The sequence below is a fragment of the Dermacentor variabilis genome, chromosome 6, assembly GCF_050947875.1.
Source record: "Dermacentor variabilis isolate Ectoservices chromosome 6, ASM5094787v1, whole genome shotgun sequence".
NCBI lineage: Eukaryota > Metazoa > Arthropoda > Arachnida > Ixodida > Ixodidae > Dermacentor > Dermacentor variabilis.
In genome coordinates, this window is record NC_134573.1 from 45,172,513 (window position 1) to 45,244,601 (window position 72,089).

At 47.1% G+C, this 72,089-nt stretch overlaps 1 protein-coding gene across 1 annotated transcript; it reads right to left on the reverse strand.

Moving 5' to 3' along the window:
* Window positions 1-16,550: 16,550 nt before the first annotated feature.
* On the reverse strand, window positions 16,551-43,559 carry LOC142584143 (thiol S-methyltransferase TMT1A-like). Its single transcript, XM_075694315.1, has 3 exons — window positions 43,172-43,559; window positions 25,337-25,486; window positions 16,551-17,141 (listed from the first exon to the last, which is right to left on the reverse strand). The coding sequence occupies exons 1-3, from the start codon at window positions 43,541-43,543 to the stop codon at window positions 16,908-16,910; spliced, it is 756 nt and encodes a 251-aa protein (XP_075550430.1). The 5' UTR covers window positions 43,544-43,559; the 3' UTR covers window positions 16,551-16,907.
* Between the last annotated feature and the right edge of the window lie 28,530 nt (window positions 43,560-72,089).

A 72,089-nucleotide genomic window follows, 5' to 3' on the forward strand; every position in this document is an offset into this window, starting at 1 on the left:
CAGTGCATCCCATTACACACAATCCTTCCTCAAGTTCAAAGAACGTGCAGAGCGACAGCCCCTTGATCGGAAATGTGGTCATTATGAAGATTACAACCGCCCGTTTAGTCTAGCTGAGCTCAAAAATTCTCTTGCTTGTTGTAACAGCTCAGCACCAGGTGGTGACCGTATCATATATGAAATGGTCAAGTATTTGCACCCTGAAACACAGAAAGCACTTCTCTCACTTTTTAATGTCATGTGGGCCGCTGGATATATTCCATCTTCTTGGAAAGAAGCTATAATAATACCCATACTCAAACAAGGAAAAGACCCGTCCCTACCTTGTAGTTACAGACCTATCGCTTTGACAAGCTGTCTCTGCAAGCTCTTTGAAAAGATGATAAACCGGCGCCTAATCTATATCCTTGAGAGCAATGGACTACTAGATCCTCACCAGTGTGGTTTCAGAGAAGGTAGATCGACCGTAGATCACCTTGTCCGCATTGAGGCAAATATAAGGGATGCCTTCATACATAAACAGTTTTTTCTCTCCGTATTTCTTGATTTGGAGAAAGCATACGACACCACATGGCGCTTCGGCATTATTCGGGACCTTTCCGCTATGGGTATCCGCGGGAGTATGCTAAGTATCATTGAAAGTTACCTTTCTAACCGCACATTTCGTGTTAGGGTGGGCCATGCCTTGTCAAGGTCTTTCACCCAGGAAACTGGGGTTCCACAAGGTGGTGTGCTAGGCTGCACACTCTTTATTGTGAAAATAAATTCTTTGGGCATGGCTATCCCACGAACAATGTCATACTCTGTGTATGTAGATGATGTGCAGCTTGGTTTTAAATCGTGCAACTTAACTATCTGCGAACGACATGTCCAGCATGCCCCAAATAAAGTGGCAAAATGGGCTGAAGAAAACGGTTTTAGGTTGAGCCCACAGAAAAGTACATGCGTTCTCTTCACGAATAAGAGAGGAATAGTATCATGTCCTGCTATTGAGCTGTCTGGTAGCAGATTACTGGTACGCGCCGAGCAAAAGTTTCTCGGCATTATATTGGACTCTAAACTGACATTCATCCCGCATATTAAATACTTGAAGGCTATGTGCCTCAAGACAATGAACTTATTGAAACTTCTATCAAGTACAACATAGGGCAGTGACAGGAAATGTCTCTTGAACTTGTATAGGTGTCTTGTTGGCTCACGTCTTGACTACGGCGCTATAGTATATCAGTCCGCTACACCAAGTGCTTTAAAGATGCTGGATCCTGTCCATCATTTAGGAATCCGCCTCGCGACCGGAACCTTCAGGACAAGCCCCGTACAAAGCCTTTATGCAGAAGCAAATGTATGGTCACTCCATCTTTAGAGATCATATAGCAGTTTTACATATTTCCTCAAAGTAATTTCAAACCCTGAACACCCCTCTTATTTATGCGTAAACGATATGACCGATGCCATGCTCTTCAATAACCGACCTGCAGCGAGAAGACCGTTCTCTTTGCGTGCAAGGAACCTTAGTGAGGAAATGGGTGTTCCGGTGCTTGAATATTGTCTTATGTCTCCAGCGAAACTGTTGCCACCATGGCAGTGGCAGCTGATAGAGTGTGACACATCCTTTGTAGAGATCACTAAACATGCGCCAGAGACACATATTAAAATGCATTTCTTAGAACTACAGTACAAGTACTCGTGCACAGAGTTTTACACTGACGCCTCTAAGTCGCATGCCGGGGTGTCCTATGCAGCCATTGGTCCATCTTTCTCTGAATCCGGTGTACTGCACCCTGAAACAAGTATATTTACGGCTGAGGCCCACGCACTATTGTCGGCTGTGAAACATATAAGAAAATCAAATCTTCAAAAAACAATTATATTCACAGACTCCTTAAGCGTCGTAAAAGCATTGAAGTCACTCTGTAAACACAAAAACCCTGTACTTACTGAGCTATATTCCATTCTCTGTAGAGCGTATATCTCTGGCCAGCATGTCCTCATATGCTGGGTACCTGGCCATAGAGGCATCGAGGGGAATGTACTAGCTGACGAAATGGCTACATCACTCACCTCACATGCAATTATTCCTACGGCTGCGGTCCCTGTTACAGATCTGAAGCCTCTCTTACGGAAGAATCTGCGAAGCCACTGGCAACGCTTATGGGACATGGAAACTAAGAATAAGCTTCACTTGATTAACCCAAAGTTAGGTTTCTGGCCCCCGAAAACGAAAACACGACGTACTGATGTCCTATTCTGTCGACTCAGGATAGGACACACCTATGGCACCCACAATTTTTTACTGACAGGAAATGAGCCTCCAACGTGTGGTAGATGTGGTGAGAGGCTGACCGTTCTTCACGTACTCCTGGAGTGTTGGGAATGCGAAGCTGAGAGAAAGAGACATTTTCCTCTTGTATATCGCCACCACACCCCTCTCCATCCAGCAATGTTTCTTGGTGAAGAAGCGTTCGTTGACACCACAGCCGTCATAGCTTTCTTGAACGATGTAGACTTGCAAGTTTTTAGCCCCATAAATTCATAGCACATCCTCTTCTTAGAGGATGCCGCTGTGATGGTTGTCTTGCAAAGCACGCGCCTCCAGGCCCTCGCATCCCAAGGGCTCTGTTAAGGCAGCAGTGCTTATTGCAAAAAAATATATCTATGAGATATGTCACTATGTGATAATTATCTTACAATGCGGATTTCGTGTTCATTGTACAGCCCATAATTCATTGGCATAATTTTATCTTCGATAGGTTTTTATGCACACTAGAGCAACTGTTTTTAGGCTCCTATACAGCCACCGTATCATCTGCATTCGTCAATCATAGCTCCATTGCGAACACATTAGCACCGGCCTGGCGCTCTTTGGCCACACTTGGCCCTTGCGCCAAAAAACACCACACATCATCATCATCCGATGCCCCGCTCTCGGGAATGGAGGCGGCGGCCACATAATCGGCGGCGGCTCGGCGTGTGAGACCTCGAGCCGTGGCGTGGGCCACCTCGTCCCGCGAGCGGTACGTTGGTGTGTGCCGGGGTCCAGACGAGGAAGACCGTAGGAATTTCGGGGTTGCGAGAGCAACGTCGAGTCACAGTCGTCAAAAATATTAAGTATGAGGACCACTTCCTGTGGAACGCAGCTGCGCTCAGAGCGGTGGATTGCCGCCAGCAATTCGCTGATCGCGATCGCAGCGTTCGGCCCAGCAGGGAGTGCTAGGGCTATCGAGGGTTCTACGGCCGCCTCCCAATGTCCCCTGGTCACGGTGGCGCTCGCGAGGCACCTATCCGGGCGCTCGGAAACCGCGATCGCATGTGCGCTTCTCACTTTCCCATACCACGCGGCCCTCGTCGCTGTTGCCAAGGTTATTTGGAAGGTCGTTTGCTTGTTTGTTGCATCTGCCGACGTGGTGCGTCGCATGCATGTTCATCATGGAAAGTGGCGGGATGATCAGGCAGTCATGACCGACGCCGGAACTGCCGTCCTTCCTCCATGTTGAGTGTGGTACATAATTCCGAACAACTCGAGGATGCATCGACCAGTTTTCGACTTCGATAATCCTTTGTGTTGCGGAATGTCGTGCGCCTCGACTAACTCGTTAATACAGTTGTGAAGTGCGTGCTTTAGAAACTTGTCGGTGCTCGCGTAGAGTGGATCGCCGATCGCCCTCTTGAATGCATTTCGTATCATGCACTCGACCTTGTTTTTTACCGACCCTACCCACTTCAGGTTGGGGGCGACATACGCTATGCGGCTTATCGCGCACGTCTGCACGAGGCGGATGGCGCAGTGTTCGCGCATACCATTGCGTCTATTCATGACGCGACGCAAGAGTCGCATCGTGTCATCTACCCAACGACGAAGTCTTCGCACCGTCTCTACGTTATGGCCATTTACCTGCAGGTGCAACCCTAGGATTCTTATTTTGTTTACGCGCGGTATGGCAGTACCATTTGCGAATATAATGCGCATTTTTGAGTATTCCCATTCCTCGTCACGCAGAGTATTACGACCTCTGCTGGTGGCTTTGTAGATTAAGAGTTCGGTCTTGGTAGCTGAGCCCTGGAGGTCCATTCCTCGCCAGTAAACCTGGATCGCATCTACTGCTGCTTGCATCGTTCGCTCGACGTGACCGTCACATCTTCCCCGGCAACCCAGAGGGTCATGTCATCCGCGTAGATACAGTGAAGCATTCCTTTTACTACTGTTAATTTCTGGGGTGGACGGAGTAGAACTAAATTAAAAAGTAAAGGTAATATTACGGAGCCTTGCGGCGTTCCTGACGGACCCATCACAAATTACGGCGACTCCTCGTCGCCGACGACGACGCGTGCACGCCTGGCAGCAAGCAAATATCCAAATTAATTGTACGTGCTTTGGCCTAGTCCTAATGTTTTTACTGTTTTGAAAAGTGTTTAACGTTGTCACAGGCCTTTTAATATCTACGCAGAGAATTGTCATAGTGGAGCTGGTAGTGTCGTCTACGATATGGTGTTTAAGCTCAAGCAATACGTTCTGTGCGGAGAGATTTCGGCGGAATACTAGTATGGTTTGCGGGAACGCGTCGCGGTGTTTAAGAAAGTCGGTCACGCGGGTGAGAACTACGTGTTCCGTAATCTTGACGACGCAAAACGTGAGCGTGCTCTATGTAGATGCAGACAACAATGAGGATATGTGTGTTAACAGAGTCCGGGTAGTGCGACGGGGAGAATTCAGAGATAAAGACGTCTTTCTTCTGGTGCTTTTAGAAAGGCTGTTCCAGCGTCTTGCTCAACCTGTTGCTGTCTCTTGTTCGCCTTTAAACACGATACTAGTCGAGGTGCTGGGTAGACAACCCTGCTTGATGCTCCGGACTCCTCCCGGAAGCCGTTCATTGAGCCTGTCTCCAATTACAACTCCTGTGCATCGCTTCAGTCGGCGGTTGCTAGGCTTTGCTCCAGAGTTACACACCCTAAAAGAACGTTCGTCCGCACAGTGCCTACCTCTGCCAATGGCGACCAATCCGTCCCAGGTAGCCCGCCTTCAGGCACTGGTACCCGATCGCTTTCATGGTGGTACACACGAAGACGTTGAAGACTGGCTTTTCCAGTACGAAGGTATTGCTAACGTCAGTGGGTGGACTGTACAAGAAAAGCTCTCCCACGTGTACTTAGCCCTTGACCTCGCACGTGGCTTGTAAAAGCGTGACACCAGCATTGCTACATGGAAATATTTCCAACACCAGCTCACTGAAATATTGGCGAATGTCGATCGACGGGACCGTGCACAGCAACTAATGCAGTTGTGTATTCAGACACCAAACAAAACCGTAGCAATGTTCGCCGAGGACATTAACCGCCTGTGTCTTAGAGCTGACCCTCGCATGCCCAAGGAAAAGAAATTGGGATACCTTATGCGTGGCGTCAAAGAAGAACTATTTGCAGGGCTTGGGCGCAATGCACCGAGTACCATGGCTGATTATGTAAAGGAAGCCACTGGTTGTGAACGTGCACTCCATCTTAGATGATCGGAGCGCCCACCAGCACTCCGATCAAGACCACCCCAACGACCGTTAGCATTCAACACTACCTCCCTGACCCAATTGGAGAGATTCTTCTCGAAGAACTTCAGAAGCTCTGGACACCGGCAGTGTGCACATTCGTGGCATCAGTCGCTCAAGTAGTCTGTGATGAAATTAAGCAAGTGTTCTCGGCAGGCGATCCTAGTTGCAAGCAGCGTCCCATAAGTTACGCCGACGCTGTTTGACGTCTACTCGCTGTTACGCCCATGTGCTCGTACCACCAGCCGCCGATAGCCTCACCTTGGTTATCACCACCAGAGGAAACATTGAGATATCCGAACGTTGTGCCGATCCCGCCCTACCGACAACCGTTGCCGGCTGCATTCTGGTCACCGCCACAAGACGAGGCTTCGAGGCATCCACAAATTGGAAAAACAGACGTATGGCGCATTGTCGATACGCGTCCCCTCTGTTATAACTGTGGAAGCATCGGTCATATTGTCCGCTTTTGCTGGTCCCACGACGCCGCATTCCGACCACGTCAATTCTGGTTTGACGGTCGACGCACTTCTGGCGACTACATGCTACGCCGCGACGACGCTGCTTTCCAAGGTCCTCCGGTAACGCGCACTCTGAACCATGACTCTCTGTCTAACCACCAAACAGAGCGGCCGACGGTCACGCTGTGTGTCCTCTGCTCATTAATCTTCGCCGAATGGAAGTCGTTTTGCTGACCTCCGGGGAAGCTCACGCAGCCCACACCGGGGAAACTTATGGCGGTGACCACTGGGGGTAAAGTAACGGGCCGACAACAAGATGAGGAAAAACCGCCATAACCCCGCTGCTTTACGCCTGAAGCCGACAGGCCCTGATACTGACGAAATTGTCAGCGCAAATCTTTTTGCTTCTGTTGACGGACAGCAAGTGACAGCACCAGTCGACACTGGTGCCGATCATTCCATATTGAGTCAATGTGTAGCCGTTCGCTTTTACAAAGTAAGAACGCCCTGGACGGCACGCCATATCAGGACTGCAGGCGCCCAACTGCTTATGCCTGCTGAAAGCTGTCAGGCGAGAATGACCAGTGGAGATTCCAACGTCCTTCCAACATGTTGTAAAGATTTAATCATAGCCATCGGTATTCCACGGGAATATGGCGCCATAATCATCACGCTAGGTTACGTTTTATAAGAGTGCGGGTTCAATTCCCAACATGCCACCGTAATGGAACTCCTGGTGTCTCATCTAAAACGACGTGGTCGTCCCACCTCGGCCATGTATCCTCTTCGGTGGCATGCGACGTGCCGTCTGATTGTGAATGAGTTGCAGACCATGTAACCCAGTTATTTACTCACGGCGTCTTCTTTGCACGAGGCATCGTAACTGTCACTGATAGGCGCACGTACCTATTGTTAACCAATTTTAGCACATACCGATAGCACCTACCAAGGGTCATGGCTGTAGCATATTTTGAAGACGTCTCCGATGTTAGTGGATGCTTTTCAGTAGTCTAGGAAGCGTCTGCACAAGACCCAGCACCAGTGCTTGAGGTAAACACTACTTTACCGCAACACGAGTCAGCACGGCTTCTTGCGTTTCTGGAATAGTTCCACTACTGCTTTGCGTCGTCGTCAAGGGTCGGTCCGACGGCCCTGACAAAGGATCGCCTAATCACATAGGCCGCAACGAGACCGATTCAACAACGCACTTATCGTGTGGTCCTAAAACAACGCGAGGCGATACAACTGCAGGTAAACCGAATGCTTGAAGAGGATGTGATCCAGCCTTCCAACAGCCGCTGGGCATCACGTGTAGTTTTGGTCAAGAAGGACGACAGCCTATGTTTCTGTGTGGATTATCGAAAGATAAATCAGGTGATAAAGAAGGCATGTCTCCGCGACGAAACGCTCGGGATTTTCCTTCCATGGACTTAGAAAGCGGGTATTGGCAAATTGAGGCAGACCCGAGAGACCGTGAGAACACCACTTTTGTCACGCCAAATGAACTATAGGAAACTAAGGTCTGCACCTGCTACTTTCTAACGACCTATGAATATCCTGCTTTCGGGGCTGAAGTGGAAAACCTGCTTAGTTTATGTCGACGATGTCATAATGGGTTACGCAACTTTTGACGAGCACCTTGACCGGCTTAAAGCGGTTCTCCAGTCGCTGGCCTCGCCCTAAACCGGAGAAATGTTATTTTTACTTTGAGCAGCTGGAGTTCCTTGACCATGTCGTCAGTCACGCGGGTGTCCACCCTGATTCCAACAAAACTGCCACTGTCGTGGAGTCCCCTGTACCTTTAGATAAAAAGGCTGTCTGGCGCTTCCTGGGCCTCTGCCCATATTATCGCTGCTTTATTGCAGACTGGTGGCATTGCACGCCCTTAACTCGCCTCACAAGGGATGACGTTGCTTTTCTTTATTGGGCGATGAACCACCGTTTAAAAACGCCCCCTGTGCTTGCCCACTTTGACGAGACGGCTTCTACAATGCTTCACACTGATGCCAGCAGTGTTGGTCCTGGAGCCGTGCTTTTGCAGTGCCGGGAGGACACAGAAAGAGCGATCGCTTATGTAAGCAAAGCCCTCTCAAGCATTGAAGCTAAGTACTCTACCACTGAGAAGGAGTTCCTCGCCGTCGTAGCGGCGGTTACACAATCTCGCCCATATTTGTAGTCACCCCTTCAAAGTTATTAGTGACCATCATTCACTCTGCTGGCTCACAAATCTTAAGGATCCTTCTGGGTGATTAGCAGGTTGGAGGGTTAGACGGTAAGACTTTGAAATGACAGTCATCTACAGCTCGTGGAAGCGTCATACCTACGCTGATTGCCAGCCTCGGAACGATGGAGTCGGCTCCTGCGTCCAATGAAAAGTTGACCGGTTTGGCCTACTCGAGACCTCTACTATTCAATGCGCAACAGCAAAATGACGGCCCTGAGGTGCTTGGCTTCATTAATTCCTTGCTCGGGCGAGCTCAGCCCGCACCTAAGGATTTCGCAAGAGGATTGTCATCGTTTTCTTAACGAACAAAGTTCTATACAAAATGAACTTCTCTTCGAGCGGATCGAGTTATTTGTTCGTCGTTCCTACTCCTCTTCGTTGTGACGTACTAGAAGCATGGCACAACGAGATCACTTCTGGGCATGTAGGATGCAAGCGAAGGCTGAACAGAGTGCGACAAAGACACTATCGGCCAGGACTGCCCGTTGCTAGGATACAGAGCGGGCCCGGCAGCAAGCTAGCGATGGCCCGTGCCAACGTTCCACGCTTCTGCCTGGTGCAGTTCCTCCGACTTTGGAGCTTGCAGCTTCTGGAGCCGTCTAGCTTTCGCGCCACGAGGCCAGAATCTGTCGCCAGGTTAAGTCCAGGCGCAAAACTTCCGGCCTATGGGCGTATTGCGGTGGAGCAAGTGCGGCTGTCATGGGCTTCAAATCACCGGCTCAGTGACAGCACATTGCGGTCCGCGCACTTTGTACACGGCCAGACACTATATCTGCAAGCATCGTGGCATTCACTCAGTCATCTTAACACGGGAACCTCCCCTGTGCATTCTGCGCATGCGTGGAATTCTGTTAAAGAGCTACTCCCGAGAAACGCGCCCTTCAGTGGGCCCGGCAGCAAGCTAGCGATGGCCTGTGCTAACGTTCCACACTTCCTTCTGGTGCAGGTAACGAACTCGTATTGCCTTTACTCAAAGCCTAGTAGCCACCGTGCACTCTTTGAGCTGCAGGGCCCATGGCGCTTTTGTTCAATTGTGTGTGATTGTGTGCATATGCTGTTAAAGCTTTTCATGCTAGCTGGTGATATCGAATCTAACCTCTACCCCGACAAAGAGATTCTTAATGCTTGGAAAGAACTGCAATCTGGGCAGACCGTAATGCTTGAATAACTAAAGTCTATTGAAAAAAGAACTAGTTGATCATGATAAAACGTTCAGTGAAAATAAAGCACGGCTACACAAAATTGAGACAGCCTGTGCTGGTATCGACGACATGCAGATTTAATTGGGCAAACTTCATGAAATAAGCCCTGAAAACATGGCACAGTTAGGTGTACTGTCTGCCGGATAAACCATGCTGAACATAGATCTGAAAGAAATTACCTTGTTTTTTTGCAGCATCGCTGATAAACAAAAAGAATCATGTTCTGTTTCTGAGAAAATCATTATTGCACATTGTAAACAATATTTAGATGTATAAATAGAACCGCGTGATATTGAGCGTGCGCAACGCATTGGGTCTTTCCAAACTGAAAAGTGCAGGCGTATAATTGTGAGGTTCGCTCACTTTAAAAGCAAATATCTTACCCTTTCTTCGGCTCGGGAGTTCAAGGTTACGTGCTATGCCGTTGCACAATATCTCGCCCCAAGCACGCGTATTGCCCAGAAACGCCTCATCGAGTTTAGAAGGGCCCATAAACTGCGGTACAAGTTGCGACATGAAAGGATTATCGTAGGTGAAAAAACCTACTACTTCGACCACACTTCTAACCAGGTCATGGAGGAATGTCTTTAGCCATCATTGAGACCAAATTGTACACCACATCCATGTAATTGTCAGCCTTTATCATTCCGGCTCTCTAACAGTCGAAGTGTTGTTCCCAAGCGTGATGCCCTGTGCAGTCTAATAGGCTCATCTTCTTGCGATGCCTTACTACTAACAGAAACATGGCTTAACACATCAATCGATTATACCGAAATTCTCCCTTACCTCTCCTATTTTGACATTTTTCGGAAAGAGAGTACCGATAACTCACGCGATGGGGATGTATTAATCGCCACTAAGCGGAACCTACATTGTGCGCTTGTAAACCTCTCTTCACAACTGGAAATGATTTGGATTTGATGCATTACTACACACCCGCACATTCTGATTGGTATTTGCTATCGGTCTCCTTGTACCGACAGTTATTTCACGCCTTTACTTCATCGAGCCTTAAATACGTTAACAAAAGCATATCCTAAGAGTCCTGTTCTTCTGTTTGGTGATTTTAATTTTCCAAATATTGATTGGTCCGATCCTGCCTCTACATCTATCTACATTTATCTAAAAGCAGCTCCGCTAGCGATTTATTAAACACGTGTATAACATCCGGCTTAACGCAGCTCGTCACTGACTCCACATGCGTTACCGCTCACTCGTCTAGCGTTTTAGACCTTGTATTAACTCACACTGATAACTTTGCCCCTGTCACCTTATTGCGCGGTATGAGCGACCACCTGACAGGACATATTTCGTTTCATTGCAACATACTAAAGAAACAAAAAAAGTGAAAAACACTTACACTCTATGATAGAGGGGACTATGTTAGCATGAACCGAGAATTATCTGAGTACTTCGACAGGTTCTTCGCTAACTTTCAACTAAATTCTCTCGAGTCGAAGTGGCTGCTTTTCAAAGCAGAGATACATCGCCTTATAGGTGTTTACAACCACGCCATTACAATAACGGAAAGAACAACATCCCCATAGTTTAACGTATTCCTCAAATGGCTAAATAATAAAAAATGGTTGTTTTGATCAGCTGAACGATCTAATTCTTCTTCCACATGGCAGAAGTATTATGCTGTCGAGAAAGAATATGACAAGTTAACCTCTCAAACTAAACACAACTTTCTTTCTACCGCTTTACCAGATGTGCTATAACTTAACCCGAAGAGATTTTGGAAAACTATTAATCCTAATCAACGGAATGAGATATCACTTCTAAATACCTCCGGACTTTCGATCCCTGAGACTAAGGTTGCAGATCTTCTTTACACAATATTTTGTTCGGTTTTCACTAATGAGTTACCTGACGGCTTGCCCGATCCACCATAATTAGCATATCGGGTCATGCAATATATCACATTCGATCCTATCGGCATTGTCAAAGTAATTGAAGCATTGACGAACTCGTCATCGACAGCAGTAGGCGGTTTTAATGCCAAAGTGCCGAAAAATACTAAACATGTGTAGCCTGTTTTTATCACTCATATTCCAGGAATCACTTAACAGCGCTTCAATTCCACATGACTGGCAGGTGGGCAAGGTCATTCCAGTCTTCAAGAAAGGAAGCCGATCATCACCGAGTAACTACCGCCCTATTTTCATAACAAGCGTGTCTTGTAAAATAATGGAACATATTTTATACTCGCATATAGCTAACCTCCTAACATCCGTCAATTTTTTTCACCCAAGGCAACACGGTTTCCGCAAGAATTATTCCTGCGACACCCAACTTGCTCTTTTCTTGCACGACTTGCATTTAAACCTAGATGGTAACATTCCGACTGACGCAATATTTTTAGATTTTGAAAAAAGGGTTCGATAAGGTCCCTCATGGGCGTCACTTAAAATTATCCCGTCCTAACATTCTTCCTTGTGTTCTAAGCTGGATTCGAGGGTTTTTAACTAACCATCAGCAGTTCGTATACGCTAACTCACACTCTTCATCCTTAACACTCGTACTTTCAGGCGCACCTCAAGGTACCGTACTTGGCCCCCTCCTTTTCTTAATATACATCAATGACCTGCCTTGCAATATTTCTTCTCATATCTGACTCTTCGCAGATGATTGTGTGGTTTGCCGAGCAGTTGCTAACCCCACCGACCATTTGGCGTTACAAAAAGGCCTATCGCGCATAGAAAACTGGTGTGAGACTTGGCTCATGTCATTCAATGTAGCTAAAACCGTGTTAATGTCTATTCATCGTCTTCGTAATTACGATATGCCTAATTATAGCATCAAGAACACGCAGGTTGCAACAACGGATTCATTAAAATATTTTGGTGTGTATATCTCGCACGACTTACCTTGTACCTGTCATGTTAACCACATAATAAATTCTGCTAATCGTACTCTAGGTTATCTACGCCGTAACCTTTTCCTCCCTCCTACCTCAATTAAACAAATTGGTTTTTTAACCTTTGTGCAGCCCAAACTGGAGTATGCCGATGCTATTTTTGACCCCCACCACAATAACCTTATTAATGCCCTCCAGTCGGTTCACAACCGCGCGACACGATTTATTCTGTCATCGTATTCGTACCCCCCCCCCCCCATTTCGAGCATCCCAGCACTAAAAGCCCAAATAAACTTACCCTCTCCAGCCTCACGCCGTAGAATAGCACGTCTTACCCTTTTTCATATTTTTTTTTATTCTTTGCCTTTTGACAACCCGTACATAAATAGATACATCGCATTGCCCGCACCAGTCACTCCAACACAGTATATCCCCCACAAGTCTATACCGTGACTTTTCAGCAATCGTTTTTTCTGCGCACAACACGAGACTGGAATGGCCTGCCTACCGATGTTGCCACTATCATCGACCCACTTGCATTCACGCGACTCACCGAACATGTCCCTTTGTAATTTGTAGTATCTATCCTTGTCACTAACCCCCACTCACTAACTCCCCCCTCACTTGTAATGTCTCAACAAGAGACCTTGAAGAAATAAATAAATAAAAAAATAAATAAACCACTAAGTTCCGACCTGCCCAGATTGTCAGTGGCGCAAGTCACCTCCAACGAAACCAGCCGGTTTCCTACAACCCATCCAAATACCGTAAACGCCATTTGACCACATCACAATGAATCTCTTACGTCCATTAATATCTTGGGTCTATACGCATGGGCCTCTTTGGTCCTCCACTACTGCTAACCGTTGACTCATCGTAGAAACTGACTATCTTACTCGTTACGCCGGAACAAAAGATATCCAGCAAGGTGCTGCAGCAGAGGTGACATGATATTTAATAGAGAATGTTGTCTTCAGATATAGTGCCCCAACCGTCGTCATAGCATACGGAGGAACTGCAGTGACAGTCGCGCTTTTAGATGACATCCTAATGCTGAGCGGCACAACTCATCGAACGACAACAGCCTACCATCCACGAACAAATGGACTAACAGAGTGACTGAACAAAACACTCGAAGATATGCTTTCAACGCATGCGAATATAGAGCATAAAATTTGGACGAGATTCTGCCTCATATCACCTTTGCTTATAACACGGCTAAACAAGAAACTACACGGTTGACTCCATTGAGCCTTGTCGACGGATGGGAAGTAAGCACCATGTTCCTAGCCATGCTACCGCACGAACATGAAGACATTGACACGGATGTCCATGCCTTTACGCAGCGTGCAGGAGACAGGCAGGTCGCACGCGTGGGAATACACTTGCAGCAACCGTACGATACAGGACGCTGTAATGCCAATCACAGACCTGTAACTCACAAAACCGGTGAGAGAGTATGGATGAGGACGCCTATATGAAAACGGGGACTTATATGTGTTTGTTCTTGCAAAGTAAGGGGTTAATGCATCATGTCTGCGGTGGCGTGTAGTTCTGGTCGATAACTGCGATAAATGTTCAGATGGGTCAAGGGATAAATTGTTAGTGTGAAGTAGTTTAAGGAATTTAAGTCTGTGTTTTTTTCTTCTAAGTTCGAGTGGTTCAAGGTTGTTAATTTTCATAAGTTCGGTTGGAGAATCACATCTGGAAAATTTGCTAAATATAAATCTGACCGCTTTTCTCTCAATTCTCTCAAGACTATTGATATTTGTTTTTGTGTATGGATCCCAAACTATGCAAGCATATTCGAGCTTAGGTCTAATTAGGGAGATGTAGCATAGCATTTTAACGTTAGGTGGGGCTTTCTTAAGTTTGTGTCTCAGCAGGCATAGTTTTCTGAAGGCTGAAGCGCAAGTGTTAGTTATGCGATCATTCCATGATAGTGAATTGTTAAGGGTCACTCCTAGGTATTTATAGCTAGTGACTTCACGAAGAAGTGATGGACCTAACTTATATGTATAAAGCAGGGGTGATTTCTTATGTGTCATTCGCAGTAGTACGCTGTTATCTGTGTTTAGTGTCATTCCCCAGCACCCGCACCGTGCAAGAATATTGTTTAAACTTCAACATAAACTGGTTTGATCATGGAGAGAAACAATATCTTTAAAGAGCACACAGTCATCGGCAAATAATCGAATCTGTACACCACCTTCAACCGTGTTAACAATATCATTAAATATAGAACAAAAAGAAGAGGACCGAGCACACTGCCCTGGGGAACACCCGATGTGACCGGAAGGCAGCCCGATTTTTCGCCATTTATCTCAACGAATTGTTTCCGGTTAGACAAATAAGCAGAAATCCAAGAGATAAACATCTGAGGGATTCCTGCATTCTCAAGTTTTAGGATTAAATTATCATGAGGGACCGTATCGAATGCCTTACGGAAGTCAAGGAAAATTATGTCTGTTTGTCCGTTCTTGTCTAGAGTTTGAAGAGGTAGCTTAGCGCAAATAAAACCACGGACACAAGGAAGACAGACAAGGACCTTGTGTCCGTGGTTTTATTTGCGCTAAGCTACCTCTTCAAATATGGACGACCAACTAGCCCAACAGTCAACTCTTCTTGTCTAGAGTTGATGCAAACGAATGAACTACAGTGACCAGCTGTGTGACAGTCGAATACCCTCTTCTGAACCCTTGCTGGAAATTAGTTAAAATTGAATGCTTTTCTAGATATGTGGTTATGCTTTTTGCTATGATATGTTCGATGAGTTTGCAGCATGATGACGTTAAAGAAATAGGACGGTAATTATCTACAAGTAGACGATCTCCTTTTTGTGAATTGGTGCTATTCGGGCTGTTCTCCAGTCATTCGGTAACTCAGACGACAATAATGAAGCACGGAATATTATAACAAGAAACTTTGATAAGGTTACAGCATATCTACGGTGAAACAAATTAGGGATATTATCAGGCCCACTTGAACATTTCGGTTTTAGGTTCAACACCATAGACAGTACACCAGCATACGATATAAAATTCACATCAAAAGGTTGGTACGCTGGGCAGTTACGTGAACAATTACTGGGAGTTGAGAAGACACTGTGAAAAAATATATCAGAGTGATGAGCAAGTTGAACGTTCTCCGTAACCATCTGTCCATTTATTGTCATTTGGGATATTGGTTGCTTCTTCTCGGCAATGTAATTCCAAAATTTACTTGGATCGTGTGTAATAAAATTAGGCAGAGATGAGTTAGAATAATAAACCTTTGATTTACGCACGGCAAGTGCAAACTTGTCCTGTAGATCAGATATTAAGTTTGACTGCGTACGGGCCTTCTTTAATCTCTTAATTTTACGTTTCATATGAATGATGTTGCGATTGATCCGTGGTGTTTCCTTGTGAACTTTCTTATTTGGTATGAATTTATCAAGGGAAAAATGACACATGTCCTTAAAGCGGGTCCAAAGTAAGTTAACATTATTTTCGTCAAAATCAGTTAGACAATTTTCCAAGTAATCAATCGCGCATGCGTCGTTCGCGCAAGAATAATCTTTGACAAAATGGACAGATGGTCTTTTAGTTTTAGCACAGGAAACAAGCTGTAAGCCAACACAAACAAGACAGTGGTCGGATAGCCCCTGCTCGATCACCACCGTGAATTCATCGAATTTCCGAGCTAAGAAAACAAGGTCCAGAACTGAAGATGAAGAACATTGCACACGTGTTGGTTCAAGAACAACTTGTCTGAGATCTTGTGTTAACAGGATATCAAAGAGTACATTAATATTCTGACTGTGATGTGGCCCAGGCTGAAGACGCATCCAGTCTACACTGTGCAAATTAAAATCGCCTAATAGGATAATCTTACTGTGTAAATAGTTATTCATACGAGACCGTAATTCATGCAAAAATTCAGGAGGGGAGTCAGGAGGTCTGTAGATTGCGAATATACGTAGTCGCCTTGTATGAACATAGTGTTGGTTCAGGAATAAAAGGACAAATGCCATTAGCGAACTACTTGCAGGGGCATACACTAAAATTAGGCACTGTTTCGAAAATCCTGTTGTGGAATAATGCTGAATGCAATTCGCGTACTTATTTGTGTACTTGGGCATGGCCCTCTGCAAAAGATTGCAATGTGTAGTTCCTGTACATTTTGTTCAAGGTGAAGAAAGACGCGAAATTATGTCTGTACGTGTGCGCAGAGTTTATTAGCCATGAAAGAAACGTTGTCACAAAAATCACGCTTTTAGTCTCTTTATTTTTTAAATGTTCATGAGAAAACAATTGTAATACAATGAAATTTCAGGTAAGAAATTTCGTTAGACAAGCCCTTTATTATCACTTCACCAATCTATGAATTTAAAGGCCCATTGGAAGGTGCATTAGAGAGAATAAATAAAGAGAGCGCATTCAATTGTTAGTTGAGCGCATGCATTAAAATTGCGTCTTTTTCATTTCAAGCAGTTTGTCATATCAAACATTTCATCTCAAGCAGCAAGTAGATTGTTTGATCCAAGTGTAGAAACCAGAGTTGATTTCCCTGTTAACCACAGAGACTTTAGGTGAAGCTTCTTCTTGACCTGTACAGGATATCAATTATGTCTATTCTGATGTCTTACGGAACAGCGACACCATAAACTTGATAACTCAATATACTGCACATGTCAACATAAATATAATTAGTGGTGACTTGAGAAAATCCAGCATTTTCTATTAGCTTAGCGGAGTTCCTGTCAAGATGACAGTTCGCACAAGTGATCTTCCATAGTGGAGTTATAAGGCTTTGAAAGAGCCTTGGCCATGTCCTTTCTGGATGAGCGACATGCTCCAAGAAAATCAGCTGGCCTCCCTGCGGGATAAAAGAGGCCATTGTGAGAAAAGTATTTCACTAGTTGTTATAAAAGCAATCATTTTTATATCCTTCTTAAAAAACGCCTGGTGTGACCAATGACAAAGGAGACAGCCATCCCAAAAATGTACATTCTAGCTTGAAACAAAACTAGGACACAACGCTACAAACGAAAGTACAGGAGCCTGAGGTACAGTGTTAAAATCTATTGTAAAGCAAGCACCTGGGAAGAATAACATTTAAATAAGTGTTAAGGCTCGAAAGCAAAGACAAATTCTGCAACAAATTTATACACACTCAGGAAAAGCTCGCATTTTTCGAATCTGCATTTTCTCGCCAAATGTCAACGCCAGTTTTCTTCCTCAAGCTAGAATATTTCAAATCCTTTGGAGTAGGTTATGGCTAGGTAAGGGCACCATATTTTTGCTCAGAGATATTTTCATTTGGGCCAAAGGAATATTAACCCGTATGGAAGAGAAAAAAAAGAAATGTGTCAGAAATGACAAAAAATGACACGAAACCAGCGACGTCTTACAAACGGAGGTTCAGAGTAATCGCGATAATTTCGGCCTTGTCCCTTTTCCCGTGGGTCTTGCCAAGTCTGATCACGTGGTGACGCGTCCATTGCTTGCCTCAACTGCCTCCATTGCCTGCATGTTTACAATGGGTGTGCACGATGCCGGTGCGGCTTAGCAAACCTCTGTTTCAGGATATAGCGCCGACGGTGACTTAGAGGACGACACGAAGCTTTGGCCAGAGCTTTAGAGAACACGAAAAAACGCTTTAGCAGCTGATTAAGCTATTGTCCAAATGACGCGAGCAGCGCATATGGTGCTTGTTCTGAAAGGGAGCTAAATTTGTACCCCAAACTTTCCTCGGATGACCTAAATATAGATTAGTGTTTTGCTCTTTCTTTATTTGGCAAATATGTTGAACCAGTGGCTAGTCACAATTCGGATAGTAAATTTTGTCAGTGAAGTTGCTATTTGATCATTTTATGATTAATCGCGTCTGTTTTTATTCTTTATCAGTGATCTTCCTGCTGAAATTTGATCATCCACTCCTCTGTTTGTGGATGATTGCGTTCTCTACCGATGTATCTCTCCTACTAATGATCAGTCATTGCTGCAGGATGATTTAACCTTAATCCAAAAATTGGTGTTCGACCTGGCTCGTGCAGGTAAATGTATCAATAGATAAGTTTATGCACGCGTCTCGTAAAAGATATAACCTACACTTCTCATAAACGCTAAACACTACCGCGCTATCACAAGTGGAATCGTATAGGTATCTAGGCATAGAAATAACAAGTAATTTAACCTGGTCAAAGCACATCACGTCGCTGTCTGCAAGTGTTTCCAAATCAGTAGGTTTCATTGAACGATCACTCACGTTTGCTTCGCCCACGGTGAGACTAATTGCATACGAAACTTTCATCCGTACCAAACTTGAATTAACTTCCCCTTTTGGAACCACCATCAAGAGTACCTAGTCCAGGCGTTATAGGCAATACAAAATCGAGCTGCTCGTTTTATAACATCCAAATGTAATTCTCGGTTTAGTGTTACTAACATCAAAGCCTCGATTGGTCTAACCCACCTGGCATCCCGTCGCAAGATAGCAAGTCTCTGCCTTTTTCATAAGCTATATTATCATTTTCCACATTTACGTGAGAGCCTAATTCTGCCGTCCATGAGATCATCTAGACGTCTGTTTAATTGTCACAGTGTTCAACGCATTCATGGTTCAACGAACGCTTTCAATAAATCATTTCGGCCGACTGCCATGTCGGATTAGAATGTACTTATTGACGCAATCGTCAGTGAAACAAATTCTGGAGAATTTAAACTGTTACTATTACATCAGTTTTGTCCACAGCCCCAGTAGTAAGCCCTTTTATCGGCTCTTTCATTTTGATGTGTTTACTGCGCTTGCTAGTTCTTGCAATCTGTATTAATGTGTTTTATCTTTGTGACCCCTGGTTACCATTTGTTACACCCCCCTCCTTTATGTAATGCCACATCGGGGCCCTTAAGGGTAAATAAATGATGATGATGATGAATCGATTTGTTCTTTTGTTCTTACGATTTGTTCTTTTTGCACAAAAGGCTTGAAATGTAGCTATTTTGAATGTTGTGATGCCTTGTAGCAAAGATATATGATCGCCAGTAGCTCGCTTACTCTTGTGGACCACAACGGAACATTCAGCTACGACCATTCATGCGCTATTGGTGTAGTCCCTCATCTATAGTGCGAATATGATGTGTGCCCATTCACTCATTGACACGTTGGCGATAGAGTGGCCGTAAGCTTTCGTGGCTTTTGGGGTAGACTGTCCACGAAACTTACTAAGACAAGTCGCTGCGCTACTCTCTTTGTCAACGCTTAACACATGGTACTAACTCTTGCCGATGTTCCCGTGTGGAATCACTTTCTTTAAGGTCAGCGCTACAACGCTGGTGGATGAGCAAATTTCTGTATCGTCGAGGAAAGGCGTAAATCTAGAACTGCCAGTCACACGTACGGACGTAAGTTGCAGCAGTGGTCCGTAAACCTGACCACGCCGATTCATTCAATTCCTTTGTATGCTAGTCAATATTTTTTCAACGAACAACTGCGCACGTATTCAATCCACATGATTGAATCCAGGGTGATCGAATCCAGGGTGATTAAAGCACAGTGCGTTAGCGAAAAATCGGTTGCATATCCGAAAGCTGATCCCACGAAGCAAGGTGGATGTGGTAGGGGTTTCGTATACGTGCGCTTTCGCTGAGGCTACGTGCAGCGCGTGGCCGAAAGCGCCATCTCGTTTCTTTAGAACAAACTGCTCCTGGCAACGCATCAAAGGAAGTGCTACACAGTTTGGAGCATAGGGTTCTCAAAGGAAGATCTTAGGTCATCAATTAAGGCAACAGAGGATAAGCAAAGGATGTAGCAGGGACTGTGACTCCCCCCTGGCAAAAATGATGGGCCGGCCGTGTGAGTGAGATGACACAGACAAAGCGCAAACTGCTAATATAGCAATGGCCACAAGACATACAATATGCTTTAGTCAAGAACGTACGAAACAATTTTAAGCTGCTATATAATGATCTAGGGGATGTGGACACACAAATGGGAGTGTCGCCGCTGGCCATGAAATCAAGAAGGTGCTAAAATAACAATGCAGGATTAATGGGATGGGAATCTATGCAAAGAGAACCGGGCAAAACAAACTTCGCTCCTTGAAAGTATAGTTGCGATTGCCATTGTTCGGGAATTTCGCAGTTTTCTGTGTGTGTGTGTGTGTGTGTGTTGTGCGCGCGCGTGTTTGTGTATGTGGGGGGGTGTGTATGTGTGTGTGTGTGCGCGTGTGTGTGCGTGTCTAACCCCTTTACCGCCCGCGGAGGTCACTAGGTGCTCCGCGATAAAATGCGTTGAGGATCGGGTCACTATGCTTAGGGAAGTGGCTTGCTTTTTAATAAGCCTTTTCGATGCAAACTTGCTTCACTACGTACGTGCCGTTTTTAATGCATAAATAGTCTAATGGTACTTGACGCATTTTGCAATAGTCACTTTCCATGTATCTAATATTTTTTAGGCCTGGACCGCAGGGTAATGCATGGTAGAACGGGTAAACGCATCGGACGGCTGTGTTGAGGGAACAGTGTTTCAAACCAACCGTCACACCAACTTTGGTCACTGACTATGTGGCATTGTATGGGCCGCTCTTCAACCAACGCCTTTCACGCCGACATGGACCCCTGTAGAGCGTAGACAGGGTAGAAAGCGCTGTTCAACGAATCTCTTAGATGCCCACCAAGACGCATTGGTGTGTGTCATTTGTTTTGTGCTGGTGTTCAATGAACCTCCTTGGTGCCAAAATGGGCATGGTACATGGATCAGAAGGTGTGTACCGCTCTTCGATAAGAGCTTTGAAGTAAGCCTTGGTAGGTAAGTATTTGTCACTCGGAATCTACCCCTCTACATAACGAAAAGCCCGCCTCAATTTTGTCCAAGGTTCAGCGGAATAAAACGCACGTAATAAGGCTTCCTCGAGAAGAGCAAGCCGACGCTTTAGCTGGTTTCGCGAGAAATGCGCGGGCTATGTGGCGCTTTTCAGTGGACGTCTTTCACGCCGATATTTTAGTGGCTGCGTCATGAATGCACTGTGTATGTGCTGCCCATCAATAAACCTCTCGCCAACCTAGGTCGCTCAGTATGCGCCCCTAGGTGTACGGCAAGCGAGGGATCAATCAGCGTTCGCAGGCACCGGCGCGCCACGCTTCTCGCTCCTTAGGCAACGCGTGGGCTTCCCGGCAGCGTTACTAGATGGCGCAGTGTTTCCAGTAAGAAATTCACGCGCAGGATACGCGGTGGCAGCGCTAGATAGCGCCGAGTTTTCTTAGAAAAGAGCGAAAGAGGAGTCCCGCTGCTGCAAGTGTCTCACAGATGACTTGTGTCTACGCTGTCACTACCGCGTGTCAATATATTGATTCAATGCTAAACGCATTACCGGCCGTAGTATAATCGGCTCTGCCGAATTTCAGAGCATCCCTGCCTCTCTCTTTATTTCCTCCTCCTCCATCAAATTTCAGTGCGTTACAATTGTTTGTCTACTTCGCGCACTTTCTGGTGGCTATCTATCTATCTATCTATCTCTCTCTCTCTCTCTCTCTCTCTCTCTCTCTATATATATATATATATATATATATATATATATATATATATATATATATATATATATATATATATATATATAACCTTGTATGACGATCTTTGTACGTAACTGATTTCCTGCCTATCTCGGTCACTGCGGTAGCCAGTGGTCGAATGTGTAGCTTATGGAGTGCTTTCCTGAGATAACAGGGTTCGAAACCAACCATCGCACCAACTTGGGTCACTGTGCATGTGGCAATTTGTGGGTACGTACCGCTCATCAACTACTCTCTATCACGCTGACATCACTGTTACTGTAGACGCGGGCCTAGGTAGGTACATTCGTTCGAAGAAACTCTTCGATGTTTAGAACGACAGAAAGCTGAGCTAGTTGGTAAGGATTCATTATGCAAAATAGAAGTGAGGCGTGCAGACAGGACACAAGAGTAGAGAAGTGGACAACACGAACGCCGACTATCAACTGAAGGGAGCACTGAGGCGAAAAAAGAAAGAAGACACAAAACTCATCTGCGCATTCTCAGGTTTGCGCATGCGCAAATCATCTGCGCATGCTCAGCATGCATGGGCATGCTGCGCATGCTCCTGAGCATGCGCAGATGAGTTTTGTGTTTTCTTTCTTTTTTCGCCTCAGTGCTCCCTTCAGTTGATAGTCGGCGTTCGTGTTGTCCACTTCTCTACTCTTGTGTCCTGTCTGCACGCATTACTTCTATTTTGCATAATCTTCAATGTTGACTTGGGCATGTGCCATTCGATCTGTGCCAGTCTCGTATCAACCTCTTTAATGCAAACTTGGGTCACGGGGTACGTGACTCTGGATATGTGCCGCTTGATAATTGCGAAAATTATCCCGTAAATTTATTCGGCGCTGAGCGGAATCGAACCCACGTCACAAGAGTTTGCTAAGAGCACCAAGCCGTCGCACTAGCAGGCTGAAACTAGACGCGTTGGGTAGGCGCCGCTTTCGATAAACACCTCGACATCTTGGGTAACTGACTATTTGCCAATACGAGAAGTTAATTTGAGGGATCGCCAGCCGTTTGTGCGCCGGCGCGAGAGTGAAGACCTGGGAACTTTTGCTCCTTGAATATATGACTCTGCCTAGGCACTACGGAGGAGGTTTCTTAGCGCGTCTTGTGGGCGAGTGGGGTCGAGTTTGTTTACGCTCGGACGCTGGCTGCGTCGAGGTAAAATAGTGAAGCAGCGTGCACGGATGCCCGATTGAGCGACCGCTGGGTCGGACAGACTGTCTCGCACTTGCGGCGCTCGTGCTAAGTCAATCGTGGCTGATCATAGCTTGCGAAAGTAGTACAGCCCAGGCCGCATATATTTAAAACATAGAAGGCAGCGCGCCTTAGCAAGTCTGTCCGACGAACCTTCAGGGGCAAAGTTCTGACTAGTGTTGCAGTAGTCCTGGGGCACGGTTGTGCTGAACTTAACATCACAAGGTGGCGGCTGCGCGTAATTGTATTTGTTCAATCATATTTTTTACTCATTGTAACAACGTGCGATTATTCCGCATCATCGGCGGCGCCTCCAGGACACCAGAGCGGCAACGGGAACACCAAAGCTAGAACCCAGACTGGTCTGTGGGTTGGGGCTCGCCGAGGCCGGCGCGTGCCCAACCCACGGGCCGCCCTGCTTTCAGCTTTGATGCCGTCGCTACCCCTTCGGTGCCCTGGAGATACTGCGCCGCCTGCTTCATGCCGGTTACATGTGCCCTCCTGGAGCAGTGCCTGTAAAAAAATACAATCTATCGTCGCGACGAAAAACGTCACCCGCGACTTATACCACACCATTCAGAACCTTGCCCCTTCAGACACAGCGATCACCAAATGGGGCGTCCGTGCCCAATGGCTCGTCGCGCGGGCAGTCAGCGGAGCGTAAACACCACCGCACTTCGCAATGTCAGCATGTCTAGGGCAAACGCATACAACACGCGCTAAGAAACCTCCTCCGTAGAGCCTAGGCAGAGTCATATATTCAAGGAGCAAAAGCCCCCAGATTTTCTCTCTCGCGCCCACTCTTTCTCGCGCCAGCGCACAAACGGCTGGCGATTCCTCAAATGAACGTCTTGTTTTGCCACTGGCTTTTGCCAACGAGGGAACCACTGTCAGCCCTCGCAGAATCCAGTGCGCTACATTTTTTGTCTCGGAAGCAACGTATGGACTGCTGAGTAACACCATTAGATGGCGCAGCGTGTCCAGAAAGAAGCGATAGAGCCCGATTGTCAAGTTACATGTTTCTTAGCGTTCGCACTCGCCTTGCACTTCGGAGTCTATGTTCAGGCTTCGCTACGGCAGCGCTAGGTAGCGTCGAGTGCTCCTAGGGAAACGCGGAAGAGGAGACTCGCTACCGTACACGCCTTGTGCTTAAAGGGGCACTAAAGCGAAACAATAAATCAGTTTAGACTAATGAAGCATTGTTTGAGAACCCTGCAGGCAGTCATTTAAAGAAAGATAGCTTGATTATTAGATAAGAAAATGAAGATCCAAGTATCAGTGTTTGAATTTCGCGCCGAAACCCCAGCGCCGGCACGTCAGCGTGACGTCAGAGATTCCAAAGTATGTTTTCGCATTTGGACTGTGTTGGCTCAATAAAGGTTCCCAAAACTTGCCATGTTTAATATTTGGTTCCTTTTGAACACACTGTAGTCAATCTGCACCGCTATATGTAATTAGTAGGCCCTAGAAGATGCCACCAAAATCCAAGACGGCACAGCCCGCAGGTGCGGGAACTTAAGTAGGCGTCGCTACCCGTATTTCTTTCTTGCGCTTTCTCTGGCTTACCAAACGTCTTATCGTTGTAAGAGTGGAGCTTTTGGTGTTGCACAACGGTAATTTACTCATGCAGAAGAAATTATTTTTCACTTTAGTGTCCCTTTAACTGGTTTCGACGGTGGCCATACGTCGTGCCGCTATGTTTATTCAATGCTAACGCATTACAGTGGACAGTCATCGTGAGATGTGTTCTGCTGCAATTTTTATTGTCTGATTTCTTAGACCGTGCTTCCCTTTATTTCAGTTTTGCAATGCCATCACGGTCCAATTCTTTATGCTGGCAATTTATATTTATTGGTGCGTTTATAGTTATTGTTTCATTTTTTTTGTACCGCCCTCAGAGTTTCATCACATTGTTATAAGATGTCTTGACACTTAGGCATCATTTGCTTTTATGTCGAGCCCCTCGGCTAGAACGTACTATTTTCGATTTTATAAGAATCGTCCTATAACATATATAACCATTTCCGCACCAACCGCAATACATCTTGCTAGTCGGCAATCACCTCAAAATAATGGATTCAGCCTCAATGTTTGAGCGAAGTAGTACCTAGCGATCGCGTGAGATTTTCATAACGTTGGGTAATATCACTTAGGAGGAGTGCTTCAATCAGGACTCTAAGGTCACGCTAGCTCCGCGGAAAGAACTCTCTCTTTCTCTATAAAGGTGAAGAAAGTTTTGCAAGCTTTTTGCTTAATGAGGGCTTCCGTACAGTGAATTTTTATTCATAATGGTGGTAACATAAAATAAATGCCTACCTTGACGAGTACTCGTTTTGCTTCCTCGAGAACTTTCCTCCCATCTTGAACTGAGCACAGGAGATACGTGAACAAAACCACATCAAATTGATCATTCTCAAGCCCGTTCATGTTTTCCCCGTGGCACTCAACCAAGCGTTCCAATTCAATCTGCATAGAACAAAATTATTAAAAGCGTGATAAGAACGTGTTAACGAGGTCAAATGACACTAAACCGCATAGAAACAGTATTGCACATTGTAAATGTTCTATATTGCTGTTTACAACAAGTCATATGGACAGTTTCTACTTTGAATCTTCGTCTGTGATATTTTTTTGATGGTCACCAAAAAATACAATTAGACTTCCGGAAAAGTACAACGTAATCAAACGTTAGTGGCGTTAGCAATCACATCAGTGGGTCCTATTGTAGCCTCGACTATGTCGCATCATCTTAGGTAGTGACCCTCCGTTATCCTTCTTTATTTGGTGCGTGTGACCACGTCATGCTACATTTAGCTTTTTCGTGACGTTTTTCTTACGTAGTTTTCCCCTGGATCTTAATGTGCCTGTGTTCACGGCTTCTTTTTGCTTCCTACACTGGCTGGGTTAACGCTGCGCCTATTTTGCATTTACGGATAATTTTTCTTCGTGAGTTACCCCTATATGTTAATGAATATGTATCATTTGGCGTTTACTCCAGAGAAACCATGTCTGTCCCGTAGCGCCTTGTAACTGCGAAATAAATGCGTAACTAGTTCAAGCCATTTATTCGTTATAATGGTGTCACTGCAGATGACTGGTAGCTTTTGAATTAATGAAAGAAACAACTGGTCACGTCGCCGTCGCCTCGACATAGTTATTCGGTGCAATAAAACGTTTAACTTTATACTCGCGAAAATGATAATCGGCAGATGGAAGAAAGAGAACAGCGACAGGAACTTGGAGACAATCACCAGCAATAACAGGAAAGAAGGCGTTCAGAAGCGGATCGGAAACGACGTCACAGGGTGACGCTCGATAAAATGCATGCATGCAGCAGTACCCGGTGGCCTGTACGCACTGCACGCTCGAACCAGCACAGCAGAGAAAGAATGAATATGGCGGAGATATAGAGCCAGCAGCTATAATGACGCGGTGAGAACGAGATGTCGAAATCGAAGGAGACGCATGTTCCCAGCCGGCACAGGAGAAACGCAGGTTGTCCCATTCAGAATAAAATATTGGACAGGACGCAGCAAAGGAAGATTACTATGGTCGTGCTGGGTATGAAATGGAATTGGACTTGGAACGTTGTGACATGGCCTTAGCAGTATAGACGTGATAAGCGACAAATATACTACAGAAATTCTGAGTATTTCTTACCAATGGTTAAGCATTATTTGGCTCCGTGAAAAACGATGGGTGGACGTAAGCTAACAACATAAAAGAAACCGAAGTAACAGACCAGCCAGAGAACGCTTTCCCATTAGTTGGCGACTCCCAGAATTTCGCCTGCATTTTCGTATCGGGTACGCTTGTAGTCTTTTTCGTGGGCCGATTCCAAGACCGCCACCGATATGTGCCAATGATTATGTGCCCTTTGGAGGAATGCTCGCTATGATGTTCATAGTATATATAAGCACAGAGATACTGTAAGGTCGTGATGATAAAGGAAAACGTGTTGCAATGCTCTCAGCCACAAAGTTATCTTTTTTATTCAGTAAACTTGCGCCCTTCTTTCATCACGCTCGCATACCTTTACTACCAGCGTGTACTCCCCATTAGGGCGCAATATTCAGAACATGCGGACTCCGCCTTGATATGCGTTTCTTGGTGCCTCCTTGTGGCTGGACAAACTGGGTAGGCTACCCCTGTGTTATAAATTTTTTTGCACACGCTGCCCCAAAAACCTGCGGCGCCGAACGGAAAGCATGGGTATCTCTACATCGAGTGGGTTTTAGGAGATCAAGGGTACTACACCTCTGGGCTATCTCTTCCGAAGTTTTCTCACATCGGTGAGCATCATGATACTCGGCGCTAAATTTGCAAGTGCCGGTTTTGATGTGTTTATTCGAATCTTTCACGCGAATGTTGCAGTAACACTGCCTAGTACGTGAAACAAAAGAGGGTTCCTTTCAGCAGATGACTAAAGCTGATGTGGCGCATTCGAATAACCTTCAGGTTATTCGTGTCAAATTTTCGGTCGCACATCCTTAGTTTATCCGAATATCCGAACATAGCTGTTTAAACAGTCGATATAACTGCATGCGGTTACTGAGAATGGCACGAACAACAAATGTTTTGATGTAGATTAGGCGGACAAGAAAAGTGAATGCATATGTTGCTGTGTATTTAGCGTAATTTGGGAATACATTACGGCGCATTTAAATTGATTATTGGGGTTTGACGTGATTAACGTAGTTCCATATTTCATATGGGTGACTTGAGAACATTATGTCAGTTTTAGCCTGGCATTGTTTTCCGGTTTTTTCCCTTAACTATGCCTTTTTTTTCATAATAACTGCGTCACTAAATAGTTCAAAAAAGCAGGAAAATACAAAAGGTCGAAGCAAGTTTTAATGTCCCACGTTGTTTATACAACAAACAATGGTAAATGCCACAGACACTATGCCAGCTTTCCGCAGCTCAATTTCTATATCGTGGAGATAGCTGGTCACAGGTATTAGCATACTTTAAATAGGATATTGCTCATAGGTACGTCACCGTAAATCGTAGAAATATTGCGGGAAATTACTCGGTATTTTATCTTTAAGTTTTCAGTTACTCTTTTATGTTTAAATATCTACTCAGTGCCAGGCAAAACTAAAAACAGCGTGAGTGGCAGACTAGTGAACCAGAAAGCGCAACGCTGGTAATCGGTGCGATGTGTTATGTGCTAGCGTGGAAGAAATGATGCTTCTTTACAAACAGAATTACAAAATCTACATTGATTTCAATGACAAACAAGCACATGTGGTACCTCGTCCCAATTCATGCAATACGCTCTGGGTCTAACAAGTAAAAGTGCTGCCGGTAGAATAAGAGCATTAAAAAAAACAGAAGTGAGGTTTCTTATTTGCCGTTTATTGTGAAAAAATGTTCTCAATTACCTCATTTCGCCTCATCGGTGTGATATCACGAAGTCTGGCAATAAACAGTTCTCTTCTTTCTTACGGTTCTTATAATGTGCGCATTATTGTGCGTGGTTTTGAAGTATTTGTCCCTGGTATTTATTGCTTTCTTTCAAACATAAAATGTTTGATGTTGATTCGGGTGCCTAAATGACTATTATATGCATTTATTCTAACTACTGGGCGGCAACCTCCGCCTCACGATGCCAAAATGTGTGATCTTGTTTCGCCATGTGCTCTTGGAAGTACGGAGGCCAAGCGATTGCACATTCCGGTTGCCCAGTGGATTACAGTCACCAGCAACTAACTATGAATTCACGTTTCCTCGACTTATTGTACGGCTGACACCTTACCTGACTCTATTACGTCGCCAGATGTTACCATCCTTCGGATCATAGCCTTCCTCGGGGCATGCCAGCGACACAGACAAGTGAGTGCGTGCAAAATTTATTTAGGTCCTGAGGATAAAGAATTAAATCAACCCCGCGGCTGCACCCAGGTCGGGGCCGGTAGACAGAATCCTTCGGCGACGGTCCGGGCCCTCTGCACAGGCTTTAGCTGAGCGGTGAGCTCTGTGCTTTCGAGCACTGAGTCGCAGAAGGACTGGTCGGGAAAGTCCATGCCCGCGTTGGCAGGGCACAGCCAGACAAAGTGTTCGAAGTTGTTGTATTCGTGGCCGCAGTGTGGGCATTCACTAGAAAAGCCGGGATCGATCCTGCTTAGTATCGTTGATGTGATGTACGTTCTAGTCTGCAACTGTCTGTAAGTGACGGCCTGCGCTTTTTTGAACTTTGGGTGATGAGGAGGAAAGATTATTCGTCCAAACCTATGATTTGAAGTGATCTCGTGGTATGACAAGAGCGGGTCTTTGTTGTCTAGGTCGTTCAAGGCTGGGTCGAAGCGAGGGGGCAGACCGCAGGCGCGGAATGCGAGATCTCGCGCTAGGTGGTGTGCCCGCTCATTCGGATTACAGTCAGGACGTCCGGAAATCTTTCCCATGTGGGCCAGAAACCATGGGATGTGTGGGGACGTAAGGTTTTAATCTCCCGATTTTTGTAACAATATTTTCTTTACAACCGTGGCTGCTTTCAATGAGATGAGGGCCGCCAAAAAGGTTCTAATGGCCATTCTTGAATAAGAGTAAATCATGGAATCTCCTTTGGAACTTCGAAGGGCCACCGCGATGGCTATTTCTTCTGCTTCATGAGTGAAGTGGGTAACTTCACTCATGAAGTTACCCACTCTTCGTTGACGCGCGAGCCATGGGCGTCCACAACGGAGATCGCGTAGGTGCCTCGATTGCTATATCTGGCCGCGTCAACGAAGAGGACTTGCGTTTCGTTACGTTTGATGTTGTCGAGGATCGCCTTTACTCTCGCTTTTCTCCGCCCTTCGTTGTCGGTCGGTTGTATGTTTCTTGGGGATTGTATCGACTACTATTGCACTCTTGGCGTTTATGCATAGTTGCGCTTCTCCGGTGGCACGAAGAAGGGCGGTATGCTGCTCCTAGTAATATCTCGGTTCCCGCCCTGGTGAGTGAGAGCCGACTAATTAGGAAGTTTCGCCGTGACTCAGATAGTTAGGTAAACGTGTTGTTTAGCCTCAGTTGCAGGAGTCGTTGCATGCTAGAGAGAGAGAGTGAAAAGTTTAATGATACGAAATGCTGAGAGGTCGGCCTGAGGTATATTCCTCTAGTATTTCTAGGGAGGCCTCGGACCTGTTTTAATTCTGTTCTGCGTAGTGTGTCGACTTTGTTGAGCTCCGTCTCCTTCCAGTTGAAGTAGGGGGCGGCGTAGGTTACGTGGCTGATGAAGAATGCGTGAAATGCTTTCATGAGGGTGTCCTCTTTCAGTCGGTGCCTTGCGCTGGCGACCCATGATGTGACCCTGGTGAAGTTTAGGATGCTGTTTCCGATGCCTTTTAGTGCCTCCGCGTTGTCATTGCTGCAAGCCCCAATGACCATGTCCAGGACCTTGATTGGGTTAAACCTGGGGATGTTTCCTTCGTCCCTGGTGTGTAGGTGAACGGGGAGGGAGCTAAGGGGGTGTCTCTCCCTGAGGTCTTGTTTGCACAGGAGGAGCTCTCGTTTGCATGGGGAGAGCTTTAGTCCCGTGTTTGTAAGGAAAGCTTCCGTTGTGTCCAGCACTTCCTGTAGGTGCTGCTCAAGAGTGCCTAGCGAGCCCCTCGCGGACCAAATGGTAATGTCGTCCGCGTAAATCGGGTGCCCTACTGACGAGACTTTCGAGAGTTTCTTGGAGAGATTGTGTATTGAGATGTTCAAAAGAAGCGGCGAAAGCACTGATCCTTGCGGGGTGCCGATGTTGCCTAGCCTGTGCTTTCTGCTTTTAATTTGTCCGACGCTTAGGGTGGCCGTTCGGTTAGCTAAAAACAATCTTACAACGTGGTAGAAATTTACTCCGAGATTTAAAGTGGAGATTTCGTTGAGGTTGTGTTCATGCCTCACGATGTCGTACTTGGTTAAGTCGAGAGCCAGGATGCCTTTTACATCTCTGAATATGTTGACCATGACGGCGTTCATGGACAACATGAGCCACGTCGTAAGAGACACGACGTAAGAGAGGTGGGTCTCAGATTCTCTGCATGGAGTGGTTTTCCGGGTTTGGAGATGAAGACTGCATCACAACTTGACAATAGTATTTCTGGCACTGGGGCTCTCCGAATTATTATTTATTAATTACTTATGTCACCTGTATACACGCAGCACTGATGGTAGCTGGGCACTTGCACACCTTATTTATAGTACTCTCCTAACGCAGACAATGGTGTTTCCACTTGTGATAACCTACACTGCTCATTCTCCAGAACATCTTCTATAGAAGTCTATGAAGTCTTGATTACAGTGACTGAATCGAGGAGTTAGCCTAGGCTATCTGTATCGGTATTTGGCTCGAGATTGCCTCTAGGTTGCGATACTAAGTCGGCGACATGTAAGGCTCCCAACAGCAACAGCCCAGACACCATGGGCTCGGCAGCACTGTATAGAATGCCCAATTTCTTTTCACGCCCTTGACGAATTAGAATTTCTCGCTAATCTGCACAACGAAGAGAACTAAATTTAACAACGTGCACCTGGAACTTACACCGAGCCCGCTTGCCTGCCACGCTGTTGTTAACTTTAACAAACTTCTCACATCGGCTGCGCCGCAAGCCAAGGACAGGCCGCTGATCGTTGCCGGAGACTTCCACGCGTACAACACGGTCTTTGGCTACGCCACTAATGACAGGAAAGGGATTAACCTTGCCGAGTGTGCGGACACGCTAGGCATGAAGCTCATCACTAACTCAAGGTTCCAGTTACGCCGAGGCAACTCGGTTTAAAGGGACACCACCCCGGACCCAACGTTCTTCAGACACGCGGAGGGCTCGTGGGACAACCTGCAAGAGGATATTGGCAGTGACCATTTCATCCTAGAAATCTACGTTCGCGTCCCACCCACTCATCCCAAGTCGCACGCCCACGTCCACTGGGACCGCTTCCGAAAAATGAGGGCTAATGTCGACAGACAAGAAGAAACCTTTGCAGAGCTGCTGCAAAATCTAAAAGTTACGGTAGCCAGCGCCACTAAAGAAATAAGCATGGAACTAGACGTTCCAGCCATGCACTCCAGAATCGCACGCCACCTGGAAGCCAAGAACGTGTTAAGGGAAAGATGGAAACAACAGAAGTTAAACAGCAGAATCAGGTCTAAATTAACGACAATCAACAAAGAGAACGAAGAAGACTCCAGATAGTTGAATTCGTAGCAATGGGACGAGGTGTGTAACGAAGCGGACGGTAAAATGAGAAGGGGCAGCAAGTGGAACCTTCTCAAGCACCTATTCGCCGACAGCCACAAAGCGACCAAAAATAATGCCCGGCTAATGATCGAAAGGCGCGTTCATCTCCATACGAAAGAAGGCACGAGTCCGCGAGATCTTGTTGACGATCTTGGTAGAGCGCAACTCTGCTCCGTGAGACGATCCGACAAGCGAGAACAAGGGGACACCTCTACTCTCGCTGGATCGTCCTTTCGAAGTCTCGGAGATTGCGCACGCCCCTCACGACCTAACCGAACGCTTGACCCCTAGTCCAGATGGACTCACAAACAAAGTACTCAGAAATCCAGATGACAGAGCCATACAAGCCATTACGAGCAAAATTAACCATGTATGGGCTGAATTTCGGATGCCGGACGAATGGTGAACTGCCATTGTACTCCATCTCCAAACCCCGAAAACAGCTCTATGCAGAGAATCTGAGCCCACCTCTCTGACGTCGTGTCTTGGGAAGGTCGCCGAACATGACGTCCGCAATAGAACTGGAGAGCACTATGAAGAAAACGGCCTATTCCACCACAATCTCATAGGCTTCAGAAAATCACTATCCACGCAAGACGCCATGCTAGTCATGAGGAGCGCCGTCATGGACAACATATTCAGAGATGTAAAAGGCATCCTGGCTCTCGACTTAACCAAGTCCTTCAACATGGTCAGGCATGAACACATCCTCAACGAAATCTCCACTTTAAATCTTGGAGTAAATTTCCACAACGTTGTAAGATCGTTTTTAGCTAACCGAACGGCCACCATAAACATCGGACAAATCAGAAGCAGAAAGCACAGGCTAGGCAACATGGGCACCTCGCAAGGATCAGTGCTTTCGCCGCTTCTTTTCATCATCTCAATATACGATCTCTCCAAGAAGCTCTCGAAAGTCTCGGCAGTAAGGCATCCTACTTACGCGGACGACATCACCATTTGGTCCGCGAGCGGCTCGCTAGGCACTCTTGAGCAGAACCTACAGGAAGTGCTGGACACCATGGAAGCTTTCCTTACAAACGCGAGACTAAAGCTCTCCCCAAGCAAACCAGAGCTCCTCCTGTGCAAACAAGGCCTCACGGAGAGACAGCCCCTTAGCTCCCTCCCCGTTCACCTAGGCACCAGGGACGAAGGAAACATTCCTAGGTGTAACCAAATCAAGGTCTTGGGCATGGTCATTGGGGCTTGCAGCAATGACAACACGGAGGCACTAAAACGCATCGGAAAGAGCATCCTCAATTTCACCAGGGTCACCAAGGGCAGTTGGCCCTATATTGAGTGAGATACATGGCGTTTAGCAAAATCGTTGGCGTTTTCCCCGCTGTGTTGTGGGTGAGGCGATGGGTATTTTCGGCGGACTTTGTGCTGATGAGCAAGCATGTCTTCAGCATTTAAATTGATGAGATTTTGAGAGGGGTAGTGCGAATGGGTTAGAAGAGGGCAGCGTTGCTTGGTTGGTATAACCTCGAGGTAACGCTTTCGCCTGTTCGTTCGCTTTTATCCCCGCGTGTCGCGGGCACCAGATAGGCGATGACGGTGGTTGAAAGACTTGGGAATTATCGCGAAGCTAGGCGCGGTCTCGTGCCCCTTGAGAAACATGCGAAATGTCTACCAGGAGCCCGTGACCACAACCAAGTCCCTTTGCGAACTCTCTGCGTGCGCATGGGCGACCGCCACTGTTAACGTTTCAGACGAGGTGGGGGATCCCGCCGTGGCCTCAGCGGTTATTCGCTGCTGGCAGATAGCGTTCGCCACTGCCAGGGCGTACCTCATTTTGCAGCGCTGCCCAGTCGCGTTTCTATACGCAGTCGGGTGCGTGTAGAAGGTATAGTACGTAGGGTTATTAGTGTACATCAATTGAACATGTGCACGTGCTATGCGCCTTTCCTTGTCGTACTCGGGCTGCATGTTCTTGGGAATTGGAGCTACTGTAATTTCGGACCTCACCGAAGGAGGGAGACGTACGGCTCGTTCGGTGAGCTAAATGGGTTATGCTGGGATATTGAGTCCGGGCAATATTGCCCTACCAGTTTCTGTGAAGCTAAGGCGTTGCCTCTGTAGCATCAGAGTCGCCTGCCTGAGTTCATCGAAAGAATTATGTGCTCCGAAAGCTAGCATGCACTCCGTGTAGATACAATTCGGCAGGTCCAGAGCCGCTTTGAAAGTGGTTCGAGTTATCGTCTTGGTGTGCATTTCCTCTTCCATGTTCAGGATTTGGAAAGGTGAGATATATGTGATTCGACTAACTACAAGGCCTCTAGGATCCTCAAGGTATCGTCGTCTCGCATGTCCACCTTTCGATATGTCACTCGACTTATCATTTGGGCTATTTTGTGGGCTGTGGATTTGAGGGTTTTGAGCATTTGTGCGGCTCTCTCACCGCTCTGAAGCAACAAAGCCGGGCTCGAAGCGTCGGTACCTCTCGGACCATGTGGCCCTCAACCACAATGTTAAGCGACCCTCTGGATTTGTAGCCTTTCGTTTATATCCGTATGACCTCGGGTGCGCACTTCAGCCCGCTTCCTCGGGGAAATTTCTCCAGCACTAATACTGCGCTTTGGAGCGTGTATTTTTTATGCGTTAGGGAATGTCTGCTGGCCCACAGCGTGATATCATCCGCGTACAGCGCGTAACCTACGTCGGGTATCTGATTCAAATCACGCGCGAGGCGACACATCGCCACGTTAAAGAGCAGAGGCGAGTTTATCGCTGCTTCAGGTGTTCTTTGGCAAGGAATTTTAAACATCTGCGATGTGATTTGACCAGTACTGATGCGCGCCTCGTGGTTGGAAAGAAACGCCCTCATGTAATGGCAGGTATGCTCGCCACAACCCGCAAGTTCGAGTTGTTCGAGTGTTGCGGCATGAGAGAGGTTTTCGAAGGCTCCTTTGAGGTTTAGTGCTTGGACTAGTCTCTCGTCCCTGTATGATATATTAGTTAGAATTTCGTCTCTCCGTGGGAGGAACGTGTCCTGACAAGACAAACTCGTGCGAAACCCTATCATGGAGTCCGGGACCAGTTGCGCTATGACAGGTATCGCTGCAGTCTGGTGTGGATCACCCTCTCACAGAGCTTTCCTAGCCGTGATGTGAGCGATACTGGCCAGATTGTATCTATCGAGGGGTTCTTTTTCGATTTGGAGATCATGAAATTTTAGCCAATTTCCATTCTTGCAGCTAGTCTCCCTAGACCCATTACTCACTATTAAAACATTTGGTATTTTCGCTAGGGCCGCCGAAACCATGTTTCCAATCATATAATTTGTGACCGAGCGTGGGCCCGGTGCCCAGTGTTAACAGGGGATTGTGCAGCCTCGTATACTTCTGCGTGCGTTATTTCTTCGCCTAATTTAGGGTTGGCTTCTCCCGCATATTGTCTTGTCGTATTGGGCGGTGCCGTGGAAGGTTAGTGTCCTGTGTATTTGTTGTGAAGGACGTCGAGTAGTTCTTGGTGTGTAGCTTCGAAGACGTCCGCTGTAATTTGGAGGTTCTTGTTATTCTCAGTGCGTGTTGATCACCGGGTCTAGCATGCTCTATAGCATTCACCACCTACTGGTCGTTCCAACAGTCCCTGATAAGGTTCCACAAAATGTCGCCAACTCGTTTTTCGCTAGCTTGTTGGCATGGCCTGGTCTTGCTCTGCCAGGACAGCGATACATTGTCTCTGATGTTTGTTTAGCGGTTGTCTTTTCCACCTCTTGGCCACTCTCCACCGCTCTTCCCATAGGCTCACCAAGTGAGAGTCTATCACCGGTGCCTCCGCTGTGCACTCAATGGCTTTGGTGGTGTCCTCGTGCAATTCTTGAAGGAATTGAGTCGATTCCCGCATGCTCCTGCATCACCTATGTTAATGTAGCTGGCCTGCACGAGCTCGGGTTGTCGTTGTCACTTTGGCTTCCTTTATGATATTTATTTTGCTCTCGCACCGTCTATGCAAAATTTTCCTTTGTTGTAGGTATTTGATCTGTGGCATTAGCCCGCAGTGGCTTGCCCCTTCTAACCAGGTATTTCATTGTCTTTATTGGAATTTCATTGCGTCCTGCTGCCGTGATATTAGGGGTCTTATCTTTCTGCGCTTTTCCAATAATAATTATTTATTCTAAATTTTGAACTCTTATTTGATTTTTATCTTCTATGCCTAAGTTATCCCTAATAACGACTGTGATGTACCGCAGTGCATCGTTTGCTTCGAAGATGCAACTGTCTCCAGTCCTTATAGCTGCTGGCTAATTTTTACTTGGGACTCCGAATGTTCTTACACGGTTCCATAGTTTTGTCGGTGCACCTCTGTCGCTTTTGGGAATGTTACGTCCCCAGCGTTCCCTTGCGGATCTAATTTCCTCATGCAAGAGCTTACTCACCAGCCATTTTTATTCTCGGTATTTGTTCCACCTCTTCTTCGTGTAATCCCAAATTTTTGTGCTTGCGATGATCCCCAGAATCCTATTTAAACTCTTGTATAGCTTGCTTAATTTGCTTGTCCCACCACTTACCTGGTTTCCTCCTTGAAATTCAACAATTTTTGTACCGTGTCTGTCTCATCTCCTGCTGCATAAAGTGTACTAGTTTCTTATATTCACGGAGAATTGTAAGGAGCGCCTCCATTTTCTTATCTTTGTTTTTAGCGATCTCCCTCGTTTTCTTTTGATTAATCTTGACAAATATGAATGCTATTGGTACGAGTTATGCGCTAGTATTTTTCCTAAAATATAATACTAAATGCTTCTGATCGCATACCAGGCAATTTTTTTCATGCTCGGGTATTATCAATTCGTGTATTTGTTCGTAGACGATTTCTGAGACTAACGCGTAGCGCATACGCATGGCTGCCTGCTTCGGTGTAGCCACGCTACCCGTCCGTGACACTTATTTTCCGTGCTAATATAAGCTTCAATTCAGGACACATATCTAAGGGTAGAAAAGAGAACCTGTGTAATCATTACATGCATGCGAATTCTCTATATGAACATTCATATCTCCTAATAATAGCACCTTGTCTAATTTCTTGAATTTACTAATGTTGCTTCTGACGCAATCAATCAATTCTCTGTTTTCATCCCTGCTATCGCTAACTCTCCATAGGTAAGCTACTCAAGGACACGTCTTTTTGCCATCCATGTACCGTTAATCCATAAATGCTTCCTAAGTGTACCTTTTACCGTTTTTCACCTCAGTCTTTGCCCAAGTAGCGTTCCTGCGCTTCTGTCTTTCCTCGACCAAGTTATTCTGTTTCATCCCTCGCTCACAAAATTGTCAAAGACAGGCGGTTGCTCCAAATCTCGGAGACGCGTTCCTGTCAAGGTATACACCCTAAGAGATTTGTCTTTCCTCTGCGTGTGAATTTCCAGCGTCATTTCCTGCTTGCGGCAACGTTGCATGTTTATGAAACCAATTTCAACATCTGCAGACTTATTGCTTGTGCCTCTTTTATTTACTATTTGTGGTCTAACCTGCTCCTTCCCCCCTTGCGTGTCGCGACATTCAATACTTAATCTGACTTCCTGATCGCTTGGGATCATCCTAAAAAAGCTACTGCCCGTGTCGTGAATCAACGTCCAGCCGATGTTGCTACGAGATCGCTGAAATGTATCCCGTCGTACACAAAAGCGCCCTCGCGGCCTGCTCGACGCGCTTCCTGTATGTTGTCATTGACCGTAAAATTTATTGCATTTGCTACCGCCCATATTTCCCTGTTTACTACAAGCACCGACCTTTTACTTACATACATCTGTCCATCAATCACTGGCACCGTGCACCCTGCGTTTTGAACTTCCTTTGAAGCATCCGCATGTCGGTAATGCCTTTGGCTGTTTGCTTCATGATCCCTGTCCCCCGTCTTTGCAGTACGTCATCACTCTACCCATTTTCACCGCAAGGTGTCTCTCCTCCATTGTGTTCCACCTGTGTTCCACAAGTGTTCGTTGACTTTCGCTATCGCTTCCCTGCTAGGCTTCGAAGGAACTCCCTAATCTGGACTCGCTCGCCTGTACCTGTCCTGTTTATTATCACCGGCTGCATTTTACGCATCTTTGAATCCGAAACGTTACTATCCAATCCCGAATGTTTGAATCCCAAATGCGATAGTATACGCACCTTCAAGAATTAGCATTGCAGTTTCATTATTTACATTACAAGATGGCACGTAGTGTACCAGTTATACAGTATCGTGCCACTTCTCACAAGGTTTGCGATGCCCACCCCTTAGCGTTCATACACGCAAACGTTTATTGAAGAGCTCTCATTTTCACTAGGTGTTGCATCATATCATGCCATGTGTGAAGCCATGTGACGTGTGTGCCACGCACACTGAATGCCCGTGTTTGCAATTCGGTACATATAATGGCGCCTCCTCGGTAGGTGCGAATCGCTGCTGTAGAAGATAATTGTAGAGCTACGCGGGCGGCTGCAACCAGGCAAGATCAGGCTCAGGAGACCGCTGCGCAAAAAGTAGCACAAGTCGCAGCTTACCATTAAGGCCTTGTGGACAGTTAAGTTCGCTCTCGTGAAAACTAGGCTCAATGGCTTCACAGCGAACACCCCTTATGGCGCTCTGGTGAAAACGCGGCCGAACAGCTTCGCCGCGAAGACCCTGAAATGCTTGCTGTCAAAAATGCAGTCCTGCGGCTTTGCTGTTAACGCCTTCAAGTGCGTACTGCTTAAAATCAGACACGACGGCAGTAAACCATCTTCAAGCGCTTTACCGTGATCGCCTAAGGAGCCGCTGCTCCAGCCTACGTTGTGACTGGGCTGCGTACGCCTGCGACTGTGTGATTGTGCAGGCTTGCGACTTATTTGTTTTATATAAGCTAACGCGACCAAAAACTCTAGCAATTAGAATGAGTCTGAAGACACATGACTCAGCCAAGAAATCTGATCCACCTGGAGGTAGAACGAACCTCTATGGTTGTGTTTATGAAAGAAAGCGGCGCACTTCAGAAAAATTTCGTCCTGGTTTGGCATTAGAACCCCGAACCAATGATTTTTTCCGGAGTGGTCGCTCAACTATCTGAGCTAACCAAAATCTAGTACATCGCAGCATGAAGGCGAAGTAATTGACTACTCGAAACGCATGGCCACTGAATATGGCAATTCATTCCTGCGCGCTACCACAAGGTGTAGACGGATCACGAAGGAAGAAATTGTCATCCGTCCTAATGTATTAGGAAGCGAAAAAGTAAATTCGAACGGGTTTTTCAGAAAGCAGGCTTCATACTTTAGGAAAAGTTATTCCTATTCGTGGATTCGAACCTGGTACCAATGCCAATCCAGTATGGATAAACTGCTTCTACTACTCACTAATAACAACCGCCGCAATGAGCTAGCAAGTGACGTAAATTGACAGGCGACGTAAATTGCAACTGACGTAAATAACAGGCGACAGATCGAAATGGCTTTGCCAGCTATCTTCCCGGACAGCTTGTGTAGCCATTTCCGCTTTTCGCGTCTTCTTCACTGGCTCTATGCATATAAAAATGGCGGCAAAACCCGTACCACAGTCGCTGTCGACGGTAATGCGTGGGCAAGAAACTTATATAGCAAACAACGTATTGTCACCATCGAAACGACGTATGCACGGGGCGTGTGCAGCAGCAAGACTGCTCTCCCGCGCTTCCCTAGGAAAACTCGGGGCCATCTATCAGCGCCGCCACAAAAGTTGCACCCGACCTCCGGTATGTGTGGCACGCCGGTACGTGCGAACGCAGCGAAACGCGGAGGGGAGTAACCAGGCTCCTCTCTCGACCTTCTTTTTCTGACAGGCTGCGTGATGAAGTGGGAGTGCCACAAACTCCACGCGTGCCCTCCGAGACGAGAGGCGTGGCGCGCCAGTGCCTGCGAATGCTCACAATTACACATCGCTCTCCTTCCACTCAATCGAACGTACTAGCAACCCGAGTTGCAAGAAGGTCGTTGGAGAGTGGCGAAACCCATTGCTTTCGTGGCGCCGCTTGCTGAGGTGTAGGGATGAAATAAATTCAATCAAAAGCGGCACCTAGGAAGTGCATCTGTAGGGAAGCCGGCCAACGCATTGGATTGCTCTCTTTCCGTAACATCTGTGGTGAGTTCGATTCCCCGCAGCATAGGATAAATTTGAAGATCCATTTTCATTATTTTAGAGCAACACATTCACAGTTGGGCTTAACTAGTTTGCTGAAGAATGATACGCACCTACTTGCACGTGCTCGGTAACCAAAGTTGGCATGAAAGAGCTTAATTTCTGGCCAGCACAGAACGAGTAGCACTTACCTAGTATCCCAGTCGACATCAAAGTGTCTTCCAAGAAGAATAAAAGAAAGAAGAAGAGAATGAAGTGCCAAGGGCTGACTGGTTATCTGGGCCTCTCGCTGCTATGCAATTTTTTATGTTTTTGCCATTTTTGTGAGACCCATTTCATCAAGGATGAGAAAGAAGACGCGCGCATGGCTAGCAGAACAAGGTCAGTCGTCTGCTTCATTACTCATTTTCGGACGACGTGCCTTTCGAAGCTCGGACAAGATCGACTCCTCGGAGAGCTCAACGCCGGATGTCATCAACTCTGGCAGCATGTACACCGTAGCCATAGGCCACCGTATGAAGATGCACCATATGTCGACTGAGACGACATCATAGAATCAGAGGCAGCAGGAATCCTTCGTGGTTTCTGACGTGCCACTCTCGACGTCACACATCATGAACTCCCTCAGCAGGCAGTCACTACGCAAATATTTTCAAAGTGCGGCTCCTGGGCAAATCAACCACATCAGGATCAACGCTCGCAAGAACATCCTGACAACAGATGTGAAAAATTGCGAAATACTGGAAAAGTTAAACGCCATTCCACAGTAAAGCGTGATATTAATTTATTACTTACGGGAAGGAGACAACGACTGCTGTGATCTCCGACGTGGAGCTGGAAATCAAGTATGAGGACCTCAAGAATATTTTAAGGCGATGGATGCGCATTCTTGCGATTCACCGCTTGGCGAACTCCCGATGTATCAAGTTAGTACTTGCTTCTTCGACATTACCAGCGTATGTCACAGTGGGCTACGTGATCCACCTTGTACGACCATCTGTTCCGAGGCCTCTTCAACGGCGGAAATATCTAAAGGTAGGACACGTGAGTGCTATTTGTAGAAGTGAAACCACCTGCTCGCGTTGCGGCGGAGGGCATAATACCACCGACTGTGATGCGTCTTCATTTAGATGTCCCATCTGTGCTGGCTATCACGAAGGGAATTTGAAGAAATGCCCGAAAATGAAAAGACGCTCGTCTTCTTCGAAAAGTGGCAAGAGACCAATCTTTATGGAAGGAGGCTGCTCAGTCTATTCGCCAAAGTGGCCAACGCTCGCGATAGAAGCGCCACAAAGCAATTTCAAAAGAACTACATGACGAGGCGCACGCGCCATGACCGCCTTTGCCGGTGCGTGCACCGAAGACAATAACCGCTAATTCGGTGGGAACTGATAGTTCAAGTTCTCCTAGTTCAAGAACTGCTAGGACGCAACTGGTAATTCAAGGCCAGTCAGAGCACGTGGCGAATATTCACGTCGACTCGCTAATACAGACACGTAGTGGCCTTTGCTACCCTCTGGACCCACGGCTATGACAGCGGGCCCTAGAGGTCCTCTGCACCATGAAGCCAAGAATGATAGGGCCAATGAAACCGGTGACACAACGGACAACGAAGGAGACGGACACGTTGTGAAGGAAAGCGTTCAGAAATGCCGAAGAACTTGGCAGATTCAGTACGCGTGATTCTCGGTGGTCTCAACAATCCGGCCACTAAATGTGCCCTGCAGGTGGTCGCTGTACTGGAGCCGCGTATGGCAGTGATTTACATGCTGTAAAGCTTAATTTGGCACCTGTGTTGCTCACGCAGGGGAGACCCAGACACCAACTTCGTCTTAGCGCTTTTATCTCTAGGTTCACGAACTAGTGACTATAGACCAGATAAGGATCCCAGTAGTGCTTCATGGATGAGATTTCTGATTGTTTATCATTAAAAAGGCGGGGAAGGATCTCACGTCTTTGCATTACGCGCGTGATGCGAAGACGTGGGATTGTTCCCCTCCTGTGGCCAGTTGTTTTTTTCATCCACTTTCATTGCCATTAATTTATCATTGCTTAAATTATATTAGTAAGTACGAGTAGTTTCCCCTATGTATCCTTGGTGTCTTTGTTCGCTTCTCATGATTATTTCATGTATCGGGCCCCTGGTAAGCCCCTTTCTTCACGTTCTACAATTAACCCTGTGGTCTTTTACCACTTTTATTATTCTTAACTTTATCATTACGTATTAGTTTCTGTTATTTCTCAATGTCATACTGTCTACCTGTGTACAAGTTACCCCATTTGTACACATTGATATGCTGTGCGTTACGATTTCCCGGGTACATGCCTTACCTGTAATGGTCCGCAGTGGCATCGACGGTCACATTAAATAAAGTCATAAAGTAAATAAACTAGACCAAGTGTTCCAAAATGTTTTTAGTAGCTTTGGTACTGCCGTAGTCGCTCCGGTAATCCGGTAATGCGTCAACGGAAATAGTTAGTCGAGAGTTTAGAACCTTACATATTCGCTTCTTTTGCGCTTTTCTTAGTATTAACCTCAAAAGCCGTGGCTAAAGCATACATTCGGCTTCATTTCGCTGAGGAGTTATCTGTACTGATGATATGATGATATTTGGGGTTTTACGTGTCAAAAACACTTTCTGATTATGAGGCACGCCGTAGTGGAGGACTCCGGAAATTTTGACCACCTGGGGTTCTTTAACGTGCACCTAAATCTAAGCACACAGGTGTTTTCGCATTTCGCCCCCATCGAAATGCGGCCGCCGTGGCCAGGATTCAATCCCGCGACCTCGTGCTCAGCAGCCCAACACCATAGCCACTGAGCAACCACGGCGGGTGAGTTATCTGTACGTCTAATAATGAATGTTTATACCTTTGGGTAGCGCTTGAGCTCTCGGAGGAAGGCATCGCAGAACTCTGGATTGGGATCCACGTTGGTGTACCTAATCTTTCTTGTGAGGTGCTTAAAGTTGGCTCCTGAACCCGCACCAATTTCTAGCACCCGGAGAGCGCCTTCTTTCTGGAGCGCGGGATCACGTGACTCCAAGAACTCCAGAGGCTTTAGCGCAGCGCGCCGTGCTGAAGCCATGCCGTCTGCATAAATGATGATTCCGATAAGATACCAAGCGACGAAGTACATTTCCCGTAATTTTCTGGACACTAGCAGTGCTGGGAGGAGTACGATCCCGAATGTGAGCATTAATGTTGCCCACATGACGCCACAGAGCTGCCAGAGCAGCCGCATTCTGTCCCCTACACACGCCTTCACTGCACTCGTGCGTTTTGTTCAACATCGCATGCACCTGTCAGGTGACTGCGTGACGGGAAAGGGATTGGTTGCAGCTGTTGCCTCTGAGAAGTCGTATTTTTGCAGAACTTTTTGGCAGACGCGGGTAGTAAAGCTTTCTCTTTAAAACATGTTACGCTTATCTCATATTTCCCAACTGTACTTCCGCATTCCTAAACAGTTTCTGTATTATATACCGCTGGATTCAGTTATCCTTTTCACTATGATAAGAACAATAATTTGGAGGACGCTTATGTTTCACCTTTAAGAGTGGAACGCGATAGGATTATAAACCCTTGATTGCTTTTCAAACATCCAGGCAACTGCAGCTTACGTAACCATAACATTTACCGGGAAACTCTGGCGGCGAACGCTATGCACGAAGGCAAGCTCTCTGGCAGAAACTCGGCCTCTTGCGTTGGCCGATCTCTTGTTGTTGTTTGGTGGTGCATCCCGACGGAAGCACCGTAAATGCCCTAACCAATGGAAGCACCATATGTGCTTCCGTCGGTTAGGGCTCCGAAGCGTCAATTTTGGTCTCCCGCAGATTTAAGTTTCACAGAACTACGGCATCGCTCGACACGGTTTGAAAGAAAAGCACACATACATCCTGTCGGTGGATACGTACATGTACTACCATCTGTACCATCTGTACTACCGCTGCGGATGCACCCGTCACGGCTTGGTTCTCTACGGAATAACGTAGGCAAGAAACAAACGCAGCAAATGCCTGCGGTAAAGGACCTCTGTTTTATACCAAGATACTCTCTTTGACGCTTCCTTCCGTTTCAAAGCGACTAGCTTCATTTGCCTCTGTCCACCTGCTATCCCCGCTATAGGCACTTGCTCTCTCGTAACAGAGTTGCGGTGCACCTTTGTCGCTCGACGTCAACTATCTCTCTGCCACGTAAACGGCGGACTTTTTCGCCTTATTTTGTCTTTGTGTTTTCTGTTCGTGACGTTATGCGTTGCGCGCCTTTTGTCAAGATGCGCCAAATTATGGAGCTGTATAATGAGAACGTACAAGTGACCGACGACCTCAGCGGAGAAATCACGGCACGTGGCGCTTTTGTTCCCTAGCAAGTTCATTACGACAGTGCTAGATTGGCTTTGACGCGACAGGCTTGATTGCAACGCACTGTGACACACGGATTATTCTGATGTCCTTATTACAGCCGTGTTCGAAAGCAAAAGAACCGCGTGCCGCAATTTCGCCGCTCCGGTCAGCGGTCATATCAGCTGATATTTTGTTTTTGTTCTCGCTATACTATTCTTCCATGTGTGAAACACAATCGATTCCATTTAGTTGCAAATCTATTTATGACTATTTTCATTGATTCGATGGCACTAAGCCGAAGGAAACCTTAGTTTGCTCATTATTTAAACATTCGTAAAAATTTTGTCTGTTTATGTTAATTGTTCATGTAGCGTTCGCCAGCATCTGCTGATGCGCTTTCACCTTCTGTTTCACCGATCAAAAATATCTGCTTGCTTAGTACGCACGCGCTTGTTGCGAGTGAAATGCAGCGATGATTACCCTTAAATGGGAAGTCCAATAGCCTGCTACATCAATACAGATATCAATGTGCCGAGTATTCTTGAAGAAAAGGGAAGAACACAGACTGCAATGGGGGCTTTCTTCATTTGTGCAAAAGTTTGTCAAAGTCAACGCTTTATCGGTTTCACTAAAAATTACCTGCCACACCCGCGCTTGTTCCTCTGTATATAGCTGATGATCGGCAACCACTACTGAAACTTCACATGCTTACAGCAGTCCAGAAACGCGGAGTATGGCGAGCGGAAGAAACGGTTAGTAGGAACTCGTGCACCGGTTTCGTGATCTTTAATTTGCCGCGTATATCGAAGTTTAAGTGTGCCGTTTCTGAACTAACTACAACCGCCGAACTACACGATTTGAGCACATGCGCTCCTCCTAACCCCGGTCACCGTAGACTAGGCTTGGCTGAATGCGTCCAGCAGAAGAAAATGTTACATAGCAGGCGCCCGTCTTTTATCGAAAAGTTTCTATACTGTGTTTCTGCTATGCCTACCGGAGCACATTCGTATTTCTCATTTGCACCGTTAAGCATGCGTGCAGCCTCATGATCAACAAGAATACCTGGTAGCACGCATGGCATGGCACCCTTTCTGCATTGTTCATTGTGGTCTCTTCTCCTTGCATGGAATTGTGTTTCTGTAGGCACAGATTGTCACAGTTGCATTAGCAGAGGGAAGCTTATGGGTAATAAGGATAAATCTTTGTTCGGTAATCATTAGGTCAAAATGAATATTATATGACGCACATGAATCTACTTTACGCAGCTGGTATGTGCCCAGGATGACCATGTATGCAACAGGTGACAGAGCATATTGCAAATAGTTTTATGGTTCTTTGATTTCCACGTTGATGTACATTTTGATGCATTCGATGTAATTTGATATCATTTGCTGTCCATTTTGATGTCCATCGTGGATGCAAGTCAGACATGGAATAAGCTGAATTCTGTTATATCATCAATGCTACCTGTCAGTACTATTAAAGAGCTCAAGGTAGGTAATGAGGTCATTAAAGATAAAGCGCTAACCACCAAATTTAATGATTACTTTGTATCTCTTTTTAAACCAATTATGATCTAGATGCCTTGATGTATAAGCCCAATCTCCTTACACATTCTTTGTATCTTGATGGGAGTGATGACATTGAAATTTTTAATGTGGTCAAAACCTTTAGGCGAAGCACAAGGGAGGATTGTGCACGGATTAAAATTACAACCAATTCTTTTTGTCATTGACCTGCTCACACCCTGCCTCGCTCAAATTTACAATATCTGTTTAACCTCTGACATTTTTCCACAACAAATGAAATTTGCAAGGTTAACTGTGGTGCACAAAGGCTGAGAAAGAGATAATTTAAGTAAGTATAGACCAATCTCAGTTGTTCCATTGTTTTCAAAAAGTTCAAAAATTATGTTCCTTAGGATGACTGCTTTCTTTAAAAAGAATTCTAATTTAACACCATGTCCATACGCTTTTAGGACAGGCTGCTCGACTGAAACTGCTCTTCTTAAACAAAAAGAACTCATTTTGAAAAACAAAGAGACAAGGAAACTAATATTGGAAGTATTCCTAGGTTTCTCAAAATCTTCCGACGGAATTAACCAAGGAACTCTATTCGAAAAATTGAATTGTTATGGTACACGCGCAATAGGCTTAGATTTAATAAGAAGTTACATAACCAACAGAAAGCAATGCGTATCAATAAATTGAAAATTATCTTCGTTTAAACTTATTAGGCAGGGTGTGCTTGAAGGTTGCATATTTGGAACACTTCTATTTATCAATTATATAAAAACATTGTGAATATTTATGATTCAATTTATTTTATTATTTACGAAGACGATACTAGTTTATTCTCAGGAATAAAGAAGGAAGCACTCAAAAATTTGGCAAATGAAAACTCAGCAAAATGTATAACTCGTTGGTAAAGGAACTCTCTCCAGTCAAATTGCTCCAACACAAAAGCGGTCCTCTTTAGAGCGAAGTCCACGCCTTGTTATCTCACTCAGTGCGTCACACTCAATGACTCGGAAGTAGAACTTTCCGCTACAACAAAAACTTTGCGTTATATTTCATGAACTGATGCTATGGGACCACCACACCGATTACCTACGAAATAAACTTAAACTGTTAGGTATGTTGCGCAGATGCCAGAGGTTAGTACTAATACGACATAATCTTATGGTTTATAACGCACTTTTTGCTTCTCACCTTCGCTGTTGTAACCTCGTTTGGTCAAATAGTACTAAGAGATCATTACGTAATTGAGTTTCACTTCTAAAGAATGTCTTGCGTGCTATGTCATACTTGCCTTACAATGCAAATACACGTGATATATTCCGGAAGTTTAAAAATTTACGAGTAGAACATCTTTAAGAGTATCAACTTATAAGTTCTTTTAAGTGTGACATGATTAAAGGTACTAATCATAACATAAACATTGCAAACTTGTAAGATAAACCTGCTTTTCTCTAAATCAATGCACTCATGAACAGTGGGCAGTTCCACGCCCATGCACTAATTATGGCCTTCAATTTAAGCACTCTCATACTGTCTTCCCTCAACACTACCAAATGCAAACTAAGCGATGTAAACATGCGTCATATATCCAAGAACACATTGCAGCAAGAATTTCTGTGAATTATAACTTTTGTTTGTTGTTGGCATTTGTGCTCTTGCTGTATCTTTGTGCATATACATGAGAGAATATATATATATATATATATATATATATATATATATATATATATATATATATATATATATATATATGTGTGTGTGTGTGTGTGTGTGTGTGTGTGTGTGTGTGTGTGTGTGTGTGTGTGTGTGTGTGCGTGCGTGCGTGTGTGTGTGTGTGTAGATAGATAGATAGATAGATATTAACCCTGCCACACGTATACGCAGTGAAGGTGGGGCTATGTTTGTGGCGGTTGTTTACAGGGATGTGTGAACAATCAAACTGCCGTTACGCAGCTTTCATCCTGCCATCGCCACTCCATGTACACATCAGTGTATACATAGCAGTTAGCCGTTATAGATTTCCACCGTATACGTAACGCGCATATTTAGAAGGCGCATGTAATTATGGCCACCTTCAATCTTTCTTTCATACCTACATATCGCGTTTTACCTGTTATCCAGTTGCATTCCATATCTGCATCTTTTCTTTTTTGCTTTTTTATGTAAACGCTCTTACTCTAATGTTCACAAGCTTATGAGTACTGTAAAACAAACTTGGTCTTTGTGCAAGTTATCTTTTTGCGCCACATGATTCTTCGAAGCTGCAACAACCTTAGGGCACGTGTGTCCGCTTGTCATCATTATCATGGTTGTTCCAGCACTGCTTGAAGTACTGAAATTGCACTATCAGCCAGATTATCCTCCGCGTTAAATATTTAAGAGCTCCATGGGCCAGCAGCTTTTTCATGAGGCTGCACAAGCTATCTGGATCACGTACTACTCTCAGCCTTTTACTTTGCTTGGAGCGAGATCGAATTCCAAGACCACACAACCGCCTATGTGTTCACGAGTCGGCCTACCGCGATTCCGCGTTTTACGAGCTTCCACCGAGCAATGTTGTCCAGCGCACCGTCATCGTGGGTGAGAATGTAGATTTTCGACCGAGTCAGGTGGATAGAAGCTTCGACGTGCCAACCCCAATATATATATATATATATATATATATATATATATATATATATTATACTGAAGGCACTAGGCAGTAGGCATGGTGCTAGTGAACGAGAAGAAGACAACGAGGAGTGCTTGCTTCCCTGTTTCGATATAGCGCCGACCTGTTTAAGCCTACCGCTGCAACCTAGAACTAGTGCTGCTAGGCGAACATCCCCGTTGCATTTGGTGGAGCTGCTGGGCTTCTCTTCGGCATCCTGGAACCCCGCAGTCGGACGCTACCACTAGCTGTTGTAATGGATGAACCGGGACCGTCCCAGGCTGCTGCTCCCGTGCCCCCGGCCATCGTCTGCTCTGACGTCATCCGCCAGCGCGATCCGGCCATATTTAGTGGCACAGACGACCACGACGTGGAAGGCTGGTGAATATGAGACGAATATGACCGTGTAAGCGCCTATAATAAGTGGGGCGACCGCGCCAAGCTCACAAGTGTCATATTTTACTTGACTGACGTGGCCAAGCTATGGTTCCGCAATCATGAAGCCGATTTTACCACCTGGTCGGCTTGCACGTCAACTTTGGCTGAGGTCTTCGGCCGTCCCGCAGTTCGCCGGCTTCGCGCTGAGCAGCGCTTGCGTGGTCGAGCTGAATGCCAGGACGAGACCTTAACCAGTTCTATTAAAGACGTGCTCTCACTCTGCAAGCGCGTCGTCTCATCTACGGACGAAGCTGACAAGATGAAACACGTCATGAAAGGCATCGATGATTATGCCTTCCAGATGCTCGTCGCGAAAGTCCCCGGGCGATTGGCGAGGTCATACAGCTTTGTAAGCAGTACGACGAGCTGCGCAAGCCGCGTGCATCAACACGCGCTGCTCAGCAGGACACTGCGGATCTATCTCCGTTAGATTTCGGCCGCGACGCTGCCGACACCTCTGCTTTAATGCCGGAGATAAAGCAGTTCATCCGTCAGGAAGTCACTCGCCAACTCTCTCTGGCGAATAGCGCATTCTAGCCGTCGACAACACTGACTCCTTCGCTTCGTCACGTCATTCAGACGCAAGTTGCCGCGGCGCTGCCACCTGCCCCTCCTCCGCAGCCTGCAGCTGCACCGCTAACGTACGCTGACTTTGTCACCCGGCCTTACGTTCCTCCGGCTCCTGATGCCTACAGGACCACCGGCGCCTTCCATGTGCCGCCGCCACCTTCGCGTCCGATTGCCGTCCCTTACTCGGCCGCTGGAACCCCTGTTGCCAACCCGTGGCGAACACCTGATAACCGGCCAATATGTTATTCCTACCATTTTCTGGGCCACGTAGCACGATTCTGCCACCGTCGCAGCCCCCGTTAACCTGATAGTGGGGACGCCTCAGGCTACAGGCCTTCTCGACTTCCGAGTCAGGACCAATCTAACCTTCCTTCGGACTCGTCTTACAGCGCCTCCCGTTCGATTCGCGCCGGTAGCCTTCCCCACGTCGCCGATCAACTTCCCCAATGGTTTGCCGACTCAGTCCAGCTCGAGAGGAAAACTAACAGTCGCAGTTCCAGAGGCATGAACTGCGTTTACGTCGAACATTTCAAGGCCTCATTCTGCCCCGGCGAACGAAATTGAACTGTCCGCAGACGGCGTCACTCTGCACGCACTTATCGACACCGGAGCCGCCGTTTTTATTATTAGTGAGAAGCTCTGCCGAAATTTGAACAAAGTGACCATTCTCCTTACCTCTCTTTCTCTGCGTACGGCACCCTCGCATCGCATTCAGCCTTCAGCGTCGTGCACAGCCCGGTTGTCATTCAAAGCATTATGCATGTTATCGAATTTGTCGTCCTACCTCGTTCCTCGCACGATATTATTCTTGGATGGAATTCCCTATCTGTCAATCAAGTTCTCATCGACTACACTCGTTGCGAACTTACGTTATCGGTGCCGTTTTTTTGACCCTGACGACCATTTATCTCCTAAAGTTGTTGCCGCCTCTGACATCGATATCGCACCTTTCTCCGCCGCTCTGGTTCCTGTGTTATGTAGCTCTGCTGCGAACTCATCTGTTCTGTTTACGCCGTCGGCCACTTGTGCGCGCCGCCGGAACTTTCTGCTTCCATTTGCTGTCGCCACTTTTTGCGACGGTTCTGCTACCCTTTACGTGTGCAATCCGTCCGCCTACCCATCATCCCTACTCCGCGGCGAGTGCCTGGGTACCTCTGAAGCTTTCGATTGCCTTCTCCCGGCCACCATGTTTGGTGATACGGCATCACTTCCGATTTGTGCCGTCACTCCTCCCGCCGCGACCGATGCCCCTGTAGACGTCTTCGCTCGTGCCGTCGACGCAGAACTCAAACCTGCGCAGCACTCCGAAATCATCAAGCTCCTCCAGCGTTTTCGTGCCTCATTTGATATTGGCCAACCATCCTTGGGCCGGGCGTCCGCAGTCGTTCACCGTATCGACACCGGCCAACAAACACCATTGCGCCAGCGTCCGTATCGTGTGTCTGCCGCTGAACGCCGTGTCATCGACCAGCACGTTGACGACATGCTGGAGCGTCTCGTTCGACATCATCGTGACATCATCCAGCGCTCTAGCAGTCTCTGGGCATCTCCAGTTGTCCTCGTTAAAACAAAAGATGGCTCCATTTGGTGCTGCGTCGACTATCGCCGCCTTAACCGAATAACCGGCAAAGGTGTCTATCCTCTGCCACGCATCGACGATGCCTTGGACTGTCTGCAGGAAGCGGAATTCTTTTCCTCGCTGGATCTACGTTCCGGGTACTGCCAAGTGCCAATGGCAGAGGCCAATCGCCAAAAGACAGCCTTTGTAACTCCTGATGGGTGATATGGATTCATCATCATGCCGTTCGGCCTATGCAACGCGCCTGCCACTTTCGAGCGAATGATGGATACCATTCTTCGAGGGCTGAATTGGAAAACGTGCCTCTGTTATTTAGATGACATTGTGGTTTTTTCCACCGACTTTGCGTCGCACCTCAGCCGCCACGAGCAAGTCCTTGCGTGCCTCTCCACTGCAGGGGCCCTATAACGTAAAACTAAATCAGTATGTTTCTATTCCAATCTCATGACGTCAAATTTGCGTAACCACGAACGCAAGCACCGGGCGGTCACCCGGAGGGTTGTCTGAACAGACCACTCAAACGCTCTCCTCGTTCATAGGAGGTCACTTTTGTTTGCTTGAAAAACGAATAACATTGCCTACACTGAGCGGCTTGTCGTTTCTAATTGGCTGACAAGAGGCAAGGAGAACGCTCAAGTGGAGAGGGATTCGATGGGGCCGAGCCACTGCACTGAAAGTCGATAACTTGCTGAAGAGGGTGGTGCCGACGTCTACGATTGGTCGGCGTTCCCTTACTTAGCTTGCGGTGGCTGGTCGAAAATCACGGCGGTATGCAACGGAAGCTCAAGAATGACGTTAAAACGGACCCTCAGCAAAGAAAAGTTGGCAGAATGAGGGGGTAAACGTGCTGAAAGTGCTCGAAAACGTTACACGGCCACGCCAGAAGCTTTATTATATGCAAATACACCCATGCTCTCCGGCAGGTGCGAGTAGCCAGCGTCTGAGCGATCGGCGGCAGCCATCTTCTGTTCCTTTCGGAACGGGGCATCCTGCGGCTATTCCGAAGAAAATTCAGTTTTGTTCGGCATATTAATGCAGCTTTATCGCGTACACGTCACTTTGACGCGGTGAGTTTGTGCGGTTTTCTGACGTCGCGTGACAGGCAGGGGAAGTGGGTGCAGCTCGAAAACTTTGTACCAATAGCCGAGGGCTAATGGCGATAAAGGGTCGAATCAGAAATAACTGTTTTTTTTCTGTCAAATTGTGCATAATCAGTGTGTACACATAATATCAGATGGGGAGGTATCGCGGTTTTCGTGACGTCGCGTGGCAGACAGGTGAAGTGGGGGTGGTCTAAAAAAGTTTTTGACCAATCGTGGAGGGCTGATAGCAGAATTGGAATATAAAAGTTTGGAATAGTTTTACGTTATAGCGCGCCAGGACTGCACCTAAATTTGAAGGAATACGACTTCGGCGCTCGCACGCTTAGTATTCTCGGCCATGTAGTTTCAAAAGACGGTATCCTCGCGGACCCTGCGAAACTTAGCGCCGTATCCGAGTTCCCTAAACAAACCACAATGAAAGAGCTTCGCAGTTTCATCGGCTTGTGCTCATATTTCCGGCGCTTCATCCGTAACTTTGCCTCTATCATCGCCCCCTTGACGCAGCTTCTCACCGGCAGTTCTGACCTATCAGTCTGGTCCCCGGCGTGCGACGACGCATTCCAAGAACTGTGACGCGTTCTCACCTCTCCTCCAGTACTGCGACACTTCGATCCCTCTGCACCAACTGAGATCCATACGGACGCTAGCGGTGTCGGGCTCGGCGCTGGTCTCGCACAACGCAAGGGTGGCTTCGAAGAGTACGTCATTGCGTATGCCAACCGCACCCTTACCAAAGCCGAGGTGAACTACTCGGTTACTGAGAAGGAATGTCTGGCCATCATTTGGGCAATTGAAAAATTTCGTCCTTATGTGTACGGCGTCTATTTGACATCGCGACCGACCATCATGCCCTATACTGGTTACCTTCATTACATTTATGCAAAGGGTAGGATCTCTCCTGAGGCATGGCACATCATCAGAGTCAATGAAGCAAAGTTCTCCAATGCAGAGAAGAACGGCAGGCAATTGCTCTGGTTCCCAGCGCATACGACTCCAGTCATTCCCGCAGTCAACCTCAACGAGGTAGCACACCGCGAAGCTCGAGGTCTTACTCGCCGAGCTGAGCAGAGAGTGACTTCCATCGGTCAGGAGAACGCGGAGGAGGAAATCTGGAGAAAAAAGAGATATTAACAAGATTTAGCGATATTACCAAATTCTATCAAAATCGGAGGCGAGTATTACCACCGCCTCACACTAAACTGAACAGAGCTGAGTCCGTTATTTGGAGGCGACTACAAACAGAAACTTATACGAGTCCCGTGCAACTAAAAACTTTCTACCCCGATATATACGAGAGCGATATGTGCAAGCTATGCAATTCTGTTAGAGCCACCCTTCAACACATGTTGTGGGGATGTGAAATATACCAAAATAATATGGCAGTCTCCCCAGAAAATCTACGGGCGCGGTGGTCGGCCATGCTGCTCAGCTCAGAACTCCAAGACCAACTTTGGGCCATCCAGCGAGCCAAGGAAGCAGCACGGGAGCAGCAGCTCCCAGTGGCCATCTAGGCGGCCCCAGGCCCGGGCCTTCCTATCGCCGGATTCCAAATAAAGTTATCACATCACAAGATACAACTGGTCGGCTCGCCCGTTGGGCATTGCGCCTACAAGAGTACGACATCCGCGTTGTTTATCGCTCCTGCCGAAAACATTCAGACGCAGACCCTCTATCCCGGTCACCCCTGCCCTCCGCTACTGTCCACTCGTCTATTCCCACCTATGGAGCCTTCGCGCTCAACATTTCCGACATGACATCAGAGCAGTGCAAGGACCCATGGATCTCTTCGCTTATTGCCTTCCTGTCTAGCCAGTCGCCAGCGCCAATTTCCCGGACGCTCTGTCGTCAAGCCGCGCACTTCATCATTCGGAATAACCTGCTGTACCGCCGCAACTACAACTCGAGCGGTCGAAAGCGGTTGCTTGTTATACCCCGACACCTGCGCCCCGATATCTGCGCCACGTTCCAGGACAACCCCCAATGCGGCCACGCTGGTGACTTAAAGACATACTCTCGCCTCCAGCTTCGGTACTACTGGCGCTGCATGTACCGCTTCGTTCGCCCGTACGTCCGGTCCTGCATCATATGCCAATGACGCAAGACGTCACCTCAATATGCCACCGGCCCCTTGCAACCTTTACCATGCCCCGCGCGTGCGTTCGACCGCGTAGGCATTGACCTATACGGTCCGCTTCCCAACACTCCAAGCGGTAACTGCTGCGTTATTGTTGCTATCGACCACCTCCTCATGCGGTACGCCGAAACTTCCGCCCTAGCATCTGCCACAGCAAAAGACGTCGCCAGTTTTATCCTTCAATACCTGATTTTACGTCATGGAGCACCTCGGGAATTACTGAGCGACCGCGGTCGCGTTTTTCTCCCAGAGGTCATTGCAGCATTGCAAAAGGAGTGTCGCATCATTCTCCCCACTACCACGGCATATCATCCTCAAACTAATGGGATGACAGAGCGTTTCAACCGCACCCTTGGCAACATATTGGCCATCTATGTTTTGTTTGACCACTTGAATTGGGATCGCATTCTGCCTTTCGTCACCTACGCTTACAATACTGCCACGCAAAGTACCACTGGGTTCTCCCCTTTCTTTCTCCTTTACGGACACGAACCTTCATGCACTGTGGACATGATTCTGCCTTACCGACCAGATACTTCGGAGTGCACGACTGTTTCTAGACCGGCTGCTTCCGCCGAAGAATGTCGCCAGCACGCTCGTTTGTTCACATCCCAGGACCAGTGGCGCCAAAAGCATCGCCTCGATTCATGTACTGCGGCTACGTGCTTTGCTCCTGGCTCGCTGGTCTGGTTGCGGGTGCCTTCTACTCCTCCAGGCCTTTCCTCTAAGCTGCTCTCCAAGTACCGCGGTCCTTATCTGGTACTGAAATGAACATCCGCGGTCAACTACCTCATCGAGCCAACGGAAGCGCCTTCCGACCAGCGTCGTCGCGGCGAGGAAATTGTCCACGTCTACCGGCTCAAGCAGTGCCATGACCTCCTGTGTTTTCCTATCCTTAGGTAGCCAGCATGGCTACTCTTTCAGTGGGAATGATGGTACTGAAGGCAATGGCCGTGGGCATCGTGCTAGTGAATGAGAAGAAGATGACGAGGAGCCCTTGCGTCCCTGTTTCGATACCACGCCGACGTGTTTGAGCCTACCGCTGCAACCTAGAACTAGTGCGGCTAGGCGAACACTCCCGTCGCAATATATATATATATATATATATATATATATATATATATATATATATATATATATATATATATATATATATATATATATATATATATATATATTGTAACGATGTTGAGAAACGCAGGTTAACAAAGCAACGATATGCATATTAAGGCCGAACCTGTGCCCACAACTATTAGTCACTGTGGTCGTGAAGAAATACTCGGCAGTCGCGTTCTCTAACTGGCCTGGAACCGTCTTCTTCATTCTCCTTGCCTGATGTGATACCTCGTGCGCGTGGCCCTTGCGAGCCGGGTGCAATCGGCTACCCTTGCCACGAAGATCGCTGCCTGTTGTTGCTGATCAACACCACGGTACGGCGTGCACAGTCTCCAATTCGAAGGGCGCGCAACTTGAATGTGACCAAGTTGTCGAGGCATTATCCCGCTCCTTACCGCATCGGCACGATGCGTGAGAGGAAGTAGGGGTTCATGGTGGCTCTAACTTTTTTTTATGACCTCTCGTGGTAGGGTTTCATACAGACAACGCAACATCATCTGGTGTGCCTCTTCGGCGCTTTGCAAAACACCATCTAGGTCAGATGAGTTATTGTTTTCTTCATCTAACGGCAACATAACATCCAAAGTTGTGGTTACAGCTCGGCCGAATACAAGTTCAAACGGGGTGACTCGGGCTCTTTCTTAAATGGCTGTATTATGTGCGAATGTGATGTACGGCATAATTTCGTCCCACAGCCCATATTCAACGTCGACATACCTCAAAAGCATGTAGGCCAGTGTTCTGTTGAGGCGTTCAGTTGAACCGTTTGTCTGAGGTTGGTCCGCCGTAGTTCTATGATCAGTGCCATTTGCAACAAGCATTTCATTAGGTCCGCAGTAAAGACTGTTCCACGATCGGTGATAACTGGGGCAGCGCCGTGCCTGAGCACGATATTGTTGACAAAGAATTTTGCAACTTCGACAGCCGTTGCACTGTACAGGGAATCAGTTTCTGCGTAACGGGTAAGATAGTCTGTGGCCTCAACTATCCTCTTTTGCCTAAAGATGACGTTGGCAAGGGTCCAAGGAGATCCATACCGACTTGTTGGAATTGGGCTTTTGGTGGCTCTATTGGCTGGAGGAGGCCTGCCGGTTTTACGGACGGAGTCTTGCGCCTTTGACACTCTCGACAAGTCTTGGCATAGTGCTGCACTGATGCAAATAACTTAGGCGAGTAGCATTTCAGACGAATCCTGGTGAATGTACGGCTCACGGCCATGTGTCCAGATGTCGGTTCATCGTGACATGCATGCAAAGTTTCTTCTCGCATACTGTGGGTACGACAAGTAAAAATTTGTCTCGGTATTCTCGAAGTTTCTCTTGTAGAGGTCACTTCCTCGCAGACAGAGCAAGGATAGCCCACTAGAGAAAATGCGCGGGAGTTTAACGTCGAGTCCCTCCAAGCGCTGCATAAGTTGAAGCAATTGCGGGTTATCTCGTTGTTATTGAGCGATTTGTGACACGTATACAATTTCAAGGAACGGGAAATGCTCTTCTTCTTACACAGTTGTCTCGACTGGTCCGCGTGACAAGCAGTCGGCAGCGCTGTGTTTCCTCCCGGATCGGTATACGACAGTAATATTGCCACATCCTATATGGTCGCCTCGGGTATGTGCCAGGCGATGAGAACGACGATGAAGCAGCGCGCGAGTGGAAAAAACGGAGACAACAACGACGTCGCGTTGACTGCTCTGATAAAGTGCTTCCATACGTCCTCTACGCCGGCTTTCCCGTCTTCTACTAGGCTGCGACACTGGTGGAGGTACTGGGTAGGATTGCCTTATGCTCGGCGCCCCTTCACGGAGCCATACCTCGAAAACGGAATCACCTTCGTTCGTCGAAACTCCTGTTCACCGGTACATTCGCCACCTGCTAGGCCTGACGCCCGAGTTCAACCCTTCACAGGACCCTGCTGGAACGCGTCTACCTACTTCCGCCATGGCTACTGCAACTCCATCGCAGGTGACGCAGCAGAATCCTAAGATACCAGAAAGTTTCCATGGCAACGCTTTTGAAGATGTCCAAGATTGGCTGGACCAATTTTAGCGTGTCGCCAGTTATAATGACTGGGGCTCCCAGCAAAAGCTGTCTAATGTCCATTTCGCGCTTGAAAACAGTGCGCGGACGTGGTTTGTGAACCGGGAAAGGAGATTGACCACATGGGATGCCTTCCGCACCCAGCTGCTAGACACGTTCACTAGTACCGACAGAAGAGACACTGCGCAGCGCCTACTCGAATCCCGTATTCAAAAACCAAACGAGAGCGTAGCCATGTATGCAGAAGATATGACCCGCCTTTTCCGCAGAGCAGAATGAGATGGCCGAACAAAAGTAGTTACGCTATCTCTTGCGCGGAGTGAAGGGGGAACTGTTTGCCGGACTCGTGAGGAACCCACCGACGACAGTGGTCGAATTCACCAAGGAGGCTACCGCTATAGAACGGGCACTAAAGCAACGGTACCGCCAATATGATCGCGCGAACTCGCCGGTGAATGCTTCAATTCTACTTGAGAGCTACGGCACGTCTCTGCGTGAAGTCATCTGGGAGATTGTGCGAGAGGAGATCCGGCAGCTCGGGATTTCTCCTATGGCACCAACGGTGGCTTCTGTCGCTGATATCGTTCGGGAGGAAGTTCGACAGGCCTTTTCGTCCCCCGTCCGGCAGGCGGTGCCGCGACGACTAACCTACGCGGAAGCTGTCTGTCGTCCACCTCCCGCGACTTCGATGCTACTGACACCATCGACTACTACGACACAGCCAGCACCGCCGCCCCCGACGCCATATTTTCGCCAGTCACAGCCGTCGCCAGCTATGCCGTATCGCCGCCGGCTGATCGCTGTGCCTCGGTCTTACGGCGAATCCCCTGTGGGCTACCCGCTTCGAAAGACGAATTTTTGTGGCGCACCGCTGACCACCGGCCGCTGTACTTTCATTGCGACGAAGCAGGACATGTTTATCGCGCGTGCCGCTACCGCGCAGCCGGGTATCCAAAGTTTCCCAACTGTAATTACCCTGTGCTTGATGCTGCACGTACCTGCGACGAAAATTCTACAAACTTTCGGCCGGAAGGTTCAGCGACGCCTCGATTGCGTTCCCCTTCTCCGGCTCGTTATACCTCACCAACCCGTCGCGATTTTTCTGACGCCTCTAGGGGCAGGTCCCCTAGCCCGCGCCGGGGAAACTAGAAGCAGCGACCTCCGGGGGGGAGGTTGCAAACCGTCTAACTTTCCAAGAGCCCCCATCACCGACGACCGACGACTCGAAAACTCCGACGTCTCCAACCGCACCCCCTGTAACCGATGCCGTCAGCGCCGATCTTGTCGTTTTCATTGACGGCCACCAAGTGGCCGCTCTCGTCGATACTTGTTCGCATTTTTCGATAGTAAGTCAAAAGCTGGGCGACAGGTTGAGAAAAGTGAAGACGCCGTGGACCGGGCCCAACATCAGAACTGCCGGCGGGCAGTTGATGACGCCGATCGGAAAATGCACAGCCAGGATAGTAATCGCCGGTGAAACCTTCGTCGCCACCCTCGTCATCCTCTATGAGTGTTGCAAAGAACTTATATTGGGTATGGATTTCTTGAGAGAGTATGGTGCAGTGATTAATGTCCGCGACCTCGTCGTGACATTTTCTACGAGCTCAGACGACGTCGACCCCGCGGAGCACCAGCGACCCCGCTTACGTATCGCCGACGACGACGACACGCTTTCGCCGCGAAGCTGTTCCCTCGTACCTGTAATCTGCGACAACTTGAACACCGGGACTGGTGTCGCTGAACACATCGACGCACTGGTACTGAGTCAAGGCGTTTCCATCACCAGGGCCATAATTAACGTACACGACGGACGTGCTGAACTCCTGCAGACGAATTTTACCAGGGAACGTCGACACAATGTTAGAGGCACGGCTGTTGCTTACTTCGACGAATTTACCCCAATACAAGACTGCCTCTCAGTGGAGCACGCGACGGCCACTGTGGCCATGCCTGCCTCTGTGGTTGATATCAGTCCCACCTTGTCACCCGTCGAACGTAACAGCCTTCTTGAGCTCATCGATGAGTTTAAGAGCTGCTTTTCATCTACGTCACGAGTCAGCCAGACGCCGCTCACTAAGCACCGTATTGTTACCGAAGCCGACGCCAGACCAATTCGGCAGCATCCTTATCATGTGGCACCGAAAGAGCGCGAGGCGATACAAACGCAAGTGAAGACGATGCTTGAGGACGGGGTTATTCGGCCATCTAAGAGTCCTTGGGCATCGCCTGTCGTGTTGGTGAAAAAGAAGGACGGTAGCCTGCGCTTCTGTGTCGACTATCATTACTGCTCCAAACGCCGGCGGTATCTGCCCGAGGTTGTGCATGTGCTTCGTATGAAGCCATACATTTCCTCGTAACCTCAACTTTGCACCGTCTGTACACAGCCTTCGGACGTTGGTGCATCGGGACGATGCCTCTTTTTTCAAAGGGGGGGGGGCAAATGCCACATCCTATATGGTCGCCGCGGGTATGTGCCAGGCGAACAGAACGACGATGAAGTAGCACGCGAGTGGAAAAAACAGAGACGACAACGACGTCGCGTTGACTGCTCTGATAAAGTGATTCCATACGTCCTCTACGCCGGCTTTCCCGTCTTCTACTAGGCTGCGACAATATCATACTCTTGAAGCCTAAGGCTTCATCTTGCTAGTCGTCTGGATGAATCCTTGAGATTCGCCAGCCAGCAAAGCGAATGATGATCACTTACTGCTCTGAATGGTCCACCATAGAGTTAGGGTCGAAATTTACATATTGCCCAAATGACTGCCAGACACTCTTTCTCGGTTGCTGAGTAGTTTGCCACTGCTTTCCAGAGCTTACGGCTAGTATATGCCAATACTTTCTCCTGGCCGCTATTCCACTGCAGTAGTATGGCATCGAGGCCGACGTTACTCGCATCGGTGTGAACTTCAGGCTGTCTCATCAAAATTGGCAAGGATTGTAGAAGCTTGCAGGCGTTTCCTTAACTCGTCAAATGCGTCTCCTTGTCAGCTTTCCCACATGAAAGGTTCATCATCTCTTCTTAGTATTTTAAGGGGCTCAGCAATCATTGAAAAGTTTTCCACAAATATTCTGTAGTATGCGCGTGAAACCAAAAAACGTCGCACTGACTGCTTGTCTGAGGGTGTCGGGAACCTCGCAACAGCTGCTGTCTTTTCGAGATATGGCCGAATGCGTTCAGCACTGATGACGTGTCCTAGAAACCCAAGTTCATCGAAGCCGAATTGACATTCTTTCCGGCTTAATTGTCAAGTCTGCTGCGCGATTAGCCTCTAATAGTAGTCGCAGGCGTTGTTGGTCCAATGTTGCGCAACATACGACCTCGTCATCCAAATACACTAGGCACGACTGCCATTTCAATCCTGCGAGCACAGTGTCCATCATTCGCTGGAACGTTGCAGGCGTAGTACTGAGGCCGAATGGAAGCGCTTTGAGTTCGTAGAGACCATCAGCGGTTACGAATTCTGTTCTTTCATGGTCACGCTCATTCACCTCTATTTGCCAATATCTCACTCTTGAGATCCAGGGAGGAGAAAAATTTTGCACATCGGAGCCGATATAACGTATCGTCGATACGCGGAAGGAGGTATACATCCCGCGTAGTTACGTTGTTGAATTTACGCTAATCGAAGCAGAATCGAGGTGTGTTGTCCTTTTGCCTAACGAGCAGCGAGACGCCCATGGACTGCTGGAAGGCTGAATAACGTCATCTGAAAGCATCTCCTGTACTTGCTTCTTGATGATCTCTCTTTCTTTTGATGAAACTCTATACGGGTGCTGGCATACTGGTCTTGTGGCGTCCTCTATTATGATTATGTGCTTTGCAACAGGCGTGCGCCGTACCTTCGAGGAAGTGGAGAACGAGTCAGAAAAATCCTTTATCAGAGCATATATCTGTTTCTTTTGGGCTTACGGGAGTCTAGGGTTGACGGTAATTGATCTGTCGACACTCCAGGTTCCTGGCAGAGCAGTTGACGTTGTCATTAGGCTGCATAATTCGCTCGCTACACAGAACTCGTGGCAATAGGCAATAGCTGTTCCTTGTGCGATGTGTTGCAATTCATTTCCGAAATTCGCAAGTGCGACATTTGCACGGTCATTGCTTAAGTGAACAAGACCCCGAGCCACGAAAATACCTTTGTTGAAAAGGCGCTCTATGTTTCCATGAGTTTCCATGTCTTCGGGGTCGTAAAATGTTTCGTTCTCCACAAGAACCATTACACTGCAGCGCAGCGGCACAGTTACATCATAATCAACAACGCACAGTGCAGCAAGACGCTGCTCCTCCGACTTTTCCACATGTATATCTTGTTTCGTCGAGAAAGACACATTGGACCAACGTAGGTTAATTTTGGCGCCATTAGCTTGTAGAAAATTTATTCCCAGTATAAGTTCCCATGAATATTCTGACAGCACAATAAAGTCAGAAACGTGAGTGAAGCCTTTTACCGTAATTCTAGCGGTGCATCGGTGAAGGGGCGTAATAATATGACCGCCTGCTTTGCTTATCTGCGATCCAGTCCACTGCGTCACAACTTTTTTAAGGTGCTTCGCCATCTGGCAGCTTATTACCGAATAATGAGCGCCGGTGTCAAATATCGCATTCAACTCGCATCTGTATATTATCAACCGCAAATATGATGTAATCGTTTCGTTCCTGTACCTGAGTACCTGAGTTCCTGTACGTACCTGAGTACGTCAGCCTACGCTGGGGTGCACCGCATGGGCTGCGGCTCACGCTCTGGATCCCGTATGACTTGCGGCAGTTCGTCCCAGACAACGTCGACAATAGATAGTGCAGTCGGAGTCTGAGGTGTCTGCAACTTGTTGAGCTCTTCCCTGATCAGTGACCGGATGTGCTCCCGCAGGCCTTCAAAGGCGTTCGGCACGCCTCCAGATAAGACATGTGCAGGTGCACAGTTTGCCTCGCGGTTGTATTGCCGAGCCGGCTGTTCCAGCGTCTTTTCGATGGTCAATGCTTCGCATCTGAACTTGGCGACCGTGCGCGGTGCATGCGCGTCCTGCGCTGGGCGATAACATTTTTTAGACGGTGAAACGTGTCGCCCGATAAAGACAAGTACACGTGTCAATATCATTAAGCCTTTATCGCACAAGCACTGGGAATTTGACCAAACATGTCTATTACGTATATACCGCTCACTTGTAAGTAGCATCCTCGACTGCGGTAGTGTAGTTTATGGTGCAGCTAGGCAGTCCTGCATTAAGCGACTTGATCCAGTTCACAATCGATTGGCGAGCGGTGCCTACAGAACATCACTTGGCCAAAGTTTATACGTTGACTGCAATGAGCCATCTTTACAGCACCGCAGAGCACTACTTACACTTTCCTACATACAGAGAATTCAGTCATCACTGCAACGTATATGCTACAGCATCGTAAATCTGCAAATAATGGGTACACTATACAAACAAACCGAACATGATTCGGCCACTGACCTTAAGACACGAAGAATACTCTCAGACTTATGAAGTGCCTCATGAGGTCCTGCAGGATGCTGGAAGGCCACCAAGATTACCACCGTGGTACAACTTTTCATAGCTATGTGACTGGACATTAACACATCTAAAGAATAAAGACATTCCACGACAACACATAATACAAGAGTTTCGAGGTATTCAAGAAAAATATAGAAATTACACGGAATTTTACACTGACAACTCCAAAACACAAGAATACGTAGGTGTCGGAATAATAACAAAAAATTGGCAAAATGGCATTCGGATAAATAGTGTTTCTTTAGTGTTTACCGCCGAAGTTGCGATATGGACGGCAGTAAAAAAATTACCAGCGACAAGCAGAAGAATGCTATCATATATACCAATTCGTTAAGCGCACTCAGAGCTCTAAACATTAACTCCGTGCCTGAACCCCTACTTAGCGATATCCTAAACATGTTGGCTTATAATGAATACGGAAGAACCTTACGATTCTGCTGGGTCCCAAGTCATCTTGGGATACCAGGGAATGAAGTAGCAGATAGATGCGCGTTCATGGCAGCGCACAAAGGTGTAACGCAAACACTTCCATACAAGAAAGTATCCGAGCGATTCATAAGGCCCTGACGTCAATGTGGCAACTAGAATGGGACTCTTGCATAAATAAAAAGTTACACAAAATAAAACCCCTGCTTCGTGAGTGGAAGTCGTGCAGTCACCAGCAACGCTTCTATGAGGTGATCCTATGTCAACTTCGAATAGGGCATAAACACCTGACACACAATTTTCTACTTCAAAACGAAAACCCACCTACTTGAGAGAAGTGCCATGAGCCACTCACAGTAATGCACATTATTATGACATGTCCAAACACTGAAACACATAAACTGAAGCTTTTACACAATCTCTACAACTAACACATACCTTTACAACCCGCCTCAATGTTCGGAGATGAACCGCTAGTGCCCTTCACAGACTTGTTGAGCTTTTCAGAAAGAAAACTGGTTTCTTGCACAGACTTTAAAGTAACGAAGCTTTCGATGCTCTAACATTTGAGTTCTCAATATCTCGCAGCTGGCGCAGCATGGCCTTAGTCGCTTTTGCGCCATTAACCCAAATTAACTAAGTAGAGCCAGGGGGCCATGAGACCCTCCAACACCTGGAGGAGCGAAGTTCATCGCAGCTTTCGCGTCCGCAGTGGCCACTGTCAAACTATCGTCACGGGGCTCGTTCATCCTGAATGGTGAACAAGGGTCCTGAACAGGGGTCCACACCCAAATTTGGTCTCTGGGGTTGTCGGACACGTCCCTGTGGCGGATGTTGTAGCGTCGTGCATCCTTGTTCAGTTGCTGGTCGATGTGCAGCAGCGCGAGCCGTCGAGGTCCTCGGCACGCGCAGCAAATTCATTGAGATCAGTTGTCAAGTGGTCAGCGTCTTGACACGGCAGCCCAGCATCCAGCATTGTCTGGACTTCGCGACCGTAGAGAAAGCGAAATCGTGTGAATCGCGTCGGTCTCTTGCACAGCGGTGGTATACGCTAAGGTGACGTAAACCAAGACATCATCCAATGTTTTCTGTTGAAAATCGATGTACATGGAGATCATCTTTGTGGGGCACGACACCGTTGCACGCAGGATGCTCATCGCTTTCCTAGCCTTCCGGATGCTCGTGCACTGGCCTTGTGCTGGTACATGCCCTACCCCAGAACCCCTTCTGCAAACCGGATCACCTTCCCTGAAGCCACCCCAACCCTGGGCTACCCGTCCGCCTCTCGTCACCGAAGCCGTGAAGACGAGTCCAGTTTCAGCGGCAGAAGCTTCTTTTGCCTGGCAACACCCTACGAAGGCGACGTCACCAGTCACATGGTCAAGCCAAGCCGTATATAATCGGCATGGCAAAGCTGATCAGCTGGGGCACGACACCGTTGCACGCAGGATGCTCATCGCTTTCCTAACCTTCCAGATGCTGGTGCACTAGCCTTGTGCTGGTACATGCCCTACCCCGGAACCCCTTCTGCAAACCGGATCACCTTGCCCGAAGCCACCCCAACCCTGGGCTACCGTCCGCCTCTCGTCACCGAAGCCGTGAAGACGAGTCCAGTTTCAGCGGCAGAAGCTTCTTTTGCCTGGCAACACCCTACGAAGGCGACGTCACCAGTCACATGGTCAAGCCAAGCCGTATATAATCGGCATGGCAAAGCTGATCAGCTGGGGCACGACACCGTTGCACGCAGGGTGCTCATCGCTTTCCTAACCTTCCAGGTTAGTTACTTACAAAATACTAAGGAATTTCCTAGCGACAATCGTTGTGTCTTCGTGGTGTCGTCCCCCTGCGACTTGAAATGGTGTAGAGTTGTGCGTCTGTACTATGAAGCTGTTGCCTTTGCGTTTCTGTCCGATCTAATCCACTTACTCTCCGGAGATGTTGAACTAAACCCAGGTCCCGACAGCGACACAGTTTCTTCCCTTTCCCAGACGATCAAAGAACTAAAAGAAATGATTTCAGAAATACGTACCAATATAAATGAGCTCAGAGAAGCCAACGTTCTCAAAGACAACACAATTGCTGCACTGACAAAACGTATTTCTGTGCTAGAAAACGACCATCAGGACGAAGTAATTGCGACTCGACAGAATGATGCCATCAAAGAGATAGCGCTGCTAAAAGCCGAGAGCACTGACACAAACAACAGGATGCGCCGTAATAACTTGCTTTTCCTCGGACTGCAAGACAATGAAAAAGAAACATGGAAAGAGTCTGAAGAAAAAATAATCAATTTCTGCGCTAGCCAGCTGGAACTGCATCTAGAACCAAGCGCTATTGAACGTGCTCATCGCATAGGCAAATACCGTCCTGAAAGAAAGCGCCCGATAATTTTCAAGTTAACTCACTTCAAGTCAAAGGAAAACATTCTGGCCTGTGGGCGGAAACTAAAGGTAACAAACTTCGCTATACGTGAAGATTTCGCTCCTGCTACTCGCATCGCACGTTCTAAATTGTTAGGTTTCATACGACCACAAAAATGTGTGTTCAAACTACACGTAGACAAGTTGCTAGTGAACAATAAGCGCTATCACTACGACCCTACTTCTGACAGTGTGATTGAGGCTACGAGACCATTCACAAAGGTGCATGGAAACAGCGCATCCCAAATAAGTCACGAAAACGTGCAATGACTGACAACGAAGCCTATCACTTCAACCTCACCCCGCAATTGTCCCTCATCTTTACCTCTCCTTAACATAGCCTTCACTAACATGCGCAGTTTGCTACCCAAACGCGAACAACTTCGCAGCTTCACTCACGACATCGATGCCGACATCATAGTACTAACTGAAACGTGGCTAAACGGAGACGTAAGAGATAGCGAAATTTTCCCTCCTAATTCCGGCTATGCTCTGTATCGCCATGATCGGAGCGACCGGAGAGGTGGGGGTGTTTTATTAGCTATCAGGAACACCTTCTCATCTTCCCTGATCAGTCGGGATGATAATCTCGAACTATTGTAGACTTGCGCTTACAACGGTGCTGGAAAAACAATTTTTGGCGTGTGCTACAGGCCGCCGGACAGCCATCCGTCATTCTGCGATTCACTCCGTAAAGCACTAACCGACATCACTGACAAATTCCCTAACGCACCTATTCACCTCTTTGGCGATTTCAATTACCCGAACATTAACTGGCATCTGCTTTCTGTAACCAACAGGTCACCGTTATCCGAAGCTAAACAATTTATTGATCTTATGCTAGACTTCAACCTACATCAGGTAATATCATGTCCTACAAGAGGGGATAACACCCTTGACCTTATGCTCACATCTTGCCCCGATAGCTTAAGTAGCGTTACCACACTACCCGGTCTGAGCGATCACAACCTCATCCATATCTGCATGACAATAGCGCTTAAGAAAGTCACCCACAAGAAAAATAATAAAAGATTACAAAAGGGCGGACTTCGACGCCATAAATAACGAACTCCACAATTTTTTTAATGATTTTCAGCAGTCTTACTTATCAAGAACTGTCGATAGCAACTGGCAACTTTATAAGAATGTATTGCTCAACCTGGAAGCTAGATATATACCAACAGTTCTCGTGAAATCCGACTCTAACAATGAATGGTTTAATAAACGACTGAAAGCTCTCCTTGCTAAAAAGAAAAGGCTTTACCGAAAAGCCAAACTAACAAATGACTCAGAAACATGGGAAAAATACGAACTGTGCGCTAACCAATATATTCAGGAGCTGACGATAGCCAAAGATAACTTCTTTAATCATGACCTTCTGAAGATTCTACGATCAAACCCCAATAAATTCTGGCGCTTACTTTCAGTAAAGACAGATTCTAGACAGATTGAACTAACAGATCCGGATGGTAATCTCATTAATTCTGAGAAATGCGCGTCAGCTCTTAACGACTACTTCATCTCAGTTTTCTCCAACACTAATGACACTCTCATTGAACCAATACCACCACTCCCAGTAAACTTAATGCCAGACATCGAGATCAACCCTGATGGCATATGTAGCCTCATTAATTCACTCAAACTAACCACCTCAGCCGGGTGTGATGGAATTAACGCAAAAATACTAGTTAACACCAGTAACATTTCTAGCCAGATACTACATCTAATATTTACGCAATCCTTAAAGACTGAAAGCTTGCCCGACGACTGGAAAAAGGCCCATGTCGTACCAATCTTCAAGACTGGCGACCGCTCCCGTGCTACAAATTATCGACCAATTTCTCTGACCAGCATTCCTTCTAAACTTCTAGAACACATAATCTCATCCAACCTAATGTCTCACCTGGAATCTATCAACTTCTTTTACCCTCACCAGCACGGCTTCAGAAAACTATTTTCATGCGAGACTCAACCCGCCGAGTTCACCCATGACATTCTACATTTCATGGACCTTCATTTGCAGATTGATGCCATTTTCTTGGATTACTCAAAAGCATTCGACCGCGTTTCCCACAATCACCTACTTCAAAAACTTGCATCTATCGGAATCCCAAATAGCTTGCTTACCTGTCTTGAACACTTCTTAAAAGGACGCAAACAGTTTACCTCTGCAAATAACCATAATTCATCTCTTAGCAGCGTAACATCGGGTGTGCCACAGGGCGCTGGTTTATCGCCTCTACTTTTCCTCATCTACATCAATGACTTGCCTGCTAACATTAAGAACAAATTACGTCTTTTCGCGGATGACTGTGTCCTATATTCCCCAATCAAAGGCTCGATTGAAATCGCCGCTCTACAACAGGATCTCGATTCCATCGCAGTATGGTGCGAGAAATGGTACATGCCGCTTAACCTTACTAAATGCAAAGCTCTCTCATTCACCCGCAACCACAGCTTAACCAGTCACACCTACACAATAAATTCAGCTCCTATCAATCATGCCCCGTCTTATAAATATCTCGGCGTTCACATGACATCGACACTGTCATGGGCAACTCACATTGACACCATCTGTTCCAATGCTTCACGCACCCTTGGATACTTAAAACGCAACCTAAAAGCCGCATCACCAGAAATAAAAAAGCTAGCATATCTAACATTCGTACGTCCGCAGTTAGAATATGCGTCATCTATCTGGCACCCTTCCCAATCATATCTAACCTATGACATAGAAGCAATACAAGATCGCGCTGCTCGGTTTATAACTTCCAATTACTCTCGTGATACCAGCATAACCGCACTAAAACGTTCATTTGAACTACCATCACTTGCTTCCCGCCGGATCACCTCTCGTCTCTGCTTGCTTCACACCTTTTATTACCATCCACACTCCAGGCATTCCCTGCTAAATCCACCCTTACGTACATCTTCTCGCTTAAGCCACAGTCGTCCCATAGCAAACATTAACACCCGATCATCTGCCATGAACACTTCATTCTTTCCCGACGCTATAACCCTTTGGAACCATCTTCCAGAAGATATCGTGACATGCACTGACCGTAAAACGTTCCGAGAAATGTTAAATAACCGCATTGCTTAATTGCCGATTCCACCAACCCTTACTCTAACACGATGTTCCCTTCTTTTTCACAATTGTTCCTGAGTTGTATTTGTTTATTGTTGTTCTTTACTGTTCTGTACATTTCTTCTAACATTGTTACAAGGATTAAAGCCCTCCCTTTTGTAATGCCTCCGGGCTTTAAGGTGAAAATAAATGAAATGAAATGTCTGTGATCGTCTTATTCAGTTGCTCGGTAAGTCGTTCGTCTTTGGATGATACGCGGTCGTCGTTCGGTGCCTGGTGCTGCTTAATTCAAAAACTTCATGCATCAGCTGGGCTGTGAATGCTGTCCCTCTCTCTGTTATGACAGTGGAGGGAGCTCTGTGGCGCAGTACGATGTGCCCGCATTAAGAATTGCGCTACTTCTAAAGCAGTGGCTCGTGGGATCGCCTGCGTCTTAGCATAATGCGTTAAATAGTTAGTCGTGACGATCACACATTTGTTGCCGTCGGCAGAAAGAGCAAACGGTGCGAAAATGTTCATGCCGACTTTGTCGAAAGGCATGTGAGGTGCTTCGATTGGCTGAAGGAAGGCAACCGGCTTAACGGACGGTGTCTTTTAAGCGACAGCCTTTAACGAACTGTTTGACGTTTCATGAAAGCCCGGGCGAATAGCACACCTCGCTTACTCTAGCGAGTGTACGCGAGAAGCCTAAATGACCAGATGTGGGTTCGTCATGGCAAGCGATGAGGACGTTGTCTCGCATGTCTCTTGGAACCACTAGGAGGTAAGCACGGCTGTTCGAACGGGCATTCTTCTTATACATCACGTTATCTCGGAGACAGAAGGGTGTGAACGAGTGGGACAGATAGCGCGTATGGCTGTACCGTGGCCCCTCTAAATGATGATTATCAGTCGAATCTCAGCGTCGTCACGCTGCCATCTGATCAAGTCCGACGAACTAATGGCGCCCAGGAAGCCGTCATCGCCCTCTGCTTCCTGGGTTACAGGATCAATCGGTGCGCAGGACAGTGTATCAGCGTCTTCATGCTTACGGCCAGACTTATAAACGATAGTGACGTCACATTCCTATAGCCGCAAGCTCCACCGTCTCATTCTTCCTGAAGGGTCGCGCATTATTGCCAACCAACAGAGGGCATGGTGCTCCGTCACTGCTTTGAAAGGACGACCACAGAGGTAGAAGGCGAAACTTGATAATCGCCCACACGACGGCGCGGCACTCTTTCTCTGTAGTCGAATAATTCCGCTCGGCGCGGGACAGTGAGTAGCTGGCATAGGCTATAACTCTTTACATTCCATCTTGACGCTGGACGAGCACTGCGCCAAGACCAATGCTACTGGCGTGAGTATGCAGCTCTGTATCGGCATCATCGTCGTCCCTTGTAAGTCAGAGGCTCCGCTATCTTAGGAAATTCCTTAATAAAGCGGCGATAGTAGGCGTACAAACCCAGGAAACGCCGGACGGCCTTCTTATCGGTAGGATTCAGAAATGTGGCCACAGCGGCAAGCTTGCGTGGATCGGGTCGCACCCCTTTGGCGCTTACTCTGTACGCGAGGACCTTGAGCTCTTCATAACCGAAGTGGCACTTTTCAGGCTTAGGTGCGAGGTCTACCGATCGGATGGCCTCTAGCACACTCGGCGGGTGGTCAAGATGCTGCTCGAACATTTCAGAACACATGACCACATCATCAAGGTACACAAGACAAGTCTGCCACTTCAGTCCAATGAGGACAGCGTCCATCATTCGCTGCAAAGTAGCCGGGGCAGAGCACAAGCCAAAAGGAAGGACTCGAAATTCGTATAGCCCATATGAAGTCACAAGGGCAGTTTTCTAGTCATCTCGTCTACCTCGATTTGTCAGTAGCCACATTTTAAATAGAGAGAAGAAAAACAGTGGGCACGCCGTAGCATATCTAACGAGTCGTCTATACGCGGCAGAGGGTACACATCCCTTTAGTCACGTTGTTAAGCTTCCGGTAGTCGACACCAAAGCGGAGCGTTCCGTCTTTCTTTTTGATAAGAACGACCGGAAAAGACCACGGGCTGTTGGAAGGATCGAGGACGCCATGGTCAAGCATCTCACGAACCTGCGTACGTATTGTCACGAGGAGTGACGTATGAAGAACACAGTAGCAATACTGTGAAAGACGAAACTAACATTTATTGGGGAAACCTGTGCCACAAAAACAGGCTAGACTTAAAGAACGACGACAACGGCGAACACAGTCGGCGATCGTCAAAATCTGATCAGCGGGCCAAGCGCGTCGGCTTTTAAAGATCAGTCGTCGCATGTTCCAGAGTAACCGCTGGGACCCGCGTGCCTTGCACAATGTTCTACACCAATCGCGTCTCGCATACATGCGATCGGATTACACAAGGTTCGGCGACAACAGAAGGCGGATACAAGCAGCGATAACATTCTAGAAACTTCCGATACATGTACACGCGTCCTGGGCTGAGCGATAACATTTCTTAGACCTAAAAGCGCTCACCAATAAACGATAAATGAGTTCACATGTCAATTCCGCCCTCTCAAAAGGCATCGTCCCGATGCTACAAACATAACAGGTGAGTGAAACACATAAGGGCACTTGTTGAACAAAGTAAGAAAACAACAAAAAACAATGTCCAAGGTGAAACAATTAAAAAAAAGTCCGAAGTTCAGCTATGCGACGTTCCCAAAGTTCGTTAGCACTGGTGGAATGGCTTAAGTCGTACAACATGGACTAGTTCAGGTCGTGAGCGGCGCCGCTGTGACAGCGAAATGCCGTCTGGCACGACTTCATAGTCGAGTGCCTCAATGCGTCGGATGAACTTGTATGGTCCGAAATAGCGGCGTAAAAGCTTCTCGC

What these genes read in the sequence shown, in the direction of transcription:
- LOC142584143 (XM_075694315.1), bottom strand. Translation starts at nt 43,543, where the DNA reads ATGCGGCTGCTCTGGCAGCTCTGTGGCGTCATGTGGGCAACATTAATG. An exon ending in AGCTCAAGCGCTACCCAAAG is followed by an intron (nt 25,487 to 43,171) that starts GTATAAACATTC and finishes TGTTCTATGCAG; the next exon opens with ATTGAATTGGAACGCTTGGT. An exon ending in CAAAACGAGTACTCGTCAAG is followed by an intron (nt 17,142 to 25,336) that starts GTAGGCATTTAT and finishes TTTATCCCGCAG; the next exon opens with GGAGGCCAGCTGATTTTCTT.